Source organism: Aristolochia californica, unplaced genomic scaffold, assembly GCF_029961685.1.
Source record: "Aristolochia californica isolate CCGP_79_NKW_82.1479 unplaced genomic scaffold, dmAriCali1.0.hap1 SCAF_9, whole genome shotgun sequence".
Classification (NCBI taxonomy): Eukaryota; Viridiplantae; Streptophyta; class Magnoliopsida; order Piperales; family Aristolochiaceae; genus Aristolochia; species Aristolochia californica.
In genome coordinates, this window is record NW_027182290.1 from 23,933,200 (window position 1) to 24,005,288 (window position 72,089).

The 72,089-nt window shown below is 38.1% G+C and overlaps 4 protein-coding genes and 1 non-coding gene across 6 annotated transcripts in view; 2 read left to right on the forward strand and 3 right to left on the reverse strand.

Moving 5' to 3' along the window:
• The window catches only part of LOC137941686 (pentatricopeptide repeat-containing protein At3g62890-like), a 2,858-nt gene extending 2,088 nt beyond the window's left edge, over window positions 1-770 (reverse strand). The window contains exon 1 of the mRNA XM_068787206.1: window positions 1-770. This exon is cut by the window's left edge and continues 2,088 nt beyond it. Within this exon, the coding sequence (XP_068643307.1) occupies window positions 1-597 (597 nt within the window). The 5' untranslated portion in view covers window positions 598-770.
• A 5,891-nt stretch (window positions 771-6,661) lies between these two features.
• On the reverse strand, window positions 6,662-30,879 carry LOC137940673 (uncharacterized). Its single transcript, XM_068785820.1, has 5 exons — window positions 30,765-30,879; window positions 30,461-30,564; window positions 30,253-30,344; window positions 6,931-7,054; window positions 6,662-6,816 (listed from the first exon to the last, which is right to left on the reverse strand). Exons 1-5 carry the CDS (start codon window positions 30,877-30,879, stop codon window positions 6,769-6,771), a joined length of 483 nt encoding a protein of 160 aa, XP_068641921.1. The 3' UTR covers window positions 6,662-6,768.
• Window positions 30,880-31,952: 1,073 nt separating this feature from the next.
• LOC137940203 (uncharacterized) lies at window positions 31,953-39,803 on the forward strand. 2 transcript variants are annotated; one of them, XM_068785137.1, is made up of 5 exons: window positions 31,953-32,565; window positions 33,992-34,363; window positions 34,489-36,901; window positions 37,034-39,103; window positions 39,202-39,803. In XM_068785137.1, the coding sequence occupies exons 1-4, from the start codon at window positions 32,461-32,463 to the stop codon at window positions 39,052-39,054; spliced, it is 4,911 nt and encodes a 1,636-aa protein (XP_068641238.1). In that variant the 5' UTR covers window positions 31,953-32,460; the 3' UTR covers window positions 39,055-39,103; window positions 39,202-39,803. The 2 variants fall into 2 exon arrangements, with proteins under 2 accessions (XP_068641238.1, XP_068641237.1); XM_068785136.1 differs by having other exon boundaries at window positions 34,489-39,103.
• A 17,000-nt stretch (window positions 39,804-56,803) lies between these two features.
• On the reverse strand, window positions 56,804-58,084 carry LOC137940674 (uncharacterized). The gene has a single exon (XM_068785821.1). The coding sequence runs from the start codon at window positions 58,082-58,084 to the stop codon at window positions 56,804-56,806; it is 1,281 nt and encodes a 426-aa protein (XP_068641922.1).
• A 658-nt stretch (window positions 58,085-58,742) lies between these two features.
• Window positions 58,743-58,848, forward strand: LOC137942264 (small nucleolar RNA R71). Its single transcript, XR_011110509.1, has one exon. It is a non-coding gene; the product is annotated as a small nucleolar RNA R71 (small nucleolar RNA).
• Window positions 58,849-72,089: the final 13,241 nt, after the last annotated feature.

Sequence of the window (72,089 nt, forward strand, 5' to 3'; positions counted from 1 at the left end):
CGCTAAAATTGAATTCCACGAAACTGAATCCAGCAGAAGACTCCTATCAAAGATTTGGCGTGCATCGCTCAAACGCCCGCAAACGGCGTACATATTAATCAAAGTGTTCTGGACGTAAACATCCGAATGAAAACCCATTCTTAAAGCGTGGCTATGAATCTGTTCCCCTTCCTTATCGGAGAATCGAAGGGAACATGCCTGGACAACAATTGGGAACGTATAAATATCGGGTGCAAAGTTCTCTTTCAACATAAATTTATAGAGGAAAATGGTCTCTTGTGGGGAATTCTTACCAACGTAGGCTCTCATCATTGTATTCCAAATGAAACCATTCGGGTTTCCGATTTGATTGAGAATGCTGCGAGAGTAGTCCAGGCCAACGAAGTGTGAAGTGGTCGAGAATCTTAAAAGTCGGCTCGCAGCATATGTATCGTTGATGAACCCCGAGACAATCATTTGAGAGTGAAGCTGGTTGAAGTGCTCCAAATATCGACATTTTTGCAACAGAGTTTCTAAAATCGAGAAATTTATGGTCGGCTTCGATATCGAACTTCCGTTTATAGATGATCTCAACGAAGAAGAAAGCTGGGCATTCATGAACCTCAGAGATGATAAAACAGAACGGTACAATCTCAAAATCGTGGCCAGTAGGTGGACTCCATGATTTGACTGGAAATACGTCGGCCCCTAATACACCCCACGAAGCTATGAGGGGAAAAAAAATCCAAAAATGCTAAACAAATAATGGGATGGCCATTAGAAGTTAGAAGAATGACCTCTAAGACCTGGTTTGCTGTACATAAGAATTTTTCCACGAAATGGGTTGACGGTATAGTTGTAGCCTAAAAACTAAATCAGACAGGCGGTGTTGCGTTCCGATCTGAGCAGCCTTGCCGCTTCCAGGAAATTTGGTCTTTATCAATTGCGTCCCTCTTGCCAAATTAATAAGGCCTAAAACACATGGATTAGTCAAAAACTAGACACAGTGTTTCACTTTTGGCAAATAATATCTGAACTCGGCCAATAACCAATCCCAAAACCTAAAAATAATAATCATAGTGAAGGATTAGAATTTAACGCTTAACTTTCTTGCAATTAAAAGCCAAATTGATGAGTAGAGGTGGGCTAGGATTAGGACAATTTCGAGCTTCTTCTAGCCAACATCCATTGCTAGATCGGAGATTTATAGGATGCTAAACTCTTAATTCCACTTTTGATCTAGTACCTTGTTGGATCCCTTAATAGTTGATTTGAAGATTTGCCGAAACTCTATTTTTTATAATTACCCATCTAAATTGAATCAGTATATGATCCAGATCCTTAGATAGCGTTGTCTGTATAAATTGTCCTCTTTGCAGTTGTGTACAGGGAAGGGACCCTCCCCTCCGTGTTTTTGTAAACATAGAGGGAGGGTTATTTAACTAGGAGTCAAAGATTTTATTTTTTAATTTTTTTTATGTAGATGTTCTTAGCTAGAGCAACCCAAATGACTATAAAAGTAGCTAAATCTTCTTATAGAGAAACTTTGGCCTCCAGTTTAGAATGCCCCACTAGGGGTGGCATGGAACTGAACTGGTTCGTGAATAGCTTGAGCTCGGTTTGGTTTCGGCACGATTTGATTCGAAAAAACTCGATCTTGAATTCAATTTGAGATCGTGTTTCCAACTAGTTTAAGTAAATGAGGAACCTGTACGAGGCTTGGTCTGGTTCACGCGATCGTGTTTCCAACTACTTTAAGTAAATGAACAGAACCTGAACGAGGCTCGGTTCGGTTTGCAAGCTCGCAAACCGGCTCATTTACTTAAACGAGTTGGGAGTCGAGAGTTGGGACTGAAGAACACCGAAGACCCGAAACCTTTCCTCTCCACTCCAGTTGGGACGAAACCTCTTCATCTCCAGTTAGGACGAAATGCGAAATATCTCCAATCTCCATCTCTAGGATATGCAGGTTTTCAATTTCGCGTATATCCAGGAGAAATAGGTGATTCAAAATATCTAGAATGGGATTTTCTCTTGATAGCATCTACATATTTAGGATCATTTCCTATTTCAGCCGCCACGATCTTCAACTTCTTTTGTTCCTCCCTTGCTTTGTTGGATCTAGACGTTGCCGACGGAACCCACTAAATAGACATGTAAGTCATCTTCGATATATTAGTTGTTCAAAAACCTGAATTTCTCTATGATTAACCAAGGGGAGAAATGGCGAAAGGGAGAAATAGCCCTCCATTCATAAATTTCTCCATTCGTCATTTCTTCTTGTGAAAAAAATTGGTGCACGACGTCTCCAAGACCGACTTTCTAGTGGTGAGTGGTAAATATGATCATTATTATTATTTTTTCTATTTTCTATTTTAAAATTTATTTAGTTTTACGTATTTTCCATGACCCGTGTCACAATCTCCTTCCATGTAAGTCTACTATTGGATGGGTTTCTTCTTCATGGGACCAAACTTTCCACTCCCCTTTGTTATTAAAGGAGATTCTACCATTATTGTTAGTTGGATGACAGGTTGCTCTAATCCCTGTCGAAGATTTGAGCGTGTACTTGAGGAAATTGTTGTTATTTGAGCATCTCTATTTTATTTAGTAATGCCATCCCCTTTATATGCACTCGTTGTCAGAGCTAGGTGGTTCCGGTCCACGTGGGTTAGGTATTTGGCTTTCCGCACTTAACAGACCGGTTTTTTGGGTTGTATTAGTTAGGCGTTTGACATGGTATCAGAGTTGGATACATTCCACGTTCGAATCCCAGCGGAAGCGATAGGGAAGGAGAACGGTGGTTGTCAGAGTTTGGTGGTTCTGGTCCACCTGGGTTAGGTTCTGTCCACCCTTGGTCCACTTGGGTTAAGTACTTGGCTTTCTACACTTAACAAACCGGTCTGTTGAGTTGTATTGGCTAGGCGTTTGACATGGTATCAGAGTTGGGCACACGTTCTGCGTTCGAATCCCGACGGAAGCAGTAGGGAACGGGAATGGTGGGTGTCAAAGCTAGATAGTTCCGGTCCACTTGGGTTAGGTACTTGACTTTCCGCACTTAACCCGCTACTTTGGAATGGTAAAGCCGTTTTGTGCCTTTAACACGGTGCTTTGAGTTGATTTGAGAGCCACTTAGCACTTACATAATAGTGCATTAAATCCAGGTTCAAAATGTTTGACTAGATTTTATGTAAATTAATATTATGTGAGGAAAAGGGTATGTACATCTACCTTATTAAAAACTCTCACACGAGGAAGAGTTTATCCCATGTCTGAGTTTTAGCCAAGACTCAAACCTTACCTCGAGGAGAGAGTTGTGAAAAAGCTTCTCCGAGAGACATGGTTCGAAAGGGCGAATCCCCTTTTCTTTCTTGGTCGGACCAACCCCTTAAGAATGCCCTAGTTCTTTCTTGGATTTATCTTTGTTGTTTGACCTTTTTTTTATGTTTTTAATTTGTAGAAGTAAGAATGTCAACACCTCTTGCTCAATTGACATCAATAGTTAACACTAATTCTAGTGTGGCCATAGATAATGACTCAAGTTAACCAGAGTCATATCCCCATAGAACTCCTAATATAACAAAAGTGAACCTAAATGAAGGTGACCTAAATGCGGAAGAAGGTGACTCTATCCGGAGTTCAAAATGATAGAAAAGGTCTCATGTGTGGTATGAATTTAAAGAAGTTTTACATATAGATAGTAAAAAAAAAGCTCAAATGTGTTCATTGTAAAACCAATTTGAATATTATTAGTAGTGGAATTGCCACACATATTAGTCGATATTTAAAATGTTATCCTAGTAGAAAAGTGGCAATGAAAAAAAAAAAACTATAAACTTTCAACCAGTGAGGTCTAATGTTGATCAAAGTCCATGTGACCTTCCTTTTATAGAATTTTGAGGCAAATATGATCAAGTTAGAATGAGAGTATTCATTGGTCATTAGATTCTTATGCATAAACATCCATTCATGATAGTAGAAGAGGAGAAATTTAATTTTATAATGAAGATGACAAATGTGAATTATGAAAAAACATCCTGTAAGGCCATTATGAAGGAGTGTATAGGATGTGTACGAGGCACAAAAAAAAAAATTGAAAACTTTATTAAAACAGATTAACAAAATTAGTCTTACCATGGATTTTGAAAGTCCCAAAATCAAAAGATTGAATACATAATTATTACCGGGCATTTTATTGATAGTAATTTGAAGCTACAAAAACGAGTCTTGAGTTTTGTGAATGTTCCTCTTCATCGTCCTAGTTTTGACATAACAGATGCTATTTACAGTGTTTGGAAGATTGGGAAATAAAAAATAAAATATTTAGTATTTAAGTTGATAATGCTACATATGATGATTTGTCTGAGAGTTTTGCAAGATGATTTTTGAAGAAATAAAAGATTGGTTTGTGGTGGGAAGTTATTTCATGTGCGTTGTTTTGCTCATATTCTAAACTTATTAGTCCAAGATGGTCTTATTTAAATTAAGGATATAATTGAGAATTTGTATGAGAGTCAAATTCATAAATCATTCGCCATTTTTTTGAAATTTTGTAGCAAATACAACTAGGTGCAAAAAGGTTAATTATTAATTATCCAACTTGTTGGAACTCCACTTATGACATGTTGTCTTTTGCATTAAAAATTTAAAATGCATTTCTTAGATTTCAAGATAGATAACCTACTTATGACTGTTTGCCAAGTCTTAATGAATGAAAAAAGGTTGAAATAGTATATGAGATTCTAGAAGTTTTTAATGTAGCCACTAATATAATTTTTGAGAATGACTACCATACTTCTAATATGTACCTTAGTCAAGTCTATAGGGTAAAAAAAGTTTTGAATTTTCATTAGGATAATGGTTAGTAGAATGAAAAAGAAATTTGAGAAATATTGGGGATAAATGTAATTTATTGATGGCTATTACTTTCATTTTTGGATCTAAAGGTCAAATTGAAATTGATTGAAATGTGTTTTCTAGAGATGTATTATAAGGAAGAAAATATAATGAATATAAACTTAGTTCGATAGACTTTATGTAAGATTTATGATGAATATGTATCTATATATAATGTGGAGATTAGTAATGAAGAGTTACTTCAAGTATTAGCTCTACAAGGTTTTCCACAAGTCATAGGTCACATTCTTCATCAAATTCAGGTTAGTCAAAGTTTATAAGTGAAACAAGTAGAAGTAATAAATTCACCAAAGTCGGAGTTGAAAAATTATCTTGAAGAAGGTGTGTATATTTGGGAAGAAACATCACAATATAATTTTTAAGTTTTAGAATGGTGGAAAGTGAAAAATTTAAAATTTTGGGTATTATCTAAGATAAGCAGAGATCCTAGTAATTCCCATATCTACAGTAGTTTCACAATCTACCTTTAGTGCTGGTGGTAGAATAATAGACCTATATCCTTCTTCCTTACCAAATACAATGCAAACTTTGATTTGTGGCAATGACTGGCTTCGGGCTCTTCACAGGATTAAGAAAAATCAAAAGGTAAACTACTTTTGAATAATTATTTATTATAATATTTTATTTATTAAATTTTTGTTTGATGATTACATCCTGAGAAAAAAGACTATGAAGATAATACTACCAATTACTTGATTTTTCATCTTTTTCTCATCTTGGTAATTTTAATATTTTTCACTACATTAAATAATTAATAATGAAAGAGTGTTTGTTTTATAAGTAATAATAAATTTTATTCTCTTTTTTTTTTAATCATATGTTATATTTTTTTTAGTACGAAGAAAAAGAGCTATAGTTTCTAAATTTATATTGAATTTATAATTTTTATTAGGGTGATTATAAATTAATATTGATATTTCATTTGATATGTGTTGGATTATTGAATAAAATTTATGCATAATATCATGCAAACTGTATAGACAATTTTATGCAAGGTTGATGTACATAGATCATGCGATATTTTATGTAAAGGCCATACACAATTTTAAGTAAAATTTATATATAATTTCATATACAATTTATCAGACATATATTGTATGCAAGTTTTAAAAATAGGCTAGAGCTTGAATTTGACTCAAACTCGAACTTGGTTAAAATTATTGGATTAAACTCAATTAAAATTTTAGGTTAAAGGCTGGGTTTGGCTTTAGTTAGAATTTGAAAATATCCAAATCAAACTCCATCTGACACCTACCCTAAAAAAAGTATAAGAGCGGATTTTAACAAAAACAAAAGCAAGTTAGGACTGATACCTCGTAGACAAAAGATCTCAAAGGGATCCCATCCTACCTCCGCATAGCGAAACTCCATTCAACCATGACTTATATGTGGGCCGCTGTGGGTGCCCCGCCCACATGGTTGGTTAGGTGTTGGCTCGTCAGTATCCCAATATGGGCATGAAAGGACGACCTTTCCCAGAGGGCATCACTCTTGTTCTACTTTCATATTCAGTGTGTCCAACGCCAAATGAGGCACATCCGAGTCAGCGGAATTCCGGTGATGGATTTTCCTTTACCATTTCTTCGTCTGAAGTATGAACTTCACTGGCAGATAACAACTTTAAGGCTTCAGTTGGACCACATCCATTTCCATTACATCAACAGAAATTTCCAATCCACCACCAGCAGATAAACCAAGTCGAATGCACTGAGTGAGAGTGAAAGGATTAATTCATCATCAAATGACGCGTTCACTTCAAGTATGACAAGAGGGAGGGTCAATTTAGTGTACAGAGTTGATATTTTCTGCTAAAAGAAAACCTTGTTCTTGAAGTAATAACTGGACATGTAAATAATGCTATGAAGAAACCTGTCACTGGCTTGGAGCACGAGCTTGTAATCTCTTCCTTTCATGCTCCAGCTGTGTATCCATGCAGAGAGAAGAAGCCAGAAAACAATAAAAGCCTCAGGCATATAACGCATTTGAGAGTGTTAAAGAAACTTGTTATCACACAAAAGTCGCTCTGAGACTCACCACTTTCTTTACTCTGTCGTTGGCAGCTGATGTCCCACCAGTAACATTTTCAGGCAGGTACGGGCTGCTGACTCGAACTTCATTCGTAACAACAATTATGGTGCTGTCCCAACGAACTGGAAGCCTGTATCAGACACAGATCCACGTTTTTACAAGGGTTCAGAAAAGAAAACAGAGTTCAATTGATTCCAACAAGACTAATTTATGCATTAAAATGATTCAAGAACCATATTTAGCAAAAATAACTCCATATTTAGCAAAAATAACTCCAAACAAGTTATTGTTCCGATTATGCATGACGGGCATTTCATGATGATGTAAAAGCCTGCACACCTACATCAATGATATCCACAAGGGAACTAAAGTAAAGCCTAATTTGCATTTCCTTGATGGCCGTGTTGTGAATGTCAAATGCACTGACTTCCATTTGATGGATGGAGCCTAGTGTGCCACCGTCCGGACAGACAAATTCATAATACTGCACCTAACAAACAGCCAGTATGGAAGACAAGGCTCTTGGCTTTCTGACATTGGTTTTTTATGACATTTAATAACTTAAAAATAAAAAAGATGCTATGAAAATTGCTCTGATTGATGATTAAACAAACACCATAACTTAAATTCCTTTATCATGCAATGAAGATTAAACATACACCACAACTACAATTCCTTTATCATGTAAAGAAGATTATACAAACACCATAACTACAATTCCTTTATCATGTAATGAAAATAGAGAACTACAAAAACAAGACAGTTAGATAAAAGGCATTTCATTATCCACACATTAAGTCTACATGTTAGAATGAATACCAGATATCTTGGTTTCACTTTAAAAAAAGAAAGACAAATTTACCTCCTCTTTACTTTCTTTGACAATTTTGTACCTTTTTCCTCCTAAACCCTTTTTTCTTCTGACTCTTTAATCCCTTACCAGTCCAACCCTTTACGTGTTCATCACACCACAGAGATTTTTAACCAAAGATTTAAACACAAATATCATTTACCACAAGAGGTAGAACAACGTTAATCACAATTTCTAAAATTAATCTTAAGAAGGCAAGTTTTCTAAAGTTAGTGCTAATGTAAAATTGATAAGTATTTCCAAAAATGTATTAAGGAGGTCATCAGATTGTTTAAGCGGTTTTGGTGATCAAATATATTCAAGTCTTATTGATTAAATTTTCTAGACAACATACTTTCTGGTTCCTCCTCATGTTGCCTATCACTTATTGGTAAAAATGGGGCCGAATTTTTTTTACTATATTTTAAAAACTCAATCTGGTGAGGCTTGAACCCAAGACCTCACACTGGAAACACCCAATGTGGCCATTAAGGCAAAACTCTAGTCCAATACATGTTAGTAAACTGAATTCTGACTCTTTCTGGTTCCATCACAATGGGACCCAAGTCCAGAAATGTACGAACAACAAACATGAATTGGATCATACCAAGAGCCTGAGAACAAGGGTCAATGTGCAAGTCATATGTGCTTAGAAATAATCAGTATGAATGAAGCATGGGACTACAGAAGTAATAACAAATTAATGATACCGTCTATTGAATCTTTTAGTATTATAATTTTCTTAATTTTAATCTGTGGATTATGCACGTATTGAAGAATGATTCATTTACTTACCGAGTAAACTGATACGAGGGCTACCCACACACATGTATGCTAAAACCAGATGGATCCATCAAATTAATTTCAAGTTAGATCCAGACCTTTGCGTCAGGTCTGGGTCAATATCAACGTGAAAATTATCCTATCATGTGAGGCATATGGGGAGGCTTACAATGTCACCAGAAAAATGATAAATCAGAGACTATGGCATAATATATCAATTGAATTAATGACTCAACGATCACAACTACTTAATTTCATAAAATTAAAAAAAAAGACTACATAATGGCAATAATACCAAGTCAATGAAGACTTTCAAATGCGTCACAGTGGAGCATTTAGTACCAGGACAGATGAAAATTTTAGTATATGAATGTTTCCTAACAATCATGATGCTTTATGCATCTAATCCAGTTAAAGGAATTAATAAGTAGGTGTTAAAGGATTGTTTTTTTTGAGAAAAGGCGTTAAAGGAATTAGATACACCCTTCAGCAATAAACCAAGTGCAACGGTCAAACATGTACCAGCTTGTTTGATGGGTTCCTTATCCTATTTATCTAATACATATACAAAGGATTTGCAGCAGTAGACACTCCAAGCACCTGTGAGCTTTCAGCGCTCCACCAAATCCTAACTGAGCTTAAATATATGTTTTTACAACATGTAAACAATGGATTGACTTTCATCACAGAAAGGAAACTATTTAAAAAATAATCACTTTTGGGAGACAAAATATTGGCCAATAAGTAACCAAGCTGCAAGTTCAATATAAGAACCTACTTTGTTTTCCTCTTCCCCATAATATAGAAAAAAATATTTACCACACTAAGACGCAAACAAGAATAATATTTCAAAAAGTAAATTGAGTTAACAACAATTATTAGAGAAAGTGGAACCATCATTTGAAAGAAAAACAAAGGGAGAACATCACAATTTCTTTCTAACAACGTACAATTTAACATAATATTACAAGAACTATAACAGAGTAAATTTTATCACTTTTGAGCTAACATATAAGAATGGCTCTCATCATTTAGGAAACAAAAGCTTTGAATGCAAATTTAGTTTAAAAGGACCCATAACAGAAAGAGGAGCTAACACAGTTTCCTTATCCAACTGATTGCACAATTTTCTTTTTAAACATGAAAAAGAATACAGTTAGAAAATCTACTGAAGGGTAATTTCGTTATTTTACACATCCTAGTCCTCCTGCTACATTATCCTATTATATGTGTTTAGTTTTACCTCTAGTCCAAATTTCATGTAATTTGAATAAATATGTCAGGAGATATAAGGGTTAAAGTGTTTTTATGTGACTAGGGGCCTTTTTTGTAATTATTTTTCCGGATTCTATAAAAGCCCTGAGGGTCAAACTAGACCCTCACACAGACATTCCAGAACTCTGATTTATCTCTTTTTTTCTCTCTCCTTCTCCAAAACCCTAAAGTCACTTTTTTTCATGGTATCAGAGCAATATGTCCTGGTTAAAGTCTTCTAGCTCTTTCCAGACCTTTCATCAAAGCTTGCGACTTCAGGAAAGAGAATTTCCCAAAATTTGCCTTGACTGGTTGGTAAAAATCTGAACTTTTTCCTAACCTATCCTGCCATAACCCTAGGGTTGATGGCTTCTACTGTCAGGCGAGTGGTTCTGAACTACTTGTTGGCCTATGACTGATTTCTGAGTGATAAAGATCACTTGTTTGGACTGTGCGAGCCCAGCACTGTCTTTGGCCTGTGTCATCTCCTGGTTTACCTGCATCAGTCCTTATCTGTGATTTGCTGCATGAATTTGTGTACTTAAGTTCTTAATACTGGAATTATACATTAAAAGAGAATTCTTTACTTGAATTCTCTCTTTTTTCCTTGCCGAGCAGCCTGTTACTGGACTGGACTGCTAATCTCATCACAAGGTTTGGAGATGTCAGCCCTGAGAAGGTCGAAATTTGTGATTTTTACTAGAGGATTACCTACATCAACAAGAATTGTGTTAGGGTGAGTTGGGTCTTCCAATTCTCAGAAAACTCAAATTTTCCCTGCAAGGTAGGGCCACAACACCTATGCACGTAAATTTGTGTGCTGTTTTTGAGACTGTTTAGGGATCATAATGGCTGAATCAAGTGAAATTTTTACTCCTTCAAGGGGATCTATACGTTCAAAAGGAAGGGATACTATTGTGATAACTACAGAGATATTTAATGGCTAGAATTACTTAAGCTGGTAACAATCAGTTTTTCTATATTTGAAGGGTAAGATAAATTTTTTTTTATTAGAGATGACCCTCCTGTCCCGTTGAATGAAGACTGGGAAGCTGAAGATAGTCAGATTATGACATGGATACTTAACGGTCTTGAGCCTGACTTGAGAAATCAGGTTATGAATTGTGGAACTGCTAAGAAAATGTGAAATTCCTTAGATTTGTATATGCACAAGAGAGTAAGTTGTCCCATGCTTTTGAATTATATGCCAAGATGTTTAGCCTAAAGAGAGGTCAATGGTATGTCATTGCATACTACAGTGAGCTTGTTGGTATATTACAGAAGATCAGTGTTTTCCATCCCATCACCATGAGTGAAAGGGAAATAAGGAAACGAAATGGACAAGTTCACATTGCTAAGTTCTTGGATGGGTTAGGACCTGAATTGACCTATTATGGCTCAATTATTGGCATCAGAGGATGTTTAGTCACTGTCCACGACATATATAGCCAAGTGTTGCATGCAAAGAAAATCGTTGTAGCACCAGGAAATATTGATGTGACTAGCACCCAACATCAACACTAAAATCTCAGGGTTCCTTAAAATCATCTAGGGGCAGAATTGGAAACGTTCGAGGAAAAGGCACAGATGTTCAAGGAAGAGGAAAGGGCAGATGATGCTAAGCGGAACAGAAAATGCATTCATTGTGGCCGCAGAAACCACTTCTCTGAAAAATTCTGGGAGAAGTTTGGGAGACCTATTTGGGCCAACTCTCTTGTTCATGAGAGTACCAACTCATCCGCTAAATCTCCTGTAGAAGTAATAGGCACCTTTGATGAAATGCAGCAGCTTATTCAACGCTAGACACAATTAAATGTTGCCTGCTCATCAACATTTGAGACTCGATCTTCCACTCCTGCAGCTACATTGGCCAATTTAGGTACGTCCATTTTTTCATGTGCGTCCATCCTCCACTTGGGTTCTTGACTCAGGGGCGTCCACTCACATGTCAGGTGTGTCCACATTGTTTTCTAATTCGAAGGAGCCTATTTCTATTAAACAAGTTACCTTAGCTAATAGATCCATTTCCCCTGTACGGGGAATGGGTACATTAACCCCATCCACTTTTATGTCATCATAGTTAGTGTTGTTTGTCCCTAAATTTTCTCTCAACTTGTTGTTAGTAACCAACTCACTAAATCCATGAATTGTTTCACAACCTTTATGTTTCACACTGTGTTTTTTAGGATCTTACGATGAGGAGGATGATTGGTTCAACGTGTAAGAGAGGCGGAATATACTATGTAGAGGACGATTCAAAAAATTCTCCACAGGCATTCCACACTGTGGTTTCTTCTCTACAGTGGCATCTACGGTTAGGTCATCCGTCTCCTTCAAAGTGGATTCAATTATTTCCTGCATTTTCATCAAGTCTATTCTTCTAGTGTGACTCGTGTCAACTGGGCAAGCATCACCAAACATCCTTTGAGATGATTTGAGGGATTCTCCTTCTTCGGCTAGGCAAGTTAATTCTTTCGGCCTGTCTTGCGCATGTTCCATGATGCATTTGGCTCGAGCGGAATAACCGGAGATTCAACTCCAAAGCTAGCACCCCAGACAACACGGCTTCTCATGCCGTCGGCCTCATCTCGAGCTGGCTTCATACAAAGAAGGATTTTGCCACTCTATCGGGGGTTTCCCTTTGGGAAAATTGGAATTTGATCGCTCATATGTTCGACCCTAGCAGAGCTCCAAGTATGGCTATTTGGGATCCTCCCCCTTGCGATTGCATAAAACTAAATTTTGATGTTAGTGCTATTGGATGTCCTAGACTAGCAGGAGTAGGTGGTGTGTTCAGAGGTCGCAATGGAGACCCTATTCTTTCTTATGCTGGTGTGGTGGGCATTGTCAATTCTAATACTGCCGAAGTTAGTACTCTGTTGTTCGGCCTTCAAATCTTCAGGGATCGTCTCCATGGCAAGTTAATCATTGAAGGCGACTCGAAGACGGTTATTAGTTGGTGTTCCAAAGACAACCTCCCCCCTTGGCGCCACTGGTCCATCACTGATAGTATTGCTGACATTGTATCTTCTACACATTGTAATTGGAATCTCATTCCTAGATCAACCAACTCTTTGGCTGATAAATTGGAAAAATTCAGAACTTCCTAGCAATCTCTCATTGTTTGGGAAGACTTCCCTCCTTTGTAATATGCTCTCTTAAGCTTTTGCCTTAATAAAAATCAGCATCATTTAAAATATATATATATATATATATATATATATATATATATATATATATATATTGTTCATTCCGATATTGGAGGCCTTGTCCGATGCCTCATATTTTTGGTTTTAAGTATTTTGCACCTTTTATAGATGATTATGATTACAGTCGATGTACTTACGTGTATCTCCTACGGGAGAAATCTGAAGTATGTGATGTGTTCAAACATTTTTATAGTTAAATAAAAATCAGTTTAATACTTTTGTTTGTGTACTTCGCTCTGATAATAGTCTAGAATTTATGAATTAAAAACTTGACTTCTTTTGTAAAGATCATGACATTATACATCAGTCTTCATGTATTTTTACACCACAATAGAATGACGTTGCTGAATGTATAAATCACCATCTGTTAGAAGTGGCTCGTACTATGCTTCTTCATATGCATGTACCAATATCATACTGGGGCGATGTTGTCCTAATTGCCCGCTTCCTTATTAATCGAATGCCTTCTTATGTTATTAATGGAAAAATTCCTATCCAGATATTACTACCATTGGTCAACCCTATTTAGTGACCAGATTTTGAGTTGCAGTATTGCTAAGCCAATATGGACTACTTTAACATCTATTTTATCTCAAGAAAGCAACTTGTCGAGAATCTATGAATTGTATATGAGATACTATGATATGATGTATGACAGTTGATTGGTGACAGATTTTTTCAAAAAAATGATTGGTGACAAATTACTTCATTGAGATGAGATGGGTACTACAAGAAATCAACACATTCCATCTTTGTGAATGTTGAAGACATTCGTAAGAAATAAAATCAGATTTAAGTGACTCAGTTTCTAGATGATTTAGGCTCTGAGTATGATGTCATTCAAGCTCAATTGTTGGCTAATGAGGATGTGACCACCCCCAGAGCAGGCATTTAATAGGGTTATTCGGGCTAAAGTTGCAGTAGTGAGTAGACATGACTCAGGTGGAAGTCTCTTAGACGAAGCTGCTCTTAACCTCTAGCCCTCTACTAGCAGATCTGATGGTGAGTTTCATGGTGGTAATAGTAGGGTTGCTCCTCTACCCGTGGTCGTGATCGGAATGATAGGGGGGGAGTAGAAATGTGTTCACTATGGTAGGTTAAACCATATTTTTGAAAAATGTTGGGAAAAATATGGTAAGCGTGTCTGGGCCAACTCTATAATCAGAGAACTAGATGGCTCTTCTCACATTGGCTCTTATGAAGAAATTCAACAGTTAGTTCAACGACTAGGCCAATTGACTGCATCATCTGCTACTTCTTCGACGATAGACACTCATCCTTCAGCAAGTGCCACAATAGTGAGCAAAGGTATGACTGCATTGAATGTGTTCCACTCTCCCTTCTGGATAATTGATTCCGGAGCCTCTACCCACATGTCAGGTATGTCTTCCTTGTTTAGTCTATTAATCCATCTTCTTCATATTGTAGAGTTACTTTGGCTGATGGGTCAACTTCTCCCATTCAAGGGGACGGTACTTTCACTACCCACATATATCCTTAGACTTAGTTCTATTTGTTCCCAAATTTCCCGTTAATCTCTTATTTGTGAGTCACACTACAAAATCTTTAAACTGTTCCATAAATTTTTATCCTACTACCTGTGTTTTCCAAGACTTGCAGACGAAGAAGACGATCGGTTCTGAACATGAGAAGGGAGGACTCTATATGCTGGATGATGTATTTGTTTCTCGAACTGTGGCACTTTCTACTATAGGTTCATCCTCCTTATGTCATCTACGCTTGGGACATTCGTCACCAGTTAAATTGCGTCAGTCTTTTCCTTCATTACCAACGAATATCTCATTTGATTGCGAGTCGTGTCAGCTGGGAAAGCATAATCGGTCCAGTTTCCTAGTTCGTTCTAGTCATAGCACCAAATTGTTTGAGTTAATTCATTGTAATCTATGGGCTCCATGTCGAATTCCTAGTCCATTTGGTTTTAAGTATTTTGTATCATTTATTGATGATTTTAGTTGAGTAACTTGGGTGTATCTCCTATTTAGTGAAATAAAAAATCAATTTGGTGATTGTGTTCATGTGTTTCATATTGATAATAGGTTGGAATATCTTAATCATAAGTTTTCGACTTGTTGTGCCTCCCATAGTATTAACCTTCAGACTCTTGTCCTTATAATCAACAAAATGGGGTGGCTGAACGTAAAAACAAACATCTTCTTGAGGTTACTCAGACACTATTACTATACATGAACGTGTTCCTAAGTCCTTTTGGGGGGATGCAGTTTTAACTTTTGTTTCTTAATTAGTCACATGCCCTCCACTGTTTTGAATGGTCAGGTTCCTTTCCAAATTTTTTTTTTTTAAATGATGATAATTTTATTTCAAAGAAAGGGAAGACACATCAAGGGAGCCCTCCCCTAACAACAAGAGATAGAATGAGGGGAGGGGCAAGCTTAGCACTCAAATCAGAAGTCGAATTGGTTGATCTAAGAACATGAGACCAAGTACAAGAAATAGTGGAAGCAATGTCCAAAATATCAAGAAAAATCTGCCAGTGATATCATGGGGGGAAGGATAAGGTAGAGCACCATCCGATGACAACCTTGGAATTTCCCTCCACAATAAGGGGACACTAAAGCAGTCCTGAAAGATACGGAGCCGTGAAGGAGACCAGAGAGCTCAGTAGTGGTCGAGTAAACAATTCCAAGAGGGCCAGAGTAAGAGATTATGGTAGTGCCGCCCGGATAAAAAATCACCCCACCAAAGCCAGCCAAACCCGGGTTCCCAAAGCCGCTACTATCAACATTTTGCTTATAATGTCTAGTGGGGGAGGCTCCCAAACATTACCTCAGCGGGGCCGGGGGGGGGGGGGGGGGGGGGGGGTGCATAGGTGTCAGAGCAATAATTTTCCAGTTGGTGCAGACCGGGAAATAAGAGAGGCATGCGAATTCTTCCCGGGAGTGGATCCACGTAGAGATGAGCCCAATGGCGGTGAAGGAGACCTCAGCAGTAGAGCAGAAAGTACAGTCAAACCGTCTGGAGTTCCTCTCCTGCCAAAGGCACCAAGGGAAGAAAGTAATGCAGGCAGCCAACAGAAGCTTGCCCAGGCTAAGAAGGTGGGTCCCAGAAGAGAAACTACACATGGTGATCAGGTCAAGTGGGATGCAGAAGTTGAGACCCATACTATCAATCATGTAAGTCCACACCTTCCAAGAGGAAGCCACAATGGAGAAGAAGATGATTTACGGTTTCAACCTTCATCCCGCAGAAGGGACAGAGAGGAATGGGAGTTGTGTTATTACGCCTGATAAGGTTGTTTGTAGTGAGGATTTTATTGCGACATGCGTTCTATAGAAAAAACTTCACCTTGGGCAAGGCCAAGAGACGCCAAACAAAAGCAATCGGGTGGGGGGGGGGGGGGGGGGGGGTGGGCGGCCGAGACCATCCCATGGGATGGCGGTAGGCCGAGGAGACCGAGAATCATCCACTATCATTAGGGAGCCAAATCATCCGATCAGCCGTCTGAGGGCGGACAATAACACTGCCAACTATCAATCAAGCCACAAACATAAATGGTTTCCTCATCAATAAGGGCACGTCTAAGGCAAAGGTTCCATGAGCCATTCCCCCAAGCATCAGAAACAGATAATTCGCAACTAGTGGTGAGCTGAAGCAAAGGAGGATAAGATGAGGCAAGAGAGCCATCGCCTGACCACCAATCCATCCAGAAACGCAGACTGGAGCCATCCCCAACAAAGAACCGAATGGAAGTGCGGAAAGTGGAAAACGGATGAAACATGGCCTTCCAGATGGGGGAGAGATGACGTCAGTTTCCGTCAGTGATCCATCTATCTCCAAGACGCCGAAGCTTGAAGGCAACCATTGGCTTTCACGAAGCCCTCGAGGAAGAGTTGAGCTTCTAGAACCACTTGAGCAATAGAGCATGCCCCATTTCCTTCGTGCGCCTGATCCCGAGCCCACCCAAAGATTTTGGCTTACACACTTCATCCCAATTGACAAGGTGATAATGAAATTCATTTCCAATGCCACGTCAGAAAAAACGTCACTAGATCATGTCAATGCGCCAACTAATAGAGGAGGGGCAAGCTAGGAAGGAGATGAAGTAGTTAGATATACTTGCGAGGCAAGAATTTAAGAGGATCAACCTATCCGCTTTGGAGAGCATCCTACCCTTCCACGTGGAGAGGCAACGTTCAAGCCGTTCGATCATCGGAGCCCATAGCCCCATCCGGGGTCTGCTGTCAGTAAAAGGGAGGCCCAGATAGTAAGTGGGAGAATTTGCAACCGGACATCCCAAAGTCTCTGCCATTATCATAAGCAAGAAGGGGGGGGGGGGGGGGGGGGTCTCAATGTTATCCCATAATTGATGACTTTCCCTAGTTAACTTTCTGACCAAAAGTGCTCTCAAAAAGGCCGAGAAGGGCATTAATGTTATGGACCTGAATCAAGGGTGCCAACGCCGAAGCATATGGTGTCGTCCGCAAACTGGAGCAAGGGGATGTCAAAACAACTTTGACTAGAGACGACCTCTAGCCAACCAGTGCTGCGAGCAAAGTAGAACATAGAGGATAGGTATTCAGCAATAATATTGAAGAGGAGAGGGGGTCTCCTTGACGGATGCCTCGAGAGCCCTGGAAGAAGCCACAAACTATGCCATTGAGAAGCAAGGAGTATGAGGTCGAAGAGATACAACTGCGGATCCAAAACCTCCATTTGTCACCAAACCCAATACGCTATATAATGTCATCTAAGAAGGACCAACTAACCCGGTCAAAAACTTTTTCAAGGTCCAACTTGAGAACAAACCGCGGCTGGCCCAACTTGGCAAAATGATCCACAATCTCATGCGTGGTCATAGCAAAGTCAAGAATGTCACAACCTCTGATAAAGGCACTCTGACCCCGGTGGATGATGGTAGGAAGAATAACCTTGAGACGATGAGCCAAGATGCGGGCGATGATCTTGTAAGGACCTGAAATGAGACTGATCAACCGGTAATCCTGAGGGCGTTCCACACTAGCTTTTTGGGGGACAAGAGCAATAAGGGAGGCACCCACACTCTTAAAAGTGATTCCACGAACAAAGAAGCTTCAGACCATGGAATTGATATCCGAACTCAAGGCGGGCCAACAAGCCTTATAAAATTCCCCGTTGAACCCGTTAGGCCTTGGGGCCCGATCCCGGGGGAGACCTAGGACCGCATCCTCAACCTCCAAATCAGAGAAAGGAAGCTCAATAAATCTTGCCAATATGGGGGAAATCGCGGTGAAGCAAAGGCTGGGCCGGTGGTGTTGCTCTTCCCTGTATACATCTGCAAAGAAATCCCCGACAAGGAGCCAAGGAATGGACCAGAGAGGCAGAAGGCCAAAAAGCTCATCCAAAAAGGAGCACCAATTCTGATATCTGGTAGGCTCCTAAATACAAGCAAGCCCCCAAGTGAATTCAGTGCATCAGTCACGCAACTTAATACCAATAGAGAAGGATTCAGTCACGTGATCTAAGACTTCAACAGTAGAGGAGTTCCAAAGAAGGAAGAGGCCACCAGAAGAACCAATAGCATTGATAACGAGCCACACCAAATTATTACAATCCCATAGGTCATGCATAATGGAATTAGAGGGATTCTGACATTTAGATTCTTGGAGGATAACAATAGAAGGGTGACTTCTGGAAAGAAGATTTTGGATAGTAGCATGCATTCTAGGAGATCCAATCCCACAAACATTCCAAGAGAGAATAATCATTTCTTGACATTTATGCAAACTTCTGATGTGGCCTTGCCACCCGAGAGGTTCTCATTGTAAATCACTATCATTCTTTGAGCCAGCTCGGAGATACGACTCCATGTTTCTTCATCAAACTGGTGGCACTCATTCTGCAAAGCCAAGTAGAGTTGCTAGTTTCTATCATCCAAGAGGGGGAGGCAAAGGACCCCATGAGCTATTTCCCCTGGCTGGTAGGGAGGGCCACTAGGCTCCCCAGAAAGGGGGGCTTGGGCAGCAAAGCGGCTACGGTGCTGGTAGATGGCAAGATGAGTGGGTGATCTAGTAACAAGGCGCTTGGGCTGATTGGTCACAGACGAGGGTGATGATGATGAAGACTCACTGTCGGAAAGGGGGGGGAGGAGACGGGGGATGCTGTGAGGGAGGAGGGGAGGAAGAGGTATTTCGGATGAGTTTTGGTTGAAGAGGGGGGTCATGGGGATGGTTATAAAGGAGTGGGAGTGAGGGAATTGGGTTGCTGTAGGTATGTGAGGTGTTGGTAGCTACCCTGAGTAGGGGAGCCACAGGGCGGGAAAGGAGGGGGCCAAATGTTAGGGAGAGAGGGGGATCTTGGTATCGATGCGATGCCAGGTAGGGGTGGGGGTGTTAGTGCGGTGGGAGGGATCTATGTGGGGGGTCAGGTGCTGATGGAGATGGTGAGGTAGGCAAAACCACATTGTAAACTATTTGATGTGGTACCTTGTGTTTTTGGTTGTACTTGTTTTGTCCACATATTTGGAGCTTCAATTAATAAGTTGTCACCTTGGTCAATCAAATGTGTCTTTCAAAGGTACTCTCATAAAAAAAAAGGTACAAATGTTATGACCATAATCACTGAAAGACATGTGTCAGTTGATGTGACCTTCTTTGAGCATACCCATATTTTGAGTCCTCTAGTGAGATTCCCATTTCTTCTGAGTCTTCCTCAGATAGTCCAGTTCCAGTTGTTGTTCTGGATGTCCCAACTCCATCAGGTTCCTCTCCACCTCTCCTTGTCTATAGTCGCCGTCCTCGTGCTACTATAATGCCTACAATAGATAAACCTACAGAGCAACCTTCTCATGCCCCACCGACTTCCTCTTTGCCTGTAGGTTCTGTTCTATCAGATTTGGAATTGCCTATTAGTTTGCAAAAAGGTAAATGGTCTTGCACTTCTCATCCTATCCCTAAATATGTTTCTTGACTTTTTGTCCTCTTCCTTTAAATCCTTTGCTATCTCATTGTCTACTTCTACTGTACCCTATTCCATGCAGGATGCTTTGTATTCTCCAGAGTAGAAATGAGCTATGGATGATGAAATGAGTGTTTTGCTGTCTCAAGGAATTTGGCATCTATATGATCATTCGATAGGAGCTACTATTGTGGGGTTTCATTAGATTTATATTATGAAATATAATGTCAATGGATCTATTGAACGACACAAGGCCCGACTAGTAGCAAAGGGAAATACACAGACCTTTGGTGTTGATGTGTTTGAGATATTCTCTCATGTAACCCAACTTTGGTACATATTTTAATCTCTATAGCGGTTTATAAAGGTTGGCCTATTTTTCAGCTTGATGTGAAAAAATGTCTTCTTGTATGGAGATTTACATGAAAAAGTTTATATGGAGCAACCTCTTGGGTATGTTGCTCAGAGGGAGATAGGGAAGGTATGTAAGCTACAAAAGGCCATTTATGAAATTAAACAGAGTCTTAGGGCGTGGTTTGAGAAATTTAATACAGTACTAATATAGTTTGGGTTCCACTGGAGCCATTGTGACCATTCTATGTTCATACTTAAGAGGAAGACTGGTGTAGTTGTTTTGGTGGTCTATGTAGATGATATTGTACTCTCTGGCGATGATCTTGAAGGCATTACCGAAGTTAAACAGTACTTGGCCACATATTTCCAGACGAAAGACTTAGGTCCCTTCAAGCATTTTCTTGGCATTGAAGTTACCCGCATCAAACGAGGTGTTGTTCTCTCTCTGAGGAAATATATATTACATATGCTACAGGAGTATGTTTTGTTAGGTGCTAAACCAGTAGATAATCTCATAGAAGTCAATCATAATCTCCATGACACACAGGGTCTTGCTCTCAAGGACAAAATACCGATGCTTGGTAGGTAAATCGATTTATGCTATAGTTACTGGACTAAATATTTCATTTGTTGTGGGAATTGTGAGCTAATTCATGGAAAATCTGCAGATAGCACATTTACAAGCTGCTCAATGGATTTTAAAGTATTTGAAGAGTGCACCTAGAAAAGGTATGTTGTATACTTAAAACGGACATACTGTACTTGGATATTCTGATGCCGATTATGCTAGGTGTAAGATGGATAGACAGTCTACATCAAGCTATTGTTGTTTTGTTTGAGGTAACCTGGCAAGCTGTAAAAGTTAAAATAGACAGTTGTGGCAAGATCTAGTGCTAAGGCTGAATATTGAGCAATGACTAACATGGTTAGTGAGTTTATGTGGATTAAATATGTTCTTCTTCAATTTGGTTTCTAGTTACCAGGTCCTATGGTCATGAAGTGTGATAATCATGCGACCATCTTTATTACAAGCAACCCTGTACTCCACGAGAGAACTACACATATAGAGGTTGATTGTCATTTTATTAGAGATGTGATGATACAAGGAAAGGTGGTAACTCCATATGTGAAGTCTTCAAACCAGTTGGGGGATGTGTTCACCAAGTCATTGGGAAGACATGAACATGTATCCTTTTGTGACAAGCTCAGGTTATTTGATATTTACTCTCCAGCTTGAGAGGTAGTGTTAAAATATCAAGTCAGGGGTATTTTGGTTATTTCATATATTATGTTTTTATCTTATATGATATTTGTTAGGTAGGAAATGTCTTCACATGCCTATAGTTCAATTTTTATTCATTTTAGAGGTGTATTTTAGGAGATATGCAAGTTTATGTTTTGAGGGGTATTTTTGTCTTTTATGTAAAAAAGCTTAAAACTCTGATTAAGAGAAAAGGGGGCGTACTTTTTTAGGCACACACTTCAAGGCAACAGTTGCTGCTCCCCTCGAGGCTTTTCTTCTCTTATTTCTCTTCTTTTTCACCCATATATCAGATTTTTTAAAAGTTATTGAAAAACACTTTCAGCTTGAAACATCAAGAATCAAGGTTGCACAAATTTCAACCTAACACTTCTAAGTAAGTTTGGCATAGCTTGTCATAAGGAGAAAGAAAACATTCACGCACAAGATTCAGACTCTCAGTGTAAAACTGTAAGCTGGTTGGTATGCCTACATCTTCGTTGGAGAACAATTGGTACCATAGTTATCTAAGTTTCTCTCTTTTTTACAAAAAAATAAATAAATAAACAAGAAAAGGGCAACACCAGCTTATACCAAGTTTTATAGTATGCCAATGATGTTTCATAGAGAGACCAACCAATAAAAAATCAGTAAACCTCTTCTTCTTATGTTTGAATTTCAATCCAAATAAAAGCCAGTATTAACCAACATAGTCCCCAATCTGTATCCAAACAAATCAAATCACAATTTCAACTTACAACCACCTAAACTTTAACATAAAATGTAGATGATGGATGTTCCAGACTAAATATCTGTCACTATTTTTACCACATTGATAACTATACTATGCTGCCCCAGCATTTTTCTAAGTATCAAGAAAGACAATAGGACTACTTAGAGGGAGAAAAGCATAACAAAAATGAATAAATGAACTTCAAGTAAATTTAGCCTAGTGGTGCACATAATCTTTGTGACAGAGCTATCTAATCTAACTGGCATTATTTCAATCTTACCAGACATGCTGTCTTAGTCATTATCTGTAATTTCCATCCATTCACTGGTAAATACAAGTGTTTCAGTCAATGATGAGCAATGCCTGAAGAGAACACCCAACGTCCACCAATGGAGGCTGACGGAACAGCCAAGACAAGGGCTCCCAGCTCTCAGTGTTCGTGGACAGAACCACTACGAAATGAGGTTGACAGCACAGCCTAGACCAAGAGCTCCAAGCTCTGAGTTTGGTGGACAGAACCACCACCACCAGAGGCTGACAGAACAGCCAGGGAAAAGAGCTTCAAGCTCTGGTTTCACTGTGAGGAAGAAGACACCAAGGAGACTGGAAAAACGGGAGTGCTGCTCCCCTCCTCTTTTTTTCTATTTAAACTTAGGGTTAGGTTAATTACATTACAGCCCATGGGCTAAATACAATGCAACCCAGCCCAACTAATCTCTTTCTAATTAGCCTATGTACATGACATAAATTATACAACAAATATTAACATAAAACCTATCTTATATACATTCCAACATATGGTAACATCCCCCCTCAACTTAATGCTGGGAAGTCAACCAACTACAATTTGCGAACCAAAAAATTATGCCAGGGTTGAAACAATGCTTTGGTGAAGACATCAGCCACTTGAAGATCCGAAGAGATGTACGGAAGAGATATTACCCGGCGCTCCAAAGTGTCGCAGATAGAGTGACAATCAACCTCAATGTGCTTGGTGCGCCCATAGAAAACAAGGTTGGCAGCAATCTGAATAGCACTCGTATTATCCGCATGGAGAGGTGTAGGGGCAGCCTGAAGAAACTGGAGCTCAACAAGAAGACCACGTAGCCATATAACTTCAGAGCACGCAGTAGACATGGCACGATACTCGGCCTCGGTAGAGGTCTTGGACACCCGGTCTTGTTTCTTACATTTCCAAAAAATCAAAGCATCCCCTAAAAACATACACCAATCTGTAGTAGAGTGACGGGTATCGGGGCACCCAGCCCAATCAGCATCACTGTAGGCAACCAGTCGAAGCGTGGAGCCTATAGGAAAGAATAATCCATGAGTAGGAGAACCTCGCAAATAGCGGATGATGCGCCAAACTGCCACAAGATGAAGGTGTCGAGGAGAAGACATAAACTAACTGACCTGATGAACGACATAGGAGATGTTGGGACAAGTAGTGGTCAAGTATATGAGACTCCCAACCAGGCATCGATAGATAGTAGGATCATCATGAAGAGCCCCTTCATCTTTCTTGTATTTGACATTAACCTCCATAGGAGTAGTGATTGAAGAAGTGTCCTCCAAACCAGCTAGAGTAATAATATCTTGAATATACTTATGCTGGTTTAAGAAAATACCGTTGGGTCGATGATGTACTTCCAGCCCTAAGAAGTACGTGAGTTGGCCAAGATCCTTATATGAAAAGTTGCATGCAACACCTACTGAAGTTTAGTAATCAGGCCAGAGTCAGTGCTAGTAATGATGATGTCATCCACATAAACCAAGAGAATGACCATGCCCGCGGCAGACTTGTGATAGAAGAGAGAGGAATCATACTGACTGTGTAAACTTGTTGAGAATAAGTGTACCGCGAAACTTTTCAAACCAAGCTCGAGGATCTTGCTTAAACCCATACAGACGACGACGTAGCTTGTAGACATCATTAGGAAAAGAAGTAGTCATACCAGAGGAAAGCTTCATGTAGATATCTTCTTGTAGATCACCATAGAGAAAGGCATTCTTCATATCCATCTGATGCAATGGCCAGGACTATGAGGCTGCAATGGCTAATATGGTGCGAACCATGGTCATCTTGGCAACTGGAGCAAATGTATCCTCATAATCAATCCCGTATTCCTGCTTGTTCCCCAGGGCTACGAGGCGGGCTTTGTACCAATCCAAAAATCCATCCGAACGTAGCTTGATAGAGAAAACCCATTTACTCCCAAGAGGCTGAATAGCAGGGGGCAAGTAACAATGTCCCAAGTGTTATTCTCCTTTAGAGCTTGTAGTTCTGTTTGTATTGCCTTTTGCCAACACTCATGTGCCATTGCCTGTTTGTAGCAAGAGGGAATGTAAATAGATGATAAAGTAGCCGCAAGAGATACAGGGGAGGCGAAACCATACCTATCGGGGGGCGAGTAGACCGGCGAAGAGTGGGGGTGGCAAGAGCAGAGGGATGATCAGGAGGGGGCACAGATGAAGTGGGACGAGACTCATCAAAGCTAGGCAGAATAGACAAAGATGTAGATGGCAGCGCAACGTGAGATGGAAACAAATATTGATTTAAAAAAAAAACATATTCTGAGAAACATGAATACGACGAGCATGCGAATCATAGCAAACATAGCCTTTTTGAGAAAAGGCATAACCAAGAAAACCACACATAAGTGATTGGGCTGTAAGTTTGTGTCGTTCATGATCAGGTAGATGCACAAAACAAACGAATTTCCGAAGATCAGTATATGACGGAGAATAACCAAATAACTTAAAGAATGGAGAAACATGATGCAAGCTAGGAGAGAGCAGGTGGTTGATTAAATAGACTGAGGTAAAAAGCGTTTCACACCAAAACCGGGGAGGAATAGATGAATCAAGTAGAATAGTTCGGACCATATCAAGAACATAACAATTTTTCCGTTCAACAACTCCATTTTGTTGCGATGTTGAGGGACAAGAACACTGAGAGATAATGCCTTTGTTTTGAAGAAAATCCTGGAACTCAGTAGACATGTACTCACCTCCATAGTCAGAGCGCAATACCTTAATATGAGTAGCGAATTGAGTCTCAAGAAGTGCAAGAAACCGCTTCAATACTACGAAAACTTCAAACTTAGCCCGTAAGAAGTAGACCCAAGTAAAATGACTAAAGTCATCAATAAAGGTAACAAAATACTTATATTGCGCATGCGAGACAACAAGAGTGATTCCCCAAACATCACTATGAATAAGATCAAAACAGTGGGAGACATGCGAGGCATGATGAGGAAAAAGTAGAACCTTACTTTGGCCAAGTTTCCATGATGAACAATCAAAAGAAAGATCAAGAGAGGCGCATGTTGTACAGCCTAATAAATCAGAATTAAACATTGTACGAAGAACATCAGAGTTTGGGTGGCCTAGACTTCTATGCCACATCTTAGTGCCAGAGCCAACAACATTACATGCAAAGGAAAGTACAGGAGCACACGGAATAATGGTGGTGAGAAAGACTTCAAGTGGAAATAGTCGTCCCATTTTAGGCCCATTTGCGATCACCTTCCCTGACGCTTGATCCTGCACAACACAACCAAATGCGAGAAAACTGAAGATTACAATTTTTATCCACCAGTTGACCAACTGAAAGAAGATTTGTAGAGAGGTCAAGAGACACAAAGACATCAACTAAGGTGGGTGAGAGATCACTGATAGGCACTGATAGGCAAAGAGCTGTCATCAGCAGTGTTGATTTTCAAGTTTCCATCATACTTTCGGACATTAGAAAGAGACACGACGTTGTTGGTCATATGGTTAGAAGCACCGGAATCAAAATACATTGGATGAGTAGAGCTTTTATGCTTACTTGAGAGACCAAAAGTAGAAAAAGCAGAGATGATCATCTGTTGTACCATTTCAGGAGTGAGTGTGTTCGGATTTGCGGGTGCTGGAGGAACAGGAATTGTAGTAACCGGGACGGCAGTCGGCAATGCTGTAGAACTAAAAGTACCAGTGGAGGCATGATAAGCAGTATTCTTCTTCTTTTCAGGGCGAGTAGGACAAGCTGTGATGAGATGACCCGGCTTCTTGCAGTAGTTACAAGACTTCTTGGGGCATTCCCGAGCCAAGTGACCATAATCTTTGCAATGAAATCACTGGACAAACTCATGTCCCGACCCTTATTTTTCCCTTGTGCTACATAGGCCACAGTAGCAGAGGTATCAGCCTAGACCCGATGTTTTATGCCAGCCTGAGTAGCAAAGCGCTGCTCCTCCCTAAGAAGTTCACTCAAACAGGCATCCAGAGATGGCACATGATGACGATTCATCAGATGTGAACGAGCAATGTCAAACTCGGGATAGAGCTTCATCAAGAATTGATCTCTCTTGCTGGTTTCAAGTATGGCTTAAATAGCAAAGAGAGCAGAAATTGGGACATTCTCATAAACTATATCAGTATAATCAACCCAAAGATTTTGAAAATCCGAAAAGTATTCTTCAATGGAACGACTTCTTTGTTGAAGTTAGCCATCTCATATTCTACTTGAAACCATCGAGCCATGCTATTTTAATGATAAAACTTGTGGAGGTAATTCCACATATCCGCTGCAATTTTATAGGGCCTCAAATTAAGAACTAGGTGAGGCTCAATGAGCCAAGTATCCAGGTCATGACCCTAGCATCCATGGTGGTCCATTTTGACAACACTTCAGCCTCGTGAGGTGCTGGATCACACCCATCAATATGACCCCATAATTCTTTTCCCATGACAAATAACCGGAACTGAAATGCTCAAGCACTGTAGTTCTTACCCGTGAACTGTATAGGAGAAAAATCTTAACTTGTCCGTTGACATGATGAAGATAGCAAGCCGAGACCTAGAGTGGCTGAAATACAAGGCCCACAAAAATTTTCCAAAGGCCACAAATAGACTGATACCCTTGCTGAAATTTTTAGAAACCCTTGCTGCAAATTCCAGATCTACCACCCTCTGAAAATTCCAGATCTACCACCACTGAAGTGACTAGACCAAAGGTCACCTAGCTGCTGAACAGCAGTGTAGCCGAGCACCTTCAGCCCAGAACAGCTGAGCTACGTCAAACCAAATAATTTTGAACAGAGACCCTTCAGCCTAGAACAGCTGAGCCACGCCAAGAACCTTCAGCCCAGAAACCCTGAGCTTGGACAAAAACCTTGACTTGTCGGACAGAAACCTTGAGCTCTAGCTTCACGCTCAGCACAGATACAGAAACCCTGAGCTTGGATAGAAACTGTGAGATTCCTTGGACAGAACTGAGCTTGGACAGAAACCTTGAGACTCCTTGGACAGAAACCGTGAGCTCGAACAGAGACTTGACTCGTCGGATAGAGACCTTGAGCTCCAAGCTCACGTTCAGCACAGAGAAATTGAACCACTACGCCCAGAAAATATTTCAAGAGCAACTCCAAGCTCTGATACCATGACAAAGATTTCTAGAAGAGTAATGCCTGAAGAGAACACCCAACGTCCACCAATGGAGGCTGACGGAACAGCCAAGACAAGAGCTCCCAGCTCTGAGTTTTTGTGGACAGAACCACCACGAAATGAGGCTGACGGCACAGCCTAGACCAAGAGCTCCAAGCTCTGAGTTCGGTGGACAGAACTACCACCACCAGAGGCTGACGGAACAGCCAGGGAGAAGAGCTTCAAGCTCTGGTTTCACCGTGAGGAAGAAGACACCAAGGAGGGTGGAAAAATGGGAGTGCTGCTCCCCTCCTCTTCTTTCTATTTAAACTTAGGGTTAGGTTAATTACATTACAGCCCATGGGCTAAATACAATGCAACCCAGCCCAACTAATCCCTTTCTAATTAGCCTATGTACATGACATAAATTATACAACAAATATTAACATAAAGCCTATCTTATATACATTCCAACATATGGTAACAAATGACATTTGTTATTTATTGTTTGCAGCCATTCAGGTGTACATAACCCTCATGATGGTGCACGTATCACAACATGCATAGTTAGGAGACTAATTTAAAATCTCTTAAATTCATTTTTGGGATTAGTTTTAAATCTGTTACTATTAGAACAGTTTCTGTTCTATAGCTTGACATTGCTTTAGCCTCATACTGTAGATATGTAAGACTTAATAAAGCAGAATATAAAAAACTTAGGAAACAGGTACTGGATCTTTGGCTCTATGGCCACATGGGGAGGTTCTAGTGTGAGGCCTTGGGTTCAATTCACACCAGGGTATGAGGTTTCATCATAAAAAAAATGAAGGAATTTAAACAAGGATAATGTGTTTCTATTGAGAAGTACTGGCAAAAAAGAATGGGAAATCAAGTTTAAAATAACATTAGTCTACTTGGGCCTTTGGCTCTATGTTCACATGGAGGGTTTCTAGTATGAGTTTTTGGGTTCAAGTCTCACTAGGGTAAAGGGTTTCAAGAATTTTTTTCTCAAAAAAAAAAAAAAAAAAAAAAAAAAGACATTTTTCCATATGCTTTAGATTTGTTAACCTTTCAGAAGTTAGGAATTGTTTGACTCTGTGATTTTAGATAAAAGAGATGTTTGAAAGGAAATATATTCAGAATTCTATGGTTGCACTCAGTTTCACCCATTCTAGTGATGGTGGTTCATAGTGAAGTTCTAACGATGAAGAGTATCAGTAAAGGGTTGGTAAGAATCAAGATGCCCATGAGGACTACATTGGAATGAATAGCAAATTTACAGTTGGTTTCAGTCCTTTCCCTAATAGATATACCATTATGACTCTTCTTCACGATTTTTTTTTTTCTCTTTGATGAATAAAAAAAAATCGTCATTAATAATTTAAAGGCAGGGAACATAACAAGCAGGTATCAGGACCACTTTCTTGTGATATGTTCAGCAAAACCATCATTGCAGGCCACAGAAAGATGCTAAAAAAAAAAACCTGGGGAAGGAGGTAGGTCAATCACATCATAGCGATGTCATCAGTCTGGGGCACATTCTGGAGAAACCTTGATTAAACGAGGGAAATGTATCTGTATTAAAAGAATTAAGCATGCTTAAAATAAATCGAAAAAGCATAAAGGAGTTATATGTGTTTATAAAGGTAATTTTTGGTACTGATTACATGTAACTGCATTCAACTCAAAAGTGGTATTATTTATCTAATCAGAATGACGAGGTTTAAGTAGTATTTTCATTTTTTTTTTTAAATCTGAATAATTTCAGTGAAACATTTTCTATATCGTGGGAGTTCAGATATGTCTACCGAATGATCCGAATATGCTCATAGAAGCACCTTTTTTCATATAATCACAATGCAAGTGTTACAAGAATTCCTAGGCAGCTAAAATGAAAAAGCAGCTCCTACCATTTGGCTGCTCAAATTTGAAGTTTCTCTTCAATGGACCAACTTGAAGCACGTAAAGATTCTAAAATATTTACTATCTTCATCATTTTCAACAGAAGAAAGAGAGTTTCCTATACTGGTAATTGCATCCTCACACAAATTGTAATTACTCTATAGGAGGTAGCCCATGTTAACATGGAAAATTATTGTTACAATCACAGGTGTGCTAACAAAAAACCACTACAAAAACAGTGTTTGCCACCTTTGTCTTTTTGGTGAATTAGCACTATATTATCCCAAGAACAATATACCTTGTGTAGATATGAAACAAGAACAAAGTTAGATATAAGAAACATGAACATACGGTCATGCAGTCAAATGGACATCCATCACACGAATCATACTCCCATAATTTAGTGTTACATACGAGTAGACATTGAAGAGCTGCATTTGCCTTATCATGCAATGGTTTTCCAGCTTCAAATGACCCGAACACCAACTCAGCTTTATTTAGTTAAATGACAAAAAGTTTCATGGTCATAATCTCCATTCATAAAATTCAAACCACTTTTAAATAGCACTTACACAATCAAATGATCCCACAGTGACTGAAACAAAGAAACGCCAACTTATAAAAATAAAAAAGCAAGCACCAGAAGATTGATAAACAAAATGGAGAAGCATGATAATCTTACGTCTTAGATAACGCATCGAAAATGCTCTGTGCCTCACTTGTGACCCCAATGCCGATTGTCTCGGCTTCAATCTCTGCTTGCCCGCACTTCGTCTAATTCAAAGTATCTGAAAAAGAAACCAGAGACAAAGGGGTTGTTCAGAGTATCACCTTATAGCTGATTCCTCTCTCGCTTGGATAGAACTGAGATCCAGATAACATTTCTTAACATCGAGGACGTCAGCACCCTTCACCAATAGAGCGAATTCTTTTACGTAGTTGGCCTTCAACAAACGAATGTTACACTTAGCAGCTGCTTTCGAACCCTCTTGGGCTAAATCCATCAAGTACAGTTAAGGAAATCACATAGAAGCAGTCGAAGCATGTCATAATAATGACAGAGAGGGAAAAACGAAAAAAAGGTATGAATGACGAGAATGTTCGAAGGTCTGTCAAAGGTGATGATTTCCCCATCGATCTCGTCCCCTAAGCTCATTTTGAAGTTGAGATAGCAACCTACTGCAAACTCTTCACCTTCCATCGCCCCTTCCCCAGTAAAGAAAAGAGAAAAGCTTCGAGTGAGGTACGGAAGGGCGGGAGCAAACACAGTAGAGGACTTGGAAGAGGACATCTGATTAAGACCCATCATTTCAGCAGAGACATTCTATTCACCCAAACTTCAAAAGTTGTGATCCGCTTTACCATCATTATGAGTTGCCCTGTCACATAAAAAAAACCTCTAGCTGTCTTTCCTTGTCAGGGTGACAATTGTAAAATTATGTGACTGATTCCGCCTCGCTTAGCCTGAGGCCGACTACTCACATGGACTCGAACGATGAAGGTGAGGCATTGATGTGTAGGGCTTGCTACAATTAGAAAGACGACTTTATTGTAGCTGCGTAAACGGGAAGTGTCCAATTCTCTCCTTTTGGGGCGGTACAGTCGAAGAGACAGTTAAGAAAAGACCAAAAGAGGGCAGATGGAAGTGTAATTGACACTGTATTTTAGCGTTTTTTCGGCAAGATTTCTTCCTTCTCTGTCGCATCTCAATTTACATCAAAACGGCTTAGTCCAAGTCTCCAACTCTTGAACTTTTCAAAGGAGAGACTCCCTCATTTCCGATGAAACCCTTCTCCTCCACAACCTCCTTTTAATTAGGGTTTAAACACCTCCATTTTAACCCTAAATTCTCTAATTTTAATTCGTATCGTCACCTGTGTGTGAGAAGGATTAATGCGACATCAATTGCAATTTTCGAATCTCAAGATATAAGGAAACAGCTCAATTTCATTTATTGGGCCTGTGGTGTTGGACCGTTTGTTTGTACAAATTTATTTCTCGTAAATAATCGACTAAGATCGTGTGACCCCACTTGTAGGACCCACTGAAATTTGTTGTTTTATCATGTTGATCTGATCAAATCAATTTTATTTTTCGTCAATAATCGACTAAGATCTGAGTTTAATTATATAAAAAACCAGCTGGAAATTAGGGATAAAAGAAAATGACTTTGAACTGGCTTCTGATGCGATGGATGGATACGATTGTTCTAGGAATTCCACCGGTGGGCCCTACTGCAACACTAACCAAACACTAGGTCCCACAGCAGTTACCCGGACCCACAACGGTAGACAAAGAGAACTCCGCGAGCCATCTTTTTCATGGGCATATCAGATCGTGTTAGGAATGTAAAAGTCTTGCCGAGCGAACCCTTCCTGCCCCCCCCTGCCCGCCTCTGCCCGCCGTGCCCGCCCTACGCTACCAAGTACGCCTCTCTTTTGCCCTCTGCCGTGGTCTTGAAAAACCGTTCTCTTCTTGCCCTCGATCTTTTTTTTTCCGTTTCTCTCTCGCCTCTCCATCCTCTCCCTCCTCTCCCTCCCTCTCATCCTCTCCTAGATCGTTAAAAACCCCATCTTTCTAATCGTTAGGGATTTTCCGATTGTTGACTTTCAATCGCCTCTGTTGTTCTTAGATCTGATCTGACGACTTCGAAACGGTCAATTTCAGCTGTCAATACCCCCGGCCGTGAAGAATTTCCTTGAATCTTCTGCTTACTCTGAGATTGGAGCAGCGCGTAGGGCTTCCATGTTTCGAAGAGTTCGGAAATGGATCTAGGGTTTTGTAATTCAAGAATTCTCTTGAGTTAGGGTTTCGGGCTTGGAGTAATTACACTCGGATTGATGTTTCTCGTTCGGGGGATCGAAGCTCAAATCGGGAAAGATGCAAGGCTATGCATGGGCGGGAAGGTGAGGAGAAGAAACGGAGGCAGCACATGTTGCCGGGGCCTGCGCTCGGTACGACAGTAGCTGATTCTTCCCTTGATTCGTTCTGCAAGGTTCTCGTTTCCCCTTTTTTTTTTTTTCATTTCAGGCTAATTTTCTTTTCTGTTTATGCCGTTTGTAGGGGCTTTATGGCCACTTCATGGAATCTGATATCTTTGGCTTTCTCTTCTTAAAATGGAAATATACAATCAGTTAGTGATAGGTGCTTTATTTTTTATCTGCTAAGAAGTTGCTATGTTTCTTAATTGTACTCTTTCCTTTATCGACTGTCCTTTTTTTAAGTTTTCATTCGGGATAATTGAGGCAATGTACAAACGGGTTTTATTGAGACTCCAGGTTTTAAGCATTTGGAGAAATGGTCTAATTTCTTCCTAAAATGGCCTTTGAGGAAATATAGGTCATATTTCTCACTTGCTATATCTCTGAATTTTTTTTCTCGAAAGAGACATCATTTCAAATAAAAAAGGGATAAATTGAAAGTTTTTTGGAGATTTTCTATGTATTTATTTTTATTTTTGACATGAAGCGCATCCATGTATTTTCTTTTATTTTTTGTGGTCTTTCTGGCCTGATTTATGGGTTTTCTTCTCAAATATAACTATAAATATTGGCTTTGGCTCAAAGGCCACAGAGAGAATCTTTTAGTGTGAGGTCTTGGGATTTGGCTTTGGTTGATGTGGTCTCTGACCATGTTTGTATTTCTGAAATTGAGTTTGTAGTGTTTTGCTCTTTTATCTTTATTACTCAGGATGACATGTTTGGTTTAATTTATGCTGTCAATGCTGAAGACTGCCTCTATGCTGCTGATCTTCTAAAAAACATGTTTTACTTGGTTCTATTTAGACCTTTCATACCCGTTATTTTTCATTAATCTGCTACTATCTTATGTGATTATGTTCTTTCTGAGGGATTTATTCTCAGACTGCTTCTTAACAAGCTTTTGTTCATGGAAGCTCAAAAGCAAATTTATGATACTGGTTTTTTCTTTTGTTTGGCTAGATCCTTGTTCTGATTTTGGTTTTAATAAGAGAAATGAATGGCAATGAATCATGCATAATGATTTTATTGGCATTGTGATGTTGGCAAAAGAACTTGTTGTATAACACTTTCCATTTTATTTTTTAATAAACTGGTGCCATAGATTGCAGTTTGAGTGGTAAAATAGTTTTTAAGATTTCTTTGAACAGTGAGATATGGGATTTTATTGAGAGAGAAATGTGATATCGGTCCACAAATCTGTCTGAAGGAGAGGAAGATACAAGGGAAATAGAAACTAGAATGCCTAGACTAAGAGGAATTTGCTTCCTGTCAATTAGACGTTCAAGGAAATATGAATTAGCTAAGCTATAATACTGCTTAAGAGGTCAGTGTGTTGGGTTTAGTGTTTGACATTCGTGTTTATCTATTACTCAGTCATATTTGTTTGAATCCGAGTCTTATCTTTAACTTTGACTGAAGCATCTCTCACTCTTTTTGTAGGATGGACGCAAGATTAGTGTTGGCGACTGTGCACTTTTCCAGGCTGGAAATTCCCCACCTTTCATTGGAATAATCCGTTCTTTATCTTCAAGCAAAGAGGATAATTATCCAAAGTTAGGTGTGAACTGGCTCTATCGACCAGCAGACATAAAGCTTGGCAAAGGCATTTTTCTGGAAGCTGCTCCAAACGAAGTATTCTATTCGTTCCACAAGGATGAGATACCTGCTGCATCATTGCTCCACCCATGTAAAGTCGCATTTCTTCGTAAAGGTGTTGAACTTCCTTCAGGGATATCCTCATTTGTATGCCGGCGAGTGTATGACATTGCAAACAAATGTTTATGGTGGCTAACTGATCAGGATTACATAAATGTGAGCATTTATGGTTGTATTCTGCACATTATTTAATGTTTTTTTAACTTTCCTTTTTTTTTAGGGGGGGTTAATTCAGGTTGACTAGCAAATCGTAAATTATTGACTATTTCCGTTTTTATCAGGAACGACAGGAAGAAGTTGATCATCTATTAGATAAAACACGACTAGAAATGCATGCAGCAGTGCAGTCAGGAGGACGTTCTCCCAAAACCTTGAGTGGTCCGACATCCACACAGCAGTTAAAGCCTGGTTCAGATAGTTTACAGAATAGCTCTGCTTCATTTGCTTCTCAAGGTGGTAAGAATAGGAAAAGGGAACGGAGTGATCAGGGTTCAGAGCCCATTAAGCGGGAGCGTCCATCTAAACCAGATGATGGGGATTCTAGTCTCTTCAGACCAGAAAGTATCACAATAAAGGCTGAGATTGCAAATATAACTGACAAAGAAGGAGCACTTATGAACTTGGAAGGTGTTGAGAAACTAGTTCATCTCATGCAGCTTGATAAAGCTGAAAAGAAAATAGATCTGGTGGCTAGGGTAATGCTTGCTGATGTGATTGCTGCCACCGAGAGGTATGAGTGCCTTGGTAGGTTTGTGCAGTTGAGGGGTGTTCCAATTCTAGATGACTGGCTCCAGGAGGCTCATAAAGGGAAGCTTGGTGATGGTAGTAGTCCAAAGGAGAGTGACAAGTCTGTAGAGGAACTCCTATTAGCTCTGCTTCGTGCACTTGATAAGCTGCCTGTAAATCTTCACGCCTTGCAGACATGCAATGTTGGGAAATCTGTGAATCATTTGCGAAGCCATAAAAACTTGGAAATACAGAGAAAGGCTAGGAGTTTGGTTGATACCTGGAAAAAGCGTGTGGAAGCGGAAATGAAGATGAATGATGCCAAGTCTGGGCCGAGTCAGACAGTTTCCTGGCCTGGTAAGACTGGTTTTCCTGATGTTTCTCATGGTGGGATTCGTCGGTCAGGATCATCTTCTGAGGTTGTGAAGAGCTCTATTACACAGCCTTCTGCATCCAAGACCACATCTGTGAAGCTCAATCATGGAGATCCCATGGTGAAATCCTCTTCATCATCTCCTGGATCAGTGAAACTGAACCAATCAGTGCCTTCAGTAACAATGAGTTCAAAGGGTGCTTCCGATCCTCCCTTGACACCTATAAAGGAGGAAAGGAGCAGCAGCTCAAGCCAGTCTCAAAATAACAGTCAGTCTTGTTCGGGAGATCATGCAAAAACTACAGGTTCTACATGGAAGGAGGATGCCAGGAGCTCGACTGCAGGCTCAGTAAGTGCCAACAGGTGTAGCACTGGTGGCTCTAGAAGCCGGAAGTCCAGCAATGGCTTTGTGGGATCAGGTGTTTCTGGGTTGCAAAAGGAGACAGTAGTTGGGAAATCTGGTCCTGCAAATAAGAATGTTCAAACTGATAAAGTGTCGCAGTCTGGGTTGACTTCTGAAAAGGTTGCAGATGTGCCAACTATTGATCATGGAAATAGTCATAGACTTATTGTAAGGCTTCCAAACCCTGGTAGAAGTCCTGTTAGAAGTGCGAGTGGCGGCTCTTTTGAGGAGCCTTCTGTGATGGGAAGCAGAGCTTCTTCTCCTGGAGTTCCTGACAAACAGGATGTTTATGATAAAAAAACAAAGGGAAAGGCTGATGGTCGTGCAACTGTTATTGCAGATGTGAATACCGAGTCATGGCAGAGTAATGATGTGAAAGATGGATTAGGTGGATCTGATGAAGGTGAAAGGTCTCCCTCAACTGTTATAGGTGAAGAGAGAAGCAGAGTCACAGAAGAAAATTGCAAGTCATTGGAGGCCTCAAAAGGTGCCACCACTTCTCCAGGAAGTGAAAAAGGTGCTCCCCTGATAGAATCCAAGCTGGGAAAATCATACGAGACTTCGTACAGCTCCATGAATGCTTTGATTGAAAGTTGTGTCAAGTATTCTGAAGCAGCGAGTGTGTCTTTACCGGTCGGGGATGATCTAGGAATGAATCTTCTTGCCAGTGTGGCTGCAGGAGAAATGTTGAAATCAGATACTGTTTCTCCTTCTGCTTCTCCTCAGAGAAATTCCCCTACTGTGGATGATTCTTTAGCAGGTAATAACACTGCCAAGTCGAGACTATTGAAGGAAGATGGCACAGCAGATGGTAGCAATGACACTGCTGAAGGTGCTGATGGAGATCCTGAGAAACAGGATAACAACATGGGTCCTGCCAAGGTGAAGGATGAGTCACATCCACCGAGTTTACATCCGGTTGCCAACAATAGCATCTCAGGAGATGGTAACAACAGTTTGATTTTCAGTGAACAAAATGAGCCATTATTGGAGCAAGTTGATCAGATTCATGCTTCTAGAGCGGATTTAAAATCTGACACCAGACCTGATGAAACAGTTGATCATGTTTGTCCGGCACCTTCATTAGCATTTGATCCAATGTCTTCTGCAATTGTGAAAGAAGAGGTTTCGGAGACAGAAGGAACCCTACTACGTGAGAAAAGGAAGAGTACTACTGGTGAAAGTCCTAAAGGTGTTGTAGATTTAAAACCAAAGAAAATAAATACATTATCAGATGAAAATCAGATCTTAGCTAATGCATGTGACAATAATGGTCAGAACAGTACAGCTGGTGTTGTGTCTGACTTTGTTTGTGTGCCCACAGGTGATAGATGTAATGTTGAAAACGCTGTTTCAACACTAAAAGCTGAAGCTCTTGAAGAGAGTATACTGTACCAACCCTCAGGTACAGGTTGCATGAACTCGGAAGATATGCATGAAAGGTCAGCACAAGAGCAAGGACGCTCTCCTGTGACTGCAAATTATGTGGAAGTTGCATTGAACAGAAGCGAGGACCTCGTATCTTCTGGTTCGCAAAAGATGATTGAGGAAGACTGTAAGCCTGCTCAGGCTGAACTAATGGAGACAACAAGTAACTCAGAACCAAATGGTAAGGAAGATGCAGTGAACACTACTTTGGATCATGCAGAACTTAATGATCAAGTTGGAGAAAACAAAGATGATGGCCCTGTTGAAAATTCATTTGAAAAGAAAGAGGCCCCTGAGCCTGAAGAATTGCCATCTGGACCTGCACAAGAGTCTGAGAAATGTGTGAAACGTGCTGAATTGAATTTGCCTGGTGCTGAGGCTGATAAGACAGAGGAGTGTGTATCCACTGCCGAAGTTTCATCTACTCCTGCTGCATCAGACACTACTGCTACAAAGCTTGATTTTGATTTGAATGAAGGTTTTCTATCTGATGATGGCAATAACCAAGGGGATCCAGTCACTTCCACTGCTGTGCCAGGACGTTCATCAGCTGTCCATTTGCATAGCCCTTTACCCTTTTCTGCTACTCCTATTTCTGCCAGTGGCCTGAGTGCTCCTATTCCACTGGCTGCTGCTGCGAAAGGGGCCTTTGTTCCTCCTGAGAACCTTCTGAAAAGTAAAGTGGAGCTTGGGTGGAAAGGATCAGCCGCCACCAGTGCCTTCAGGCTAGCAGAACCTCGGAAAATTCCAGAACTCCCCTTGAGTGGTGCTGACGGATCATCATCTGATAATAGTGCAACAAAACAAGGTCGTACTGCTCTGAATATTGATTTAAATGTGCCTGATGAGAGAATTCTTGAAGACATGGCTTGTCAAACTGCAAATCCAGAACCATATATGGAGTCAGTGCCCACTAGCAATCCTGGCTCTGTCAGGACCTCTGGAGGACTAGATCTTGATTTAAATAGAATGGATGAAAGTGCTGAAAATGGCCAGTCCCCTGTGAACACAAATAGGAGATTGGAAGTGCCACTTATGCAGGGACTTCCATCATCATCATCCTCTACTGGATTTCCCAATGGTGAGGTGAATGTGCTGCGGGATTTTGATTTGAACAATGGCCCTGGTCTTGAAGAAGCCGTTGGTCCTGAACCAGCTCCACGGAGCCAGCAAATTCCCAAGACGAATGTGCCATTTGTACCTCCAATTCCTGGCCTTAGGATAAACAATTCAGAGCTTGGAAACATCTCTTCTTGGTTTCCACATGGCAATTCCTATTCTGCTGTTGCCATTCAATCTTTCTTACCAGATAGAGGAGCAGAACAACCCTATCCGGTTGTTGCCAGTAGTGGCACGCATCAGAGGATATTAGGATCAGCCACTGGTGGGACCTATGGAGGTGATCTCTACCGGGGGCCAGTGCTTTCTTCTGCTGCATCTATGCCATTCCCTCCTGCTGCAGCATTTTCATATGGTGGCTTCCCTTTTGGCACCAATTTTCCTTTGGCCTCGACCTCTTTCTCTGGTGGATCAACATATATGGATGCTTCATCAGGAGGGGGGGCGTGCTTCCCAGCTGCTCCTTCCCAGTTTGTAGGACCAGCTGGATCGGTTCAATCTCATTTTTCAAGGTCCTACGTAATCAGCCTACCTGAGAGCAGTAGTACTAGTGGCAGTGCTGACAGTAGCAGGAAATGGGGCCGTCAGGGTTTAGATCTCAATGCAGGTCCAGGAAGCACTGATGTAGAAGGGAGAGATGAGCGGATGCCTTTAGCTTCGTCTAGGCAACTCTCGGTTGCCAGTCCTCACGCTTTGGCAGAGGAGCAGGTTAGGATGTACCAAGCAGTGAAGAGGAAGGAGCCTGAAGGAGGTTGGGGTTCTGAGAGTTTGGTTTTCAAGCAACCATCATGGCAGTAGGGGGAAGAGGGAGCCCTGGAGGAGCAACTTGGTGACACATGAGGACCTTGTGAGTTTTTTTTTTTTTTTTTTGGTTATAGTTTTACTTCTCTTGTTTGCAGATTCACACCCTTTGAACATCATGACATGTTATAGCTTGAATTGCAGGTTCAAGCATACAAGGGAGCGTCTCGTTCATAGCCTGTTTTACCTTCTCTCTCTAAGTTATATACAGAGCAGCAATTCCACATACAGTTTGAGTGGAGGATTGTGAGGGCACCCTTCCCAGAAGAAATTTACACCTTACTGTAATTCCTGTAAATGTTGAGATGATGGTTCCTTGCAATGAGTTTCTGATGCCTGCAACAATTATCTCTAGAATTCCTGTTTCTTCACAGCTGTCTTCCAAGCATTAATCACTGTGTCATGAAGATGCGAGATTGGCATGGTCATGGAAGATGGTGGTAAGTGGGATCTCCAATGTTTGTCTATTGTGGCCCCACTTCCTCTTTCGGAAGGAACTGTTTGTAATTGAGAGAATTTGAAATTTCAAAGTCTGTATGGTGCTCTGAATACCTGATCTCCGGGTGGGATGATGACGGCCTTTGCAGATCAGTTTCGGTCCTGTAGATATCATCTGTTGAAATGCATCAGTACTGTCTCAGTCCAGATAAGTCCACCTTAACCCCTTGCCGAATCCACTACTCAGGGATCTGATTTATGATGGGCTTTTGTGTGAATTGATAATTTAATCCACTTCTAATCCCAGACGATGCCAATGTGTTCTGCGTCTCTTTGGTAAACGATACATATGGATGTTGCTTATTTGTAAAGCTATGAAGAGCTTGTGCAACGTTCGTTTGTTGAAGGCCAACTACATATCACGACACTTGACCAGATTTCTCTAGGGGTCTTCCTTATAGTGGTGAGGAGGGGGAGGTGTTACGATCCAAAATACTTGCAAAGTGTTAACTTAAGTTTGACCAATATCTTATATTCTGTTGAGAACAAAATTTAACCTATTTGATAAGATAATTATAATTCAAGTATTGCAAATGTATTTCCTTCAAAAGATACACCATTAAGGTTTACGAGGACCTTGTGCCAAAATGAAATGACAAGTCATCTAGAAGAAGTACTTACAAAGAAACTTGTAGATATGAAAAACTAGAGTTAAAATATAGAAAAATCTCAAGAACTATAGCTTCATAAGGGGAAAGCCAGCCAAATTTCAATCTTATAGTATATGCGAGCATTGGAGCATTAGAACAAGTAATTTCTACAAAATCATGTTTATCAATGCATACAAATGTTTTAAAGATTTTAATTCCCTCAATAAAGTCCTAAATCATGTTTAGAAATCATTTTTACACACTAGTAGTAAGTATGATCGATCATCTTACAAAGGCTTGATCGGTCATCCTGTAAAGGCTTGATCGATCATCCAAAATGTAGCCTAACAAATTTTATAAATGTGGCTTGAAAGATTTTATAAGCATGTTCTATCATCTTTTCATAGGCATGATCAATCATATAGATGTTGCAAGAAAGAGCTTATAAAGGCATGATTGATAATCCTAAACTCGTATCATTGAACGTCCCAAAGGCATGATTGATCAATCGTTGTAGCATGATCAATAATATAGAATGCCACCTGACCAATTTTATAAAGCATGATTCATCAATTGATTAGGCATAATTGATCATTGAGTTTTGTAAAAGATTGAAAACTTGTGGATTGATGTCTTGATTGATCATTGGGTTTATGGAATTCACAAAGTATAGCTGTTATACATGGTTGATCAATCATACCTTTTGCTGATGGATCAACACTTTTTACAAACTTTTGAAAATAATAAAAATGGTAATTTTGGCTAGGAATCTTATAAATAGGCTCCTAAATTCGTTAGAGAGTAATTACTGAGCATTTATTGGCATACCGAAACTTTAACAAAAGATATAATTTGAACATAAAACATATTAGTAAAATTTCTCTACATAAAGGTTCTTGGGCGGTGATTACCATTAGGGGAATATCGAAAACAAAAAAATATTGAACATCCTTGTGGTTTGTGCATTTGGCTTAAGTCATTTAATTTACTTGGCACATTCAACACTAAATTTTTATTTTATATTCTCAATCCACCCTCTTCTTGGGAAGCTACCTAAGCATACACAAAGGTGGGAGCGCTTAGTTTTGGACCTATATGACCTAATAGATGGAGCTCTAAGGTTGTGGTAGATGTCGATTTTAGGTTTTGGGTAGTGTAGGCCTAGGGGACAAAAGAGAAGGATGAAGGAAGAGTTTCTAGTGCTTGGTAGGCTAGTTTAGGGTATAGAGGGAGGTATAGAGGGGATATTTTTTTAAAAGGTGGTGGGTGGAGCTGGGTTGAGATAAGAGAGCTTGATTGAGAGAGAGGAGAGCTTGAGAGAGGGGATTGGCTAGGAAGAAAGATTTGGAAGGTCTAAGGAATTAGGGGAGGATATATAGGGGCTAAGAGATGTTAGGAAGAGGTTTAGTGGGATCTAGGGACATGGTATTTGTTAGATCAATAAATAAAATTATGTTTTTTTTCATAATTTTGGTAATAACAATATGATTAGTTTGAAAGTGTACTACTAATAATTTTATTAGTGTATGTTAGACACATAACTTCCAACACAAATTTATGCACTTTATGGCAAAAGATCAAGACAAGATAGTGAAAAACCAAGTTGCCAAGTTAAGACCCAAAACAAAAAGTCATTGAAGAAATATTATTGTAAAGAACATGTGACTTAGGTGGGTTCTTAAGAGAGGGGTGAACCAAGATATTTCAAATTACAAACTTAGTGTTTGTTGAATTTTTGGAAAAGAAAAAAACATCACTGACTTGTTGTAATTTGAGTACATAAGCCCCTATTTGCAATAGAGGAAACAAGTAGAATCTAGTTATAATTAAACTACCCTTATACAAGTTACACTCAAAGTTAAAAACTAAAAGATAAGTCCTAGAATAATTGAACAAGTGAACAAAAATAAAACACTAACATAACTAAAATACCTTTAACTGAGACTCTTCTACAAAACCTGCTCTCATGAGACTCTTCTTAGACTCCACCATATTTATTCTGGTTCTATGAGACTTTTTACTATGAGAGTCAAGTAAGACTCTTCCATATCTGCTCTTCAACATTCCCCCTCAAGTTGGAGTTTATAACTTCAACTTGTAATGAAAAGGATTCTTGATCTTCAATTTTCTTTTGCTGAAAAAAATTTATTCATAGATGCAAAATTTTTATCTTTTATGCTCCCTCATTCTGGAATATTTTTGTAACATAAAATTTACCACAACATGTGGAACAAAATGCTTCTTTCTTGTACTTCTTCTTCTACTTCTCCCCCTCAAGTTGGAGATTAAAAGGACATAGAGAGCCAACTTGGATAAAACACAATATAGAAGAAGAAAACCACTCCTAGTCGTACTACAAAAGTCCATACACCAGTCAAAATGTTAGTCTGAAACATACTCCACTCAATTTTAGGGCTTAACATAGAGACTACTCGCTTTTTAAGGATAGATCAAACATAAATCACCTATTGGGTGAAGGACAAAAGACTTGACTCAAGCAGGATGTTGGGCACACTCTTATACTTTTTAGATAATAGGCCTAGACATTGTTCTAGAGTGATAAAAACATAATATGACGAACTGAAGAAATACTAAAAAAAATAACTTTAATCGGAAGGAGGCGAGTATGCAACACTCATACTTCCAAAGTGATTTTGTTTTTAAAATTAAGGGAGACTATAATGGTAGAATTTAATAAACTTGATAAAGTATAATTTTTTTTTGGGATGACCACAATTTTTTGGAGTTAGATACACTACCTAGTAAAAAAAACGCAAAACTTCAAAAAATATTGAAGCAAGATACATCATACCTTGAATGAGCACATTATGGAGTGATTAATTCTCACAAAAACTCTCTGATTAGAAAAGAAATTTGGCTAAAAAACTCGGATTTTAGGATCAAAGGAAACTCAATTCAATCAATGCATGGAGAGATAATATGAGAGAAAATGGGGGGGAAAATAGATATTTTTGGCAGAATTGACCATTGATACTTCTAATATCAATATCTCAAAAAATATAGTTCAGAATCACAAATGGTTTATTTCTCAAGAAACTTGAATCATATAGTTTTAAATTGATACCTAATTTTACATGAAAATATTCGTTCTTGAATCTTTTATGGCCTCTTAATTTTCTTCATTTTGTTGCTTGACCCTTGTCGACTCCAATGCGAACATCTCCTTAAATATCGATTGGACTGACATGAAATTTTCTCCTTCTTAAACTAAATGTAGATAAATTTCATCAAAGTATAATTTTTCTTCATGAAATATTCTTCTTGTTAAATAAATAATATGATAGATTTAAAACTCTATAATCTAGCTGAACTGAGTACTCTTTATTGTTTGACCAACATGACCATTGACCTTACGAAATTGATATCTCCCTTTAGAAAACTCAGTTTGAGAATTGGTTTGATAAGGTAGAAAATAGACTTACATATATTTCTTTTGTTATCTATATCTCCATTTAAAGTCTAGTTTTTTATGGCTTAAATGATACAAAAAGTGAAACTTTCTACTGTTGCTCGAACCTCTATTGCTATATGACATTTGATGCTTTAAACATCGATTTCTCTTTGGAGAATACTCCAATTGAAAAAATTAATTTGGTGTTGGAAAGTAGACTCACAGATATTTCCATAAATATGTAATTTGAAATATGAAAAGTTTAGTATGGAGGTGAGAATGGCAATAAACTAATGGGTAACTGGGATAGGAAAGAAAGAAAAAAGATAGAATATGAACCCAAACTACTAGAGATGATAGATTGGACAAGGATCACATTGTCTTTGTGGGTTGATTGAATCAACTCTCAGAACCCACTCAAATACTATGTTGAATTTTTTGGAAAAAAACTTCATTGATTTTTTTGTAATTTGAGCACATAAGCCTCTATTTATAATAGAGGAAACAAGTCTAATCTTTTTACAATTAAACCACCCTTATCCTAGTTACACCCAAAGTTAAACACTATAATAATAAGTCCTAGAATAATTGAATAATTAAACATAAATAAAGACTAACATAACTAAAACACCTTTGATTGAGACTCTTCTATGAGACCTTCTCCAATGAGACTCTTCTTAGACTCCACCATATTAATTCTAGCTCTGTGAGACTTCTTACTGTGAGACTCGTGTAAGACTCTTCCATATATGCTCTTCAATAGTGTTCGAATAAAAATTAAAGCAAGTATAGTGTAAAATATGCATACACCACAAAATTGAAGGCAAGGATATTTTGTTATCGATGTTCCCCTATTGATGTTCACCACTCAAGAATTTGTGCTTGGAAAATTCCTCTAATAAGCTCTATTAGTTGGAAATTACATAAAAGAGATTCTAACTCTTTTAAATCACATGAATGCTCAAATACATGATTTTATATATCTGCCTAGAGATTAAATGGCAAGATTCTAGCTCTCATAAGCTCTTCTATATAGATTCTAGGTTATAGACCAACCTTTGGCATAAGAAAATAAAATATAAAAAAAGAAAAGCTTACACCCTTGGAATTGATGGAGAGAAAACCTTCTTTGTTGAGATGTCAAAGTCTCCAACCTTTTATACATAATAAAGAAGATTTCTAAAGCTTGAACTATAATGATGCAGAGAGAAAAACATTGAGAGAGATGGAATTTTGCCAATCTCTAACTCTTTTTTGTCAAAAGTGGTTTTGTGAGGAATTTCAAGTGGAAATAGCTTTTAATGCACTTAGTTTACAAATAAATGCTCAATTTTTTAAGGCCTATTTGGTGGCGTATCTATAAGCCATTTGAAAAAAAAGCTAACAAACTCATTGATTGATCAATGAAAAGGTGTGATTGACTAGTCATGTGTAATGACTATACTTTTATGAGTCTTGAGGCTGATGACATTGTGGAGAAGGGATTGAAGTTTGAGTTATCCCTCGAGTTCTTTCAAACCAGACTTGAGTTTAGCTATGTCGTCCTCAAGCTTCTGAAGTTGGTTGGATGAGGAGGAGGAGGCATCGGTTCTCTTCCTCTTCACAAAGTAGAATTGGTCTTCCTATCATCAATTAGGGCTTGGCTCATCTCTAGAGTCATCTCCAACAACCTCCCAAATTGGTCCTTTCGGACCCATCTTCCTTAGCATTTGGAAAATCCCAATTTGCCAACTTTGACTTCACCAATTCTCATCTTCTTAGTGAGGTCAACCCTTTCTTTGTCAGAGAAGTCGACTCCAAAGGGGTGGAGGATGGATGTGATATGCTAACTAAAGGGTAGTCCATCAATTTGAGTGCTCTTATATTGATAACACTACTAAACCCACTTCTTACAAGACTACCTTAACCATTTCACATGGGAAAGCAAACGGAAGTCAAGTTTAACACCTTGATTAAAAATCACACATGAGATCTTGTTCCCCACCTTACAGGTGGGAGCCCGGGAAGAAGTGGGGGTGTCTAAAATAAAAAAGTTACCATGCTGATGGTACTATTCTCAAACATATAGCATGACAGCATGACAGGTGAATTTTTAAATTTTAAAGGAAGTGTGCTAATTTTAAAATTAAAGCAATTGTAAAATGAAATATGCATACACCACGATTAACACAATGATGTTCCCCTCATGGTATTCACTACCCAAGAACCCTTGTTAGGAAAATTCCACTAATTAACTCTTTTGGCTGGATTAAGTGAGTGAGTTGTATGAGATGTAATTATATATAAGTTGATGTTCTTTCTTTTACTCATGTATTAGGGTAACAAATCCTTACATAATAAGTAGGGGGAGGGTTCAAGTGTACATGCCCCAATTCTCTCTTTTCTCGCCTCTCTTTGTGTCACACGAGTACTCTCTTTCTCCATTCTCTTCTTCTTTTTTCACTCTCTTCTCTCAAACCCTAAACCTTCTAAGCATGCAACCATAAAATCTAACATGGTATAAGGGCAGGGATCCTAGGCTTGTCAATCAAATCTGCTAAAAAATAATTGAAGTGTACAAAGGAGACAAATTTCCAACAAGTGAAGGAGGCAAAGTGTTGTTTTCTTAAGGAGAAAAGGCGTTGTTTTTTAAATTCCAGTAAGGTCTAAATCCCCGATAAGTGTGTTATATCCTTCAATTCAAGTTTTAGTCCATCCAAAATTATCTCTAGTTTATTCAAAATTCGTTTTGAAATCCTTGGTATCTCCCTTGAAAAAAATGAGCTCTTCATGGTTCAAGCATTGCTGAATTCTAGTTTTACATGAAGTAGATGTTGCTGATGTATTTGTCCATAAAATTCATGAAAAAATTCACATTTATTATTTTGAAAAGTCCCTTGAAATATCTCCCCTTGATGAGAATTATATTGACCCTTCACCTCATTAAAACCCTAAGTTAGGTTTTGAAGGCTATGTTTGGAAAATTCTTAGCTCATGCGTGTGTGTGCCAATCTGAATTCTAGGTTGAAGTGTGATCATGGTCTAATTTCTTATTTTTCCAGAATTTTGTGTTTTAATTGATGGTTGCTTAATTCAAGTTTGTGCGTTGCTTCAACTCCTTGGTTCTATGCATACATGTCTTGGAGATTATGTATGTTTGTGTGATGTTGTGCTTAATTCTTATCTCAGGTGTGTTTGTCAATCTAAAATCTAAGTGAAGTTTGATTGTGGTCTAATTTATTTATTTTTTCCAGCATTAAGTTTGTGTTTTAATTGCTGGAATTGATGGTTGCTTAATTCAAGTTCGTGAGCTGCTTCAACTCTTTGGTTCTATGCATGCAGGTCTTGGAGATTATGCATGTTTGTGTCAGGTTATGCTCTTATGTTTAGCTATTGTTTGATGCATTTATTTGGAGTACTTTGATACCTGATAATCCTCTCTATTCCAGCAACATATATGTCGTAATTTCTGAAATATTTTGTTTAATAAAAAGTGAGTTAGATTGTTGTGATCTATTCCTCTTCATAGCCACAAGTTGTGTTGTTTGTCCTCATAGTTTCTGCCATTATTTCTGCATGTTTTTTTATCAGTTTTCTAAGATTTATTGTTGAATTTATGGAAAGAATAAATTCTTCATTGACTTATTATAATCAGAGTACATGAACCTCTATTTATAATAGAGGAAGGTAGTAGAGTCCAATTACAATAAAACTACCTTTGTCCCAATAACACCCAAACTCAAACACTTAAAGATAAGTCCTAGAATAATTAAATTACCCAAAATAAATAGAAGATTAATATGACTAAAACACCTTTAAACTAAAACTTTCCTGTGAGACCTGCTTCCATAATAATTGTAGCTTTGTTAGACTTCTTATTGTGTAAGACTTCTTACGCCACCTCACGTGATCATGGTGGATCCCATATCTTATGGGCTTGGGCCCATCTTCCAACATTCTTAGGTATGTGAGCCTTCCTTGGTCGTGTGGGCTTGAGCCCATCTTTTGTGGATCCATATCTTATGGGCTTGGGGCCATCTTCCAACGCTCTTAGATATATGGGCACTCCTTGGTCGTGTGGGTTTGGGCCCATCTTCCAACACTCCCCCTCATATAGGGTGTGAGAGAACATCATGAACTCCCAGCTTGCTGCAAATGGTATGTGAAATTTTTTTGTATAAAATGACAATCCTCCACATCTTCCAACACTCTCCCTCACGCTACTACTCTCTTCCATGAGGCCTAACTGGACAATTAAGGGGGGTATAACATACATGTAATAATAAGTTCATCCATCACAGTGTCCCAATCCGGACATCGACTCTCACTTGTAGATATTTTTGACGGGGTATCAAGTTCCTCCATCACGGTGTCCCAACCGTTGATATTTTTGACAGGGTATAAAGTTCCTCTGTCATGGAATCCCAACCATTGATATTTTTTTATGGGGTATAAATTTCCTCCGTCATGGAATCCGAACCATTGATATTTTTTACGAGGTATTAAGTTCTTCCATCATGGAATCCCAACCGTTGATATTTTTTACGGGGTATTAAGTTCCTCCGTCATGGAATCCCAACCGTAGATATTTTTTATAGGGTATTAAGTTCCTCCATCATGGAATCCCAACTGTTGCTATTTTGATGGGATATTAAGTTCCTCCATCTTGGAATCCCAACCGTTGAAATTTTTGACGGGGTATAATGTTCCTCCATCCTGGAATCTCAACTGTTGGTATTTTTTATGGGGTATAATAAATGATGGTATGAGAAAGGTTATTGAGGCCACCTCTTCTTCAATAATAATGTCTCATCCAAAGAGACATAATAGCTACAGTTGAATATAACACGACTATTTTCCAACATATAACATGAACCAAAATAATAAACCTTGTAAAAGGATCCATGAAATAATCTGATATAAAAATTTCTTCTTAGATGCACAAGCTTCATTTGTGCTTCCCCTTTCTTGAATATTTTAGTCACATAAAACTTATCCACAACATATGGAATAAAATACCTCTTTCTTGTAATTCTTGTACTTCTCCCTCTCACGCTGGGAGGTAATGGTAGTGATCCCGATTCGAACCAAATGTCATAGATATAGCAATAAGCCAAAATAACAGAGATGTATAAATAAACCAGCAAACCAGGGAGAAAAAAGATATTTTCTTGATATAGCAACTCAAGAAGTGACGCAAAATAATGGGCTTAAATTCGGATTTTCCAATACAACAGAATACCAGCATGATCTTTGATTCTTCCAATGCAAATATATTTTTAAATATAGATTAGATTGACATGAAATTTTCTCCTTATGAAACTAGACTTAAATAAATTTCAATAACTCTCTTCATAAAATATAATTATTTGAAGATAAATAATTTATTAGATTTCGGTCTCTTTCATCAGGCTGTACCAAGTACTGTTTTTCCTTTTTTTTCGGAATGACCATTGACTCTTCCAAGATCAATATATCACTATAAAAAACTCAGATCGAGAATTGGTTGAATAGGTAAGAAAATAGACTTACAAATATTTCTTTTAATATGTAATTCTCCATATAACCTCTTTTGCAATCTAACCTTCGGTGCTTTAAATATTAATTTATCTTTTTATATAACTCTGATTGGAAAAAAAACCTTTTTTATTGGAAATAAGACTTGAATATATTTCCTTCAATATATATTTTGTAATATGAAAATCTCATTATAGAGGTGAAAAATAAAAGGAAAACTAACAGGTGTAGGGATTGAAAAAAAAAAAGAACTTAGACTTAGGGTTTAGGGTTTAGAGAAAAGGATCTCATTATCTTTGTAGGTTGACCAAGTCAACTCATTGAACCTGCTCTGATACCATGTTGAATTTATATAAAAGAGAAATACTTCATTGACTTATTATAATCAGAGTATATGAACCTCTATTTATAATAGAGGAAGGTAGAAGAGTCTAATTACAATAAAACTACCTTTGTCCCAATTACACCCAAACTCTAACACTTAAATATAAGTCCTAGCATAATTAAATAACCCAAAATAAATAGAAGATTAACATGACTAAAACACCTTTAAACTGAAACTCTTATGTGAGACCTGCTTCCATAATAATTGTGGCTATGTTAGACTTCTTATGCCACCTCACATGATCATGGTGGGTCCCATATCTTATGGGCTTGGATCTATCTTCCAACATTCTTAGGTATGTGGACCTTCCTTGGTCATGTGGGCTTGAGCCCATCTTCTGTAGAACCATATCTTATTGGTTTAGGCCCATCTTCCACCACTCTTAGATATGTGTGCCTTCCTTGGCTTTGTGGGCTTGGGCCCATATTCTAACAATTATTATTTGAATCATTAGCACTGTGTATAATCTTAAATTTAAGTATTGAATCTGGTCTAAGCGTGACTGAGTTCTCAAGTAACTCCTCCTCATCATATGTTGAGTTTAGCAAGCATGATACTTTGAGATCACTACAATTCCTCACAAGAGTTGAAGGAACTACGTGTCATGGTCACAATTGATTAAATGATTATTAATCATAGGGGACCTTGTTAGCCATTTAAACCAATCACCTATGCATGAAGATGAGGCCTCTTATCATAACTGGTTAAAGAATATACATCAATAATAAGTTGGTAAATCAATAGTATGGAAGAAGTTGTTGCAAATAACTTATTCATCTAAACACAACAAAGGATATTTGGGATACATTCTCTCAACTATATTATACTTTTGATTTCTTTCAAAAGGTTTTTAAGATATTTCAAGAGATGCATAAAACAAAGCATGATGGAAATCTTCATGAATATTTTACTAGATTCTAAGGCTTGCTTCAAGAATGGATTGATGCTCAACCATACACAACAAATATTGACACTCAAGAAACACAAATAGAAGACTTTTTGGTAGTCATATGTCTTTCCAATCTATAATCCTATTTGGTTGTAGAAAAAAATCAGGTGTTAAGTTCAATTGCTAGACCTTCCTTTAATGATGTGCGTGCAACTACACTTAAGGGCGCAGTCAGCCAAGTCAAGTAGAAAATTCTCTCATGAACTTCCAAGGAAGGGGGAGTAACAGCCAAGGAAGAGGACAAAGAAGAGGTGGTAAATCCTATGGTAGAGGCAGAGGAAGGAGTGGTAGTGATTCAAACTCTAATTCCTTCAAATCTATTCAAAATAGAAAATGTACTTTTTGTGGGCTGAATAATCATCGGGTTGATAAGTTTTGGAATCTACATGGAAGAGTGGATTAGTTCAAGGTCCAGCAAACCTCCAACCCTACCACTCCATTAAACAATGAAGTGCCTAGTGACTCATCAAAAGGCACACTATCAGAAGAAGACTATGCTTTATTTCAGAAATTAAAAGCATCTAATTATTGCACCTTCAACTATCGTTGCTACAACAAGTGTGTTTTCCTTGACTTCACATTCTAGCTCTCCTTCTTGGATTATTGATTTAGTTGCCTTTGAACGTCTTACTAGTCATTTCAATACCTTGTCAAACTTGTCACCTTGTTCTATGAACCTGTATGCATCCATTGTAGGTGGATGTCCAACAAAAATTTAAGGTGTTGGTACATCCATATTATACCCTTCTCTCTCACTCAAAAATATTTTATTTGTGCCACAATTTCCACTTAATCTTATGTTTTTCTGTCAGTTAAGTACAATACTGAACTGCTTTGGTCCTTTTTTCCATCTCATTATTTTTTCCAAGACATCTTGGTGAAGTAGGTGATCAGTGGAGGTTATGTGAGAGGGGGTCTTTACTTTATGGATCCCACCATTTTGACCACGGTAGTAGCTATAGATAGAGATGCACATCATTGGCACAACTGAGTAGACCACCCTTCTTTGTCAAATTTGAAGTCATTAGTTCCATCTCTTAGTTCCATTTCTCACTTGTTATGTGAATTTTGTGAGCTTTGGAAACATCATAGAACAATGTTTCAACCCAAGGGAAACAATACTGCTTCTCGACCATTTGTTTTAATTCAATATGATGTTTTGGGGCCAATTTAATGCCCTAAATATTTCTCAAACTAGGTGTTTTGTTGTCTTTGTGGATGAGCATACCAGGGTCACATGGTTATACTTGATAAAAGATAGGTCTGGAGTATTTTCTATCTTTATTGACTTTTATGCTATGGTGGAAACTCTGTTCCATACAATGGTTCAGAGATTTGGATCTGATAATGCAAAGAAGTATTGCTCCTCTCAGTTTATAATCATATGTCAACAAAAGGGTATTATCCACCAATCCTCATGTGCTTGTACCCCATCGTAGAATGTTGTGCCTAAAAGGAAAAACAAACATATGGTACTTGCATACAACAATGATTTCTATAAATGTCCCATAGTTTTATTGGCCATATGTGGTTCTTACTGCTTGTTTTTTTATTAATTGCATGCTCTCTAGTGTTCTCCATGGTCAAACACCCTTTTCTAAGTTATTTCATGATTCAAATCAATTTCCATTAACACTGCATGTGTTTGGTTGCACATCATTTGTTCTAAATCTAGTCACTCAATAGTATAGGTTCTCTCCAAGGGTGATTAAAATGTATTTTCTTGGAATATTCCAAAAATTAGAAAGGGTAAGTGTGTTACTCAGCGGTTGTCAAGAAAACCTTTGTTTCTGCTCATGACATATTCTTTGTGGACCGAACTTACTTCACGACTTGCTCCCCCTGCTTGTTATTTCTTCTGCAAGTATGCCAAGCCAAATGTGCCAATTGACCACCAACTTCTACATGATGATCAAGCACATGAGATCCCTCTCTCACTTCCAACTGGCTACTCACCTATGAAACCTCATGATGCTTTTGAGGTAAGTTCTTCTCCATCATCTCCAGTTGTGGTTGTTCCACATTTGACACCCGTCCTATTGTTCTTCGCAAAGAACCCCACACTATTACTCTTCCGCCATCCACATTACATCCTATCTCCCATTATGTATCTGCTCATAGATTATCTTCAAATTGTGCGTCTTTTTTGTTATCCATATCATCTACTCATGTTCCAGTAGTTATGAAGAGGCTTCTAGTGATCCACGATTGAAAGCTGCCATGGATGAAGAGATTCAAGTCATGCACAAAAATTCTACTTGGGGTTTGACTACTTTTTGAACCACCAAGAAGGTAGTAGGTTTCAAGTGGGTGTTTGCCTTAAATTATAATCCAAATGGCACTATGGCTTGGTATAAAGCAAGGTTAGTTGCTAAGGGTTACACTCAGTCCTATGGTATTGACTATGATGAGACATTCTCTCTACTGGACAAGATGAATTTAGTTCGGGTTCTTATCTCTCTTGTGGTTAGTTTTAAATGGGCTATATATTAGTTGGATGTTAAGAACACCTTTTTAAATGGTGACCTATTAGAGGAGGTCTATATGATGCAACCGCCTAGTTATGTGGTTGTGAGGGAGAAGGACTACAAGTTAAAAAAAGGCAATCTATGGGCTCAAGCAATCTCCACAGGCTTGGTATTGATATGTTCCCTATAGTTGTTACTCAGCTTGGGTTCAAGAGGTGTGAGAGTGATTACTCAATATTCATAAAAAACACCACTCAATCGAAGATCCTCATGGCAGTATATGTTGATGATATTATTATTACTAGCAATGATCATAGAAGTCACGAAATATTTGAACAAAGAGTTCCAAACAAAGGACTTAGGGCTTCTCAAATGCTTCTTGGGTATAGAAGTCCTCCAATCTTGCCATGGAATTGTTCTATCATAGAGAAAGTATGTGATTGATCTGTTACAAGAAATAGGAAAGCTTGGGTGTAAGCCAACTGATACACCTATGAAGTCGGATGTTAAACTTTGTGCTTAAATTGACAGTGATGTTGATGTTGGACGATTCCAATATTTAGTTAGAAAAATAATATAATAAACATGGCTACAAGACTAGATGTATCTTATTTAGTAAGTGTTATTAGTCAGTTCATGCATCGACTCTAGTAGTCTCATTGGGTGCCATTGGAGAGGATCCTCTAATGCTTACAGAAAAGCCCTAGTCAAGTGTTATCATTCAGAAACCATTGACACACTAATATAGAGGGTTTTGCATATGTAGACTAGGAAAATTCTCCAGTTGATAGAAAATCCACCTCTAGTTATTGCCCAATAGTTGAAGGCAATCTAATCACATGGAGAAACAAAAATCAAAGTGTGGTAGCAAGGTCAAGTGTAGAAGCGGAATATGATGCATACAGTAAGTGAGCTATTATGGCTCAAATATTTCTTGAATGAGGTAGGGTTCTAGGTAACTAAACTCATACAACTTCATTGTGATAATCAGGTAGTTATTCATATAGCAACCAATTGGTGTGTTATCGCAGGCAACAAAAAATAAAACATATACTCCTAAAAATATATGTAGTAGTGCGAGTAAGGATCAATCTTCTTTTATGCTACGTGAACAAGAATGGGGGGGGGGGGGGGGGGGGGGTTGGGCGTTGAGTATAATGAAATCACTTTTAAAAAAACAACTTGGACACAATTCAAATTAAAAGAATCGAAATCAATCAAAAGAACAAACCTTGGTCTAAGTCAACATCCACCATCGGAATTTCACAACTGATCATCGATGCAAGCATATATCAATTCGCACTTGAATATTCTCCATTGGAACTATCTTCCTATCTCTCCTTCCATAGTTAATTAGAAAACAAGCGATCCAATTAACCCTAACAACTAAACAACCCAAGACAAACGCTAAAGGTTTAATTTAGTAGCAACCTTAAGAATTAGAGAGATCGATGAAGCTAAACAACACAAGCACAAGTGGAAGAATTTAATTTAGTCCAACGTTCTTCTCAAGATCTTATAATTCCTGATGCATCAAATCATTAAAACTCGATTTCTTCACAGGTTAGAGAGATCAAACAATCACAGATTTGACATATAACCTAGCAGTAGATTGCAACGAGTAATAAACTAGTAGGCTTCTTAGTAATTAAATGAGTCAATCATGAAATAAAATTATAGAAGAACATCAGATACTCAAAATATATATTGAACGATGAAAACAATCAGATCTCACAGTTGTATTGATACCGAGGCTTCAGTTTCCTTTGACCAAGTCTGAAAGTTAAGCCACGCAGGACCATGAAGAAATCTAAAGGAAAAAACTAGAGAAAAGTGAGAGGAAAAGCTGGAGAAGAGAAAATGAGGTCAGGGGCGCCAAACTCCTTTTCTCCTTTTATTTTCGGTTTAGGGTTTTTCTTTTCGTGCATCTGGTCTGGGTCACAGTGCATGTGCCGCGACTTCAAGCCTGGTTTCGACCTGGATGAAGCCCGTACTGCTCAAATTTTAAAACATAAAAGTTGTAGAAAGTTTTCTTTGAATTCCATAGCATTTTGAATAATTTCCATCAGAGCTCGGATGAGAGAGGTATGCCCAGATTATGAATCAATAATTAACTTTGTTTTGCACTTAAGGCTTCCATTCGCATCCTAAATCAAAATATAAGAATAATGAGTTTATTTAGGCACCAAATAATTATAAAAACATAAGCGTTAAGGTATAAAAATATGACATTTTTCATTCTCATCAAATTCCCCCACACTTAGCTTTTGCTTGTCCTCGGGCAAAACTCAAATTCACTTTCCAAAAAACAACAAGGTTGTAACGCTATCAACAAAAAACAACCAAACTCTTCAAAACTCATAACATATCATGAACAAAAATTCTTAAACAACTTATAATTGCATAGTAAGCATTTCATTCAAAGATTGAGTATACTAAATAAGTAGACCCTCACAGAAATAAACACTCGACTCTCATGTGTTTGAAGGGTATGTGTTTCTCTCAAATTCATTCCAATGAAAATGATCTACCATAGGCTTGCATATCTTCTCATTCTCCACCACTCAGATCACATGCATAACACAAATCATAAAGACTTTTCAAGGGTTGTAATTGGGTTTAGGATCAAGGTGAGAAATATTTGGGAGTGTAGCTCAAAAGCCTTAGAAACTAGTGGAGTAAAAATGAATCAACTCAAGCTCGAATATATTAGACATGTAAAACCAATCACTCCACTCAGCATCTTCTTCAATTTGTATCTATCTCGTATAAATAGACCCCTTTCTTTGAATTTTAGGGGGAATTATGAACACTGACAGTTTGTAACTTTAAAAGCCATTCCCTCCATCACTTCCTTTCTTCTTTTCTTTTTCTCTTCACCTTTTTGTTTTACTAAAAATGGAACTCATGAATTTAGGATGAAAACATGTTCTGTTTCACCAGTCATAGCCATACCACAAATCCAGACACCCCCACACTTATTTCTTGCACACCCACACGAACCATAATGATGAACAATGCTCCACTAGCTCTACGGCTTGGGTAAAGTTTTTTTTTTCTTTTTTTCATGTTTAAAGCTTGAAACGTGGGTTCACACAAAAAAAAAACAAATAATTTCAAAGGGTTCAACAAAAGGAAAAATATTTAATTACAAGGTAGGCTATTTGGCTTATCTAACTTATAACAAAGAGGGCCTTAATCATGTTCATGCATGCATGTGTCAATGTGACCTCAAAGAGAATCAAGATAAGTTCTAGAGAAAAAAATTCATGGAAGATTATCTCTCATGAAAGAAAATAGTGATACTGGTATGGATGTGTCAATCTAAAGGCTCAAAATCTCACTAGCTTTTGTCTACCAAATTCAGTCACTACCATCTTCAAAGAAAATAACTAGACTAATTCATTCTCAGTTGGAAGATTACTTATTCAATCATGTTATGAATCTTTCATGAGCCTAATTTAATCTTGCTCATGACATACACAACCAAAAATCATTAAAAACCACAAAAAAAAGAATTTTTTTTTGCGTTTTTTTTTTTTAAACGGAATTGAAACACAACCTAAATCCTCTCCCCCACACTTAGAACCTACATTGTCCCAAATTTAAGGTGAAATGTAAAGAGAAGGCACAAATAACCAAAATATAAATGCGAAAATAAAGAGAAAAAGGAACGAACTCCCCTTGGGTTGCCTCCCAAGTAGCGTTTTTGTTTATTGTCATTGAATTGACTCAATGCTTCCATATTTATGGGTCTTTCCACACATAGTATTTGGCATCACTCTTGACCTCATCTCTTTGAGCCATAGACAAACCAGGAGGTAACATATTAGTAACCAAATAATTTAAAATATTCGCATACCAAGGTAATGTCACACTCGCGGCGAGCAATTGCTCATCAGGGAACGTTTCCTGCAAATGAAGTTCATCCTGCACATGCTTTTCTTCTTACGGTGCACTAAGTTTACTGAATATGATCACTGGTAACATTCCTCCATTTCCAAGGAACACGTACTTGAGGTGATTTGAAAGAGGCTTGAAATCTAGAGTGGGAGCCTGCAAAACAGAGAGTAAAGGCCTCTCATTAGAAACCGGTAACACAATACAAAGAACGTTACCTGACTGTTGTAACTGTGGAATATCATTCAACACTGCAACAGTTTCTTGCAAATCATAACTCAAGGCTAACTCCTTATTCTCTTTCTCAAGATGCTTACTAATGGCTACTTCCAATTCATCTTTTCTATCAAGTTCAAAAATTTCCTGTGCAAAAGGATCAATCACATCAATAGAATAAATAAGATTATCATCACTACAATATTTTATGGCATCATAAATGTTAAACTTAAAAATTTCACCATCAAATTCCATGGTAAGTGTGCCACTATAAACATCTATCTTAGTCTTGGATGCCTTTAAGAATGGTCTTCCAAAAAAAATAGGAGCAGTTTGGTCACCATTTTCCATATCTAGCACAGATAAATTAGTAGGGAAAATCAAATCATTAACTTGCACAAGAACATCCTCAACTACACCCTTAGGATAGGAATTGGATCTATCAACCAATTGAATCAGAACACCAGTTTTATTCAAAGGTTCAAGTTTCAAAGAAGCATATATAGAATAGGGCATGACATTAATCGAAGCTCCTAAATCTATCATGGCCTTCTCAAATCTGGTGTTACCTAATGTACAAGGGATAGTAAACATACTTGGATCTTTGCACTTCACAGGGAGTTTTCTTTGAATAATTGTAGAAACATTCTCCCCTACTCTCACCTTCTCGCATCCTTTAAGTTTATGTTTTCTCTTAATTGTGCACATTTCTTTCAGGAATTTAGCATAATGAGGCACTTGTTTAATAACATCTAAAAATGGAATATTTACCTCACATCTACAAAAAGTCTCATATAAATCTTTATTTTGCTCATATTTTCTAGAATCTGCCAAAGCCTGAGAAAAAGGAGGAACTGGTTTATAATCAGAAAGAGGTGGACAATTACGCTTAGGTACATCATCATCATTCGAAATGTTCCTGTCTGTTACGACATTTTTCTCCTTTTCTTGCTCTGACGATGCAGGGGTTGCCTTTAAGGGAATCTCCACCTCTTTTCCACTTCTCAAAAAGATTGCAGTTGCATTTTCTCTTGGATTTACAACCGTTTGAGAGGGTAATTTCCCCGAACTTTGCGCCTCTAGCCGACTAATTGCGGTTGCGATCTGACCCATCTGATTGTCCTAACTTTGAATACTAGCCCTTGTTTCCTGTTGAAATTGTAAAATTATTAGTGGCAAGAGATTTAAAAATATCTTCTAAAGACATACCAGAATTGGAAGTTTGGCCCAGTTGTTGTTTAGGGGGATATGGCTGCCTATATTGTTGGTAACTTGGGTGATTTTGAGTCGCGGGCTGATTAACTTGTGGATTCCCATAGCTAAGGTTGGGACGATCCCTCCATCCCATGTTATTTGTGTTCGAATAGGGATCATACTTCCTTTGTGGATGTCCAAGAAAACCACCCGCCGCATTCACTTGCTTAGTGGTCTCCTCTTGAAGAGTTGGGCACATATCGGTTAGATGCCCTACTACTGAATAAATCCCACAACCTTTGTTGTTTGCGTATTACCTACAACCATTTGACGAACAAGAGAAGTTAGACTCTCAATTTGTTGTTCAAGGGAGGAAATATTTACGTCATTAACATTCTTAGATGGAAGGTCAAGCCTAGTGCCAAATTGTTGAGAATTGGCCGCCATATTTTCAATCAAGTTTCTCACGGCCTCTGAAGTTTTATCCACCAAAGCTCCTCCACTAGCAGCATCAATCATGTTCCTATCAGTGGGTAGAAAGTCCTCATAGAAATACTGGATAAGAAGCTGCTCGCTAATATGATGATGGGGGAAAAATTCACATAATTTCTTGAAACGTTCCCAATATTCTTGTAGGGACTCTCCGTTATGCTACCTTACACCAAAAATTTCTTTCTGAATGTTGGCCGCCCTTGAAGCTGAGAAATATTTCTCCAAAAAAAATTTCTTCATCTCACCCCATATGGTAATACTCCCGGAGGGTAGATAATAGAGCCAAACTGATGTGAACCAAGGTTGGTTTTACACTCTGTTATATTGTGGGGTCCACCATGGAGGCACAAGCTAGTGGGATCCACCATGAGGATGTGACCAGGTTTACTTTACTACAATGTGGGACCGACCATGGTGACACAAGCTGGTGACATGGTTTGTATCACAGACCTTAGCCGAATCCTTCAAAGAAAACGGAAAGGCTCATAATTTAATTTGATCTTCAGTCACCCCAGTAGGTAGGGGTGGCATTAAGCCGAGCCGAGCCCGAACTTGCCTATGTTTGAGCCGAGTTTGATTTAAATATTTCAAACTCGAGCTCGAGCCGAGCCTAGTCTCGAGCCTAAAATTGTTATCGAGCTCGAGCCCAAAAATTTTTACCGAGTTCGAGCCGAGCTTTGAACCGAGCTCAAGCTTCAACATACATTTAAATTTTTTCAAAAAAATATATCAAATAAATTGTATATACAATTATGCATATATTTTACTTAAAATTGGGCATGACCTCTACATAAAATTGGACATAACCTATATATATAATACATGTATAAGATTGGGCATGACCACTACTTTAAATTGGGCATAATCTATGTATATAACACCTGTATAAAATTCGGCATGACCTCTACTTAAAATTAGGCTTAATCTATATACATAATACCTGCATAAACACTCTATAAACACTCCATAAACATTCCATAAAATTGTCTATACATTCCATAAACACTTCATGAAATTGTTTATACACTCCATACACTCGATAAAATTGGCTAAACACTCCTTACATTGCATAACATTATGAATAAACTCTATACCATAATCAAACACAACAAAATTAGATGAAATATCACTATCAATTTACAATCACCCAAATAAAATCTATAAATTCATTATAAATTTACAAACTATAGTTGTTTCTCTTCATGCTAGAAAATAATATACGTCCCCGCATGAGCAAAATCTCCACCTATGGCAAAAAAAAAAAAAAAATAGTTATTGTTAGATAAAAAAAAATACTCTTCCACTACTAGTTACTTAATGTCGTTAAAAATATTAAAATTACTTTATCCTCAGGTGGCAGAGCAGCGGCTGGTGCCAATGGAATTTTATCATTAGGTGGAAGAGCAGTTGCATTGGAGGCTGCTGGTGCAGATGGAATTTCATCATCAGGTGGCAAAGCAGTGGCACTTAAAACGGTTAGTGCGGACGGAATTGCCTCGTCTGGTGGAAGAGCAGCGACAAGAGGTGGCTGAGGTGGACAAAATTGCATCGTCCAAAATAAGGGCAGTGGCTGGGGCGAATGGAATAACATCGTCCGGATAGGATGAAGTGTTTTTTCTCTAATAAAAAAAATCCGCACGTGCGAAACTCACACGTGTCAAAGTCCACGTGCGAGTTCGCACACTGCGCACGTACGTGCGTGGGACAACGCGTCCAAGGGGGAAAATAATTTTTCCCCTTGAACTTAGGTTGTCTCAGTGCTGCCGAGACGGGTGGCGGAACCGGCAAATGGGAGCGGTCGGTGCTGTGGCCGGAGGGGCGAACGGCGGCAGGCACGACACCGGGGTTGACTGTTTTCAGCGGTAAATCAATGACAAGAGAAGAGAGAAGGATTACCAGGGGGTTTTGTGTGTCGCCGGTCTGGCTGGGGGCAGTCAGTGCCGTGGCTGGAGGAGAGAACGCCCCCCCACCCCCCCCCCCCCCCACACTACCCCCCCCCTATCATCATCCTTCCTCCTCTCTTCCTGTCCCATTTCCAAATCCCCTTGATTCCCAAATCACCGCTCGTTAAATTAATGAGCCGGAAAACCGAACTTGGCTCGCTAATTTAAATGACCCGATTTCTGATCTCGAGCTCGAGAGATAACGAATCAAACCGAGCCGACACTGAGCCAAAGAGTCAGCTCTATTCGAAGCCACCCCTACCCGTAGGTTTCATACTTGTGCATACCACATGAAAGCCCTTTAGATGCTTGTGAGGATCTTCACCTAAAAGACGATGAAAAGTGGGCAAGAGATGTATTAGCCCAGATTTTTATTCAAATGTAATAGTTGTATCTAAAGTACGGAATATTATGTGTAAGGATTGTTGATTCAAATAAGGGGATGCAAGCTCTTTCAAAGTTTGATTTCCAGCAATGACTTCCTCCTCCTAAATCAGATTCACTATCAAATAGGGAATTAAAAGCCAGATTGTTCTCTTCAGAATTCCTCCGAGTTTCTCTCCTTCACTTGCGCAAAGTTGTCTCTATTTTTGGATTGCACTGCAAATCACCTTGATTAGAAGATCGAGATACGGTCATAAAAAATTAAGGGAACTCTAATAAAACAAGAAAAAAAATCAGGAATTTTTCTTTTTTATTTTTTATTTTTTTTATAAATGAAATAAGGGTCACAAGAAGCACACAAAAATCAACTAGAATCACTCCCCAGCAACGACGCCAAAATTTGGTGTGCTGTCGTAGGCAACCAAAAATAAAACCTATACTCCTAAAAATATATGTAGTAGTGCGAGTAAGGATCAATCCCACGAAGAGTGATTAGTCTAATTTTATGCTCCGTGAACAAGGATGGGGGGTTTGAGTATAACGAAAACACTTTTAAAAAAAACAACTTAGAAACAATTCAAATTAAAAGAATCGAAATCAATCAAAAGAACAAACCTTGGTCTAAGTCAACATCCACCATCGGAATTTCACAACTGATCATCGATGCAAGCATATATCAATTCGCACTTGAATATTCACCATCGGAACTATCTTCCTATCTCTACCTTCCATAGTTAATTAGAAAACAAGCGATCCAATTAACCCTAACTACTAAACTACCCAAGACAAATGCTAAAGAGATCGATGAAGCTAAACAACACAAGCACAAGCGGCGGCATTTAATTTAGTCCAGCGTTCTTATCAAAATCTTATAATTCCTGACACATCAAATCATTAAAACTCGATTGTTTCATAGGTTAGAGAGATCTAACAGTCACGGATTTGACATCTATCCTAGCTGTAGATTGCAACGAGTAATAAACTAGTAGGCCTCCTAGTAATTAAATGAGTCAATCATGAAAGAAAATTGTAGAAGAACATCGGATACTCAAAATATATATTGAATGATGAAAACAAACCAGATCTCACAGTTGTATTGATACCGAGGCTTTAGTTTCCTTTGACTAAGTCTGAAAGTTTAGCCACACAGGGCCATGAAGAAATTTGAAGGAAAAAACTAGAGAAAAGAGAGAGGAAAAGCTGGAGAAGAGAAAATGAGGTCAGGGGCACCGAACACTTTTTTTCATGTTATTCCCGGTTTAGGGTTTTTTTTTCGTGCATCCGATCTGGGTTACATTGCACGTGTCGCGACTTCAAGCCCGGTTTTGACCTAGATGAACCTGTATTGCTCAAAATTCAAAACATAAAAGTTGTAGAAAATTTTCTTGGAATTCCATAAAATTTTGAATAATCTCCATCAGAGCTCGGATGAGATAGGTATGCCCAGATTATGAATCAATGTCGAATTTGTCCAGAATCGCCCAATTAACTTCATTTTGCATTTAAGGCTTCCATTCACATCCTAAATCAAAATATAAGAATAATGAGTATATTTAGGCACCAAATAATTATAAAAGCCTAAGCATTAAGGTATAAAAATATGATTTTGCATTCTCATCACCAACCCACTATTTCATGAAAGAACCAAACACATCGAGATAGATTGTTATTTTGTTTGGGAAAAATTACAAGCCGGTGTTATATCCATACAAGACATCTCATCCAAGATTCAACTAGCAAACATGTTTACCAAAGCCACTGCAGCAAAGCCTCTCTTAGAGACATGTTCCAAGCTGGGAATCTTTGATGTTTTCGTACCAGTTTGAGGGGGAGCGTTAAAGGAAATAGGGGTATTAAATGTAATTGAGTGAGTGGCACAGGATGTAGTTATGTATAAGTTGATATTTTTTTATCTATTTTAATCTTGTATTAGGGTTACAAACCCTCATATCTATAAATAATAAGGGGGAGGGCTCAAGGGATGTGCCCTAAATCTCTTTTTTCTTGCCTCTCATTGTCTCACTCGAGAACTCTTTTCTATCTCGCTCTCTTTCTGTCATCTCTTCTTCTTCTTTCACTCTCTTCTCTCAAACCCTAAACCTTCTAAGTATGCAAGCTTGGAATCTAATAACATAAAAGAGATTATAGCACTCTTTTAAGCCACATGTATGCTCAAATAAACGATTACAATAATCTCCCTAGAGATTTAACTAGATTTTGGCAGTAGCAAGCTCTTCCATCAATTAAAGGTCTTAGATAAAAATTTGAAAACACAAAAGATGAAAAGCTTAGACCCTTTGTATTTGATAGAGAGACAACCTTCTTCATTGGAATCTCCAAGTCTCCAACTTTGAAGCATGATTTGAAATGAATTTGGAGCTTGTATGAATCAAATGCAAGGAGAAACTAAAGAGAAATGAAAGATTTGCAAAATGGATGACATTTTTTCTCTCAAAAAATGAATTTGAATGGAAATTCAAGAATTGAATGCTTTGATCAAGGTAGTTTTGCCAATAAATGCTCAATAACCTCTCAAAGTGACATCCAGTGGGGGTATTTATAGCTTCCCCAAGCCAAACTAGCTATTATTTGCCTATTTGACAAATTCTGACAACCCAATGATCAACCAATGTATGGGTATGATTAATCAACAGTGTGTAATAGCTATATTTTTTTCCAAACATTTGGTTGATTGGGTGATTCATGAATCGATGATCAATCTCTATTTATTAGGGTTGAATAAATAAGTTGATTGATGTGTCCACCCAGACTGATCGATCATGCATTGATCCTAGTGGTTTTGCAAACCATGTATGATCAATCAATGACATGGGGTTATGGATCATGCATTATGTCTCTCATTGGCATACTTTTATATGATAAATTAATCAACATTTATGATCGATCTTGCTTTATAACTTTTCAATGCTTGGACAAGATTGATTGATTAGTCCATATGGATTGATCAATCATACCTTGTAGCACATTCTAGCCAAGTTCTACTTGATCGATTAATCACCCCTTGATTAATCGACTAGGTTTTATATTTTCAGCCAGTGCACATTATGGTTGGTTGATCATTAGTAGATAATGATTGGTCATGCCAAAATCAGGTTTCTAATTCTAGGCTTCAAAGCATGATGGAAATGTCTTCGGTGATTCTAACATGTTAAAAAGTTAGGCATGCATCGGTAAAACTTGTTATGAATGCAAATGTCCTTATAGCTCCAAAAATTTCATTTATACCTCAAATTTGAAGATTTGGGGCTTCTCTATAATATGGATAGAGTTCATGAGATTTCCTAGAAAACTTAGAATCTAATCTTCCATTATTCGTTTATTCTCTTATGGGTGCTTATTCAAGATGATTTGACACATGTGGAGCTCGAGGTATTGAAAAGCATATACCGTTCTATTGCATAGACCTTGATTTTTGTGTCTCTTGAAGGAAATGCCTTTGAAATTCTAAATTTTCAATTGTTAGTTCAATTAAGTTTTGTTATCATTAAAATATGGATGTGAGTCAACACGCGTCAACAATCTCCCCTTTTTTTACGATGACAAAACCTATTAAAGAACAAACTAAAAATAACGTACCCATGACAAAGGAGAATGAAAATGTAATGAATTCATATTTCGAAATAAGATCCCTTTGGATCTATGCATGTTTGATTTTAAATCTTTAGTTTTAATTTTTATTTGTTCTTTCTCCCTCTCTGTGTCTTAAGAAAAAAGAATACAAGTATGTGATGAAAAAGTGGCTCAAAGGCCTTTCATTTCATCGATGATAGTCAAAGTACAAAATGGAGTTGATACATCAAATATAGATAGTAAATAAATAAAAATATTCAACTCAGATCAACCTAGGCTAGTCAAGTTGGCTGAACCTAGTACTCAGGAGAAGGAGGTGGAGTGATGTAGCTGAGAATGGTGTGAAGGATGGAACAGAGTTTGAGATATCCTTCTTTCAACTCGCGTTATCTAGCCTTGAGCTCTTTCATGATTTTCTGAAGCCTTTGGAGTCTGTTAAAAGGTGATGAGGTGGCATTGGTGCACTTCCTCTTCTAAAATTCAAACTTTTTAAAAGACACTCACATATGTAGGGATGACATGGCTAGTAAATAAGGAGAACTTTCATAGAGATGACATAGAATTGTAATTATGCAAGAAGGTGTATGCCCTCTTATATCTTTGATGGAAGATGGGCTCCAACCCACATGACCAAGGAAGACCCACATATCTAAGAGTATTATAATATGGGCCACAAGATGGGCCCAAGCTCATAAGAAGTAGGTCCACCATGATTACCACGAGTTGGCATCTTTATCACATAAGTTTGAAGATCAAGAAGGACTCACAAAGGCATCTTTATCTTATGGTTACGTCCTAGAAAAGTTCTAGTTTGAGTTATGTTTGTCTTTTTATCTATATTGAGTTATTTAATTATGCTAGGACTTATCTTTAAGTGTTAGAGTTTGGGGGTAATTGGGACAAAGGTAGTTTTATTGCAATTAGACTCTACTACCTTCCTCTATTATAAATAGAGGTTCATGTACTCTAATTATAATAATTTCAAGAAGTCAATGAAGTATTTCTCTTTTCCATAAATTTAACATGGTATTAGAGCATGTTCTATGAGTTGACTTGGTCAACCCACAGAGATAAAGAGATCATTTTCTCTAAACCCTAAACCCTAAGTCTTGGTTCGTAGTTTGATTTACATTTTTCACCACTATAATGAGATTTTCATATTGAAAATTATATATTGAAGGAAAGATATTTAAGTCTACTTTCTAAGGAAATTTTTTTTTTTCTAATCGGAGTCATCTACAAAGAGATATCTATATTTGAATGAGCAAATATCAGATTACAAAAGAGGTTTGAGCAGCAGCAAAAAACTTCAACTTTTGAGGTATTTTATGCTATCAAGAAATAGACTTTATATGGAGAATTATATATCTAAAGAAATATATGTAAGTATATTTTCTTACCTATTTAACCAATTATCTTTATGATTTTTTATAAGGAGATATTTATCTTGGAAGAGTCAATGGTCATCCTGAAAAAAAGGAGAAACAGTACTTAGTTCGGTCAGATGACAGAGACTGAAATCTATCAGATTATTTATCTTCTGATAATTATATTTTATAAAGTGAAGTTATACTTTGATGAACGATATTTAAGTCTAGTTTTAGAAGGAGAAAATTTTATGTCAATCTGATCTATATTTAAAGATATATTATCATTGGAAGAATCAAAGGTCATGTTGGTATTCCGTTGTTTTAAAAAATCCGAATTTATGCCCTTTGTTTTGGGTCATTGTTTGAGTTGCTATAGCAGGAAAATATCTCACTTCTCCCTAGTTTAAGGGCTTATTACTATATCTATGTTATTTGGGCTTATTGTTGCATCTGTAATATTTGGTTCAAGCTAGGATCACTGCCATTACCTCTGAGTTTGAGGGGGAGAAGTACAAGAAGTACAAGAAAGAGGTATTTCATATGTTGTGGATAAGTTTTATGTGACCAAAATATTCAAGAAAGGGAGAGCACAAATGAAGCTTGTGCATCTAAGAAGAAAGTTTTATATCTGATTATTTCATGGGTTCTTTTACAACGTTTATTATTTTGTTCGTGTTATATGTGTAGGAAGATGGTCGTGTTATATTCAGCTGCAGCTATTATGTCTCTTTGGGGACATTTTTATTGATGAAGAGGTGACCTCATACTATTATTTATTTGTTCTCATAAAAAAATATAAAAAATGTCAAAGGTTGGGATTCCATGATGGAGGAACTTAATATCCCGTAAAAAATGTAAAAAAATGTCAATGGTAGGGATTCCATGAAGGAGGAACTTAATCCCCCGTAAAAAAATCAAATTTCAACGATTGGGATTCCATGACTGAGGAACGTAATACCCCATCAAAAATATAAAAAAATGTCAATGGTTGGGATTCTATGATGCAGGAACATAATACTACGTCAAAAATATTAAATGTCAACGGTTGGGACACAATGATGGAGGAACTTATTATTACATCTATGTTATACTCCTCTGAATTTTCCAGTTGGGCCTCATGGAAGAGAGCACTAGCGTGAGGTGGAGGGTTGGAAGATTGGAGGACTGCTATTTATACAAAAAAATTATATACATCATTCGTAGCAAGCTGGGAGTTCATGATGTTCTCTGACCCCCAACTTAAGGGGGAGTGTTGGAAGATGGGCTCCAACCCACACGACCAAGGAAAGCCCACATATCTAAAAGTATTACGGCCAAGGAAGGCTCACAAGATGGGCCCAAACCCATAAGAAGTAGGACCCACCATGATTACCATGAGCTGACATCCTTATCACATAAGTTGGAAGATCAAGAAGGACTCACAAAGGCATCTTTATCTTATGGTCACATCCTAGAGAGTTCTAGTTTGAGTTATGTTTGTCTTTTATCTATATTAAGTTATTTAATTATGCTAGGACTTATCTTTAAGTGTTAGAGTTTGGGTGTAATTGGGACAAGTAGTTTTATTGTAATTAGACTCTACTACCTTCCTTTGTTATAAATAGAGGTTCCTATACTCTAATTATAATAAGTTCAAGAATTCAATGAAGTCAATGAAGTATTTCTCTTTTTCATAAATTCAACAATCTTTGTCCATTTGAAGTACGTAGCCCTATGTGAATTTTAGTCATTGTAAACACCTTCACACAATTGTAAATACAACCTCAAGGCATGGGGTAAATCATTCAAGCCTCTTACTCTTTTCTCAAATTTGTCCTTACACCTCTCTCTCTTTTCCTCTTCATTCTCTCCATTGGTCTCTTCTCTCCTCTCTCCCAAGAGCTAGAGTTACTCTCTTCTCTTCTTCCCTTGAGATCTTTTGTATTTATGTGTTGGCCCTAGAAATCAACTTGGTCTTAGAGTGAGCAAAGAAAATGAGAAGAAAATGGAGAAGAATGGGAGGAAGAAGAAGAAGAAAAAAAAAATAGAAGAGTTTATCTTTTTTCCTTTAGTCTTCATTCACAATTTTAGTTTTTCATTGAATTTATCACTCTCTTACCATATGTTTCATATAAAAATTATGTACAGTCAGAAATATATTTGAGTGTCATTTTCAACTAAAAAATAATTCTTGCAATTATATTTTTCTAAAGAGATAAATTGAAATTTGAAGCTGAGAAGGTCAAGTAGCCGAAAATTTTCAAGTTGTAGTAGAATACCTCAACTTTATGAATGGTTTTTACCAACATGACTTGGAATTTATATTGAGAAGTATATATCAAAAGAAAGATATTTTAGTATACTTTCTATTCCAATAATTTTTTTTTATATCTTATCTTTCTAGAGAGATATCCACATTGGAAGAATCAAAGGTCAAGATGGTATCTTGTTAGATGTGAAAATACAAATTTAAGCTAGATTTTTTGCTTCACTTTTTGAGTTGCTAATGTTGGTTAGGTTTCTTATTTGTTTTTAAAGTCTAGTCAAGATTTTACCAACTTGAGTATCTTTTCTTCCTTAAGAGTTTTTTTGTTTGATATGATATTACATTAGTTTTCTTAACTGTTGTTTTCCCACTATGAGTTTAGTTTCCTTTTTGATAAAGTGATAAAGTCCGAAAATTTTGAATTAGAAAGTCTTGTTTCCTCATTCTAAATTTCAAATACTAGTGTCCTAAACCTCCCTTTTCCCAGAAATTAACTCTTGAATATTTTCTTTCCAAATTAGTCAAATTGTGTTAAAAAGTAATTGCCTTATATGAGAAGTCTATGTTTAGAAAGTTTCTATTATGATGTACCATCTCACAGCTTTTGTATTAGATTTTTTTAAGTTTCTTCAATCATCTTGTTAATAGAAGAATTATTTTTTTATCTCCCTCTTGTGTCTTACTTGGTAAAAAAAAAATAAGTTAATTCAATACTAATGTTACAATCTCCTTCTTATTATAGAGGTGGTTATTTTCTCTCCCTTCAATCCCCAATTATCCCTTTTACTTGGTTACCTTTCTCCTTACTAAGTTGTGGAGCCTAATTAATGCCCTACACTGAGTTGGTCATGGATCACAGTTGAATGTTTTCTCTCACTCCAATCCACAATATATTGACTATTGTTTCATTAAGAACAGTTGGGGAATTTTACTCTTGTGTCGCAGTTACCCTAATTTTCTCTTTTTAATTGAGGGGTGCCACTATTAGGTTTTTATCTAATCCGAGGAGTATCTCGAGTTGCCACCCAAGAGGTTAGAGAGAAACACCTATAACTATATGCTTTCTCTTGTAAAGTATTTCATCTTCATAGTGGATTATTACAACAGCGAAAGATAGGACGTAGTCAGTCCTTGAGGCAAACTTGAATAAATCTTGTTGTGCTTTTTCGTGCTTGTTTTCCCTTCTTCCATGTTTATTATTATTGCTCTCGTTAGTTTGGAATTTGGGATTCTAATTCCTAACACTCCTACCATCTTTTTTTTTTTCTCTTTTTTCCCTTTTAGGTCAACCCCTTGGTGTGTTGCTATGGTTGGTCATTTTATATATATGGCATTCTTAAGCTCATTGAAACTTTTTTATTGATACCCTTGGGCTTTTATTGCCTTCTTTTGAGTAACAGGCATTACCCTCTTTAGTGGTTATTATCACTATTTTGTTCGAAATCCTTTGAGGTTTGTTTCGACTCCTACAATATTACCCATGTTTTTTACTTTTTGAGAGTTTGTGTTCGATTGAGGAGGAGAATAGAAGGACAAGTATGAATGATAAGATAGGAAGTTGAGTGTTATAGTGTTATAGTGGTTGCACCTCCTTTTGAATTGAAATATGGGTGTTACTATTGTTTTAGAAGAGAAAACATAATCTACAATGAAGAATTCCACTTGTTGTCGTAATCAAATTTATGTAACTAGAATATTCAAGTAAGGGGGAGAACAAGATGAAGACTACAAGAAAGATGTGAACAAGATGAAAACTACAAGCAAGATGTGAACAAGGGTAAAATGAATCAAAGTAAGGCAATCTAAATTTCTTTTTCAAGCACACAAGTTTCTTGACCAAAATTATTTGCAAGTGAAGTTACTAATGCCAGTTTTATGGGGTGTGTTAAAAGACACTTATGTATGTAGGGGTGACATGACTAGTAAATAAGGAGAACTTTCATAGAGATGGCATAAAATTATAATTATGCAAGCTAGTGCATGTCCTCTTATGTCTTTTTTTCCTTTTGAAGGATGTAGCCCTAAGGGTATTGTAGTCGCTGTAAACACCTTCACAAAACTATAAATATAAACTCAAGGCATGGGATAGGGCATTCAAGCCTCTTCCTCTTGTTTCAAATTCTTCCTTACACCTCTCTCACTTTTCCTCTTCTTTCTCTCCCTTGGTTTTTTCTCTCCTCTCTCCCAAGAGATAGAGTTTCTCTTCTCTTCTTCCCTTGAGATCTTTTGTAATTATGTGTTAGCCCTAAAAATCAACAAAACTAATGCTCCTAAGGCCAATATGGGCTAAGCTCATCTCCTGAGCCTACCTCTGGGTGGGTGTTTTCCCAATTGTGTCCTTGGGAACCCACTTATCCCTGCATCTTGCAAACCAAAATTTTGAACCATGGTTTTTCCAATTGTCATTTTCTTCATAAGATCTATGCACTCATCATCTAGAAAATCAACCCTGAAGTGGCATAAGAAGCAAGTGATCTATTGTGTGAAGAGCAATCCATTGATGTGTGTGTTCATGTCAATGTAAGACATTCGATAGCCCATGAAATGGCTGAAGTCAAACGGAACGTGCTACGTGATGCCTCACAACCATGGTTGTGAGTCAGGAGAAACAACCCTTCCTTGGGTTGAAGATACGGTTCACTATTTCTCATACCTCCATCTTGCAACCAAAATTTTGAACCATGGTTTTTCCAATTGTCATTTTCTTCATAAGATCTATGCACTCATCATCTAGAAAAATCAACCCTGAAGTGGCATAAGAAGCAAGTGATCTATTGTGTGAAGGGCAATCCATTAATGTGTGTGTTCATGTCAATGTAAGACATTCGATAGCCCATGAAATGGCTGAAGTCAAATGGAACGTGCTACGTGATGCCTCACAACCATGGTTGTGAGTCAGGAGAAACAACCCTTCCTTGGGTTGAAGATACGGTTCACTATTTCCATGAGATCCGTACTGAGATCTTTGATCTTGATCTTTGATCTTGATCTTGATCTTGTTTGAAATCTTGACTTTTTGTTGGAAGATGAGTGAGATTGCATCCTAAATATTTTTTGGTCACTCTTCGGGTAGATCATGTGGCAAACTCTTCATTATGTATCTCTTGAGCTCCATGAATGGAGTACAAATGATGTCACTGAGGTCACTCGAGTAAAGTGCAATTGGTGTCTTCTTCATGTAGGAAGAGATTTTGAGGTTTCTCGGTGAGGTTTCCTCTACTTCCAAGTTTACATAAAATACCTTAACCAAGAGAGGGTAGATAGGGGCTTGGCAGTCTAGGATGACCATATAGGGTTCAAAGGCTTCCCCAAATCCCTTAACTTCTTTATTGAAGAAACCCAAATCTAATCTTCTGGACTCAACTATGCTCTTTGTGGGAAATGTCTTCAAATGCTTACTGGTTTGGGTCTTCGACCGAAAATGGTCCCTCCAATTTGGCATTTCATCATAGTGGTCGGTTTCCCTTGCACGAGAATCCTTCTTGGCTAAACTTTTCATCCTCACCATGATGAATCTCTTATTTTTTCATTAAAAAAAGGTGGGTTGCTCCAAGGAGATGAAGAACAATCCCTTTTATTTTCATTTTTTAGGGTTTTGGACAGATGAAATAGACGTAAATTGGAGAGAGAGATGGATTTTTGGAGAAAAGAGACTTAGGGTGAGTGATGTGAGAGTGTTTGAATGAGAAAATTGCTCAAATGATGCTTAGAACCCTCCATATTCTAGTTCCCACCGTGAATGATCGATCAGTCCAAATTGATTTATTGATCAATCGCAAAAGTTGATTGATCAATCTAGAGCATAGATTAATCGTGCCGTTTAAGTTGATCGATCATGCCTTACATAGTGAACATAAGTGATCTTTTGGCTTGAATTTCGTTCTCATAGCAAGAATTTT

Coding starts and splice junctions, on each gene's coding strand:
- LOC137940203 (XM_068785136.1), top strand. CDS start 32,461: ATGCATGGGCGGGAAGGTGAGGAGAAGAAACGGAGGCAGCACATGTTG. Junction 32,566..33,991: donor CCCTTGATTCGTTCTGCAAG/GTTCTCGTTTCC, acceptor CTCTTTTTGTAG/GATGGACGCAAGATTAGTGT. Junction 34,364..34,488: donor CTGATCAGGATTACATAAAT/GTGAGCATTTAT, acceptor CGTTTTTATCAG/GAACGACAGGAAGAAGTTGA.
- LOC137940673 (XM_068785820.1), bottom strand. CDS start 30,879: ATGATGGGTCTTAATCAGATGTCCTCTTCCAAGTCCTCTACTGTGTTT. Junction 30,345..30,460: donor AGGGTGCTGACGTCCTCGAT/GTTAAGAAATGT, acceptor ACTTTGAATTAG/ACGAAGTGCGGGCAAGCAGA. Junction 7,055..30,252: donor TTCGATGCGTTATCTAAGAC/GTAAGATTATCA, acceptor TGTCTGATACAG/GCTTCCAGTTCGTTGGGACA.
- LOC137940674 (XM_068785821.1), bottom strand. CDS start 58,084: ATGGGTCAGATCGCAACCGCAATTAGTCGGCTAGAGGCGCAAAGTTCG.